The 72,089-nt window shown below is 43.2% G+C and overlaps 1 protein-coding gene and 1 non-coding gene across 2 annotated transcripts; both read right to left on the bottom strand.

Moving 5' to 3' along the window:
- Window positions 1–3,161: 3,161 nt before the first annotated feature.
- PRPF6 (pre-mRNA processing factor 6) lies at window positions 3,162–35,636 on the bottom strand. The gene is made up of 21 exons (XM_077460387.1): window positions 35,421–35,636; window positions 33,895–34,060; window positions 30,026–30,144; window positions 26,899–26,977; window positions 26,603–26,779; window positions 24,593–24,748; window positions 20,301–20,395; window positions 20,057–20,213; window positions 17,814–17,976; window positions 16,264–16,382; window positions 15,677–15,895; window positions 14,599–14,721; window positions 14,376–14,497; window positions 13,069–13,207; window positions 10,867–10,986; window positions 10,104–10,280; window positions 7,663–7,796; window positions 6,048–6,139; window positions 5,808–5,922; window positions 4,726–4,852; window positions 3,162–3,829 (listed from the first exon to the last, which is right to left on the bottom strand). Exons 1-21 carry the CDS (start codon window positions 35,585–35,587, stop codon window positions 3,677–3,679), a joined length of 2,919 nt encoding a protein of 972 aa, XP_077316513.1. The 5' UTR covers window positions 35,588–35,636; the 3' UTR covers window positions 3,162–3,676.
- Window positions 35,637–59,656: 24,020 nt separating this feature from the next.
- TRNAG-UCC (transfer RNA glycine (anticodon UCC)) lies at window positions 59,657–59,728 on the bottom strand. The gene has a single exon. It is a non-coding gene; the product is annotated as a tRNA-Gly (tRNA).
- Between the last annotated feature and the right edge of the window lie 12,361 nt (window positions 59,729–72,089).

A 72,089-nucleotide genomic window follows, 5' to 3' on the forward strand; every position in this document is an offset into this window, starting at 1 on the left:
AAACTTTGCCACCCCCCGACAAGGCAAAGACTTTCTGTAGATACCAGTTGTCTGGCTAAGTACACTGTCCAGATGGATACAGCAAGGCTTGCGTTACAGACCTGCTACAAGCATGCATAACTTATTTCAGACATCTTTATTTGCAGGCTTGTTCCAAAGGAAGGTACACATTATTGAAGCAATGTAAACATTATAGACAGAAATGTAACAGAATGAGAAGTAGCAGTCCTCACATCTAAAAGCAGGGGTGTCCAACCGTTGGACCTTAGTGGGCCACATTAGAAGAGGAATTGTTTTGGGCCGCATATACAATACACTAACAATAAGGATAGCTGATGAGCAGAAAAAAATCAGGCAGATCACAAGTTGACGATCACTGACATAAATCAAATATTTAAGCAATAAAACTTCATTTTTATTTTTTGGTAATATTTTTTATTATAAAAGCAAGAGGGCAACATAAAACGAAATGTGATATTTGACATGGTTTTTGAGAAACTAAACGCATCAATATCTGGTTGGACGAAGCAAGCCTTAATGAATTCTTAAAGCGCTCATCAGGTATTTTAGTTCTAATTTTGCCCTTTGTAGGCTTCTTCCTGGAAAACCATTGCTCACAAAATCTAGGTGCTGCCGAAAATGGATAATCTGAATAAGGCGTGATTGTGAATAGTGAGATAGATAAAAAAAAAACTTATAAAAGTCCAATAAGGAATTTTTTTTTTCTTTGACCACATGTGTTCGCTAAGTGTAAATGCATTTAAAAAAAAAAAAAAAAAAAGAGGATCCAAAATATCTACATTTTTACGTTTACTGTGGGCTGCAGGTTGGACACCCCCTGTCCTAAAGTGTACGTTAAACCCCACTTAAAAAAATAATAATTTTTGGGCAAATGTAAAAAGGGCATCCATTAGGTTTCTTGCTGTCCCCTCTGATAAGATTTCTCCTCACTATTGCTCCTGGTGACGATTGTCTTTGGTACATAAAACGATGGGAAATAAAGCATTTTTGAACAGAAATTGAGGGCAAATCTTCCACTGGATAAACCTGCTTAGGTGACAACTGTCTAAAGAGGAACATCCCTTGCTTAGAATGAATCTTTTCTTACTTCTTGTAGTGGCTGTGAGATAGGTAGCAAATTAAACTCTCCCAAGAAAGGAGAAAGAAAAAAAAAAAAACAAAAAAAAAAACACCACCTCACAGCAGACCCAACCGTTTCTAAAGTTTTGGCTTAGATGTACTTTAGGGAAAAGTAAGAAACGGCAGTTTTCGTACAGAAATGGTTTCTTATATCAGCAAAGCAGGTGTCAATCATTTAGAAGATAATTTCTGATTGGCTGACATGGTTTATTGCAGATCAGTCAGTTCACATTGGCTTAAAGCAAAGCTTCACCCCCCCAAAAAAAAAAAAAAAAAAAAAAGAAAAAAAAAAAAAGAAGGGGGGGGGGGGGAAGCTCTGCTTGTCTGCCCCCCCTCCCCCGGCACATTTTGGGAGGGGTTGAGGGAAGCGGGTACCTGGTTTTGACATTTTACTCGCTCCCACTTCTGGCGAATTGAGCCAGAAGTTCAGAACCCCCCACCCAGCCCATTCACAGGCGCAGTAGGAGACCGCCTGTAAATCCTCAAGGCTTCACTTCCAGTTTCCCTTAGTCAAGATGGCAACGCCAACACCCTATAGCCAATTGAAAAACTGGCTCAGGTGAGAACACCGGTGGATCCCTGGACAGGTAAGTGCCTTAAAATTAATAGTTAGCAGCTACAGTTTTTGTAGCTGCCGACTTTTAAAAAAAAATTCTGAAGGAGCCCGGAGCTCCTCTTTAAAGAATAAATAAAAGAATAATCCTGATTTTTCATTACTGAAAGAATTTTTTTTTTGCCATACAAAACATTTTGATGGCTGTTCTCGGCTCGTTTACACTATGAAAAAAAGCCAGAAAAATCTATTTTGATTTCCTAGCATTGCTGTACAATTTGCACAAACATTTTGAAGAGAAGACCAAGGGGATAATTTTGTGTACATAATTGTTTGCCATTCTACTTGCTAAGTATACACACAAATTTTTATATTATATATATATATATATATATATATATATATATATATATATATATATATATATATATATATATATATATATATATATATTTTTTTTCCCAGAAATAATTCTGCAAAAATCAAATGCACTTCTAGACTTTGTAAATAGGCTGCTTAAAGTGGAGGGCCACCCTGAAAATAAAGTATAAAAAATTACAAAAAAATCTAAAAAAAAAAAAATGAAAAAATGTTTTATTTTTTTTACTTACCAGAAATGCCTGTTGCTAGGCACATAATCCTAATCTTCCTCTTCGGAGATGTTCTTTCTTCTCTCCTCGTCGTGTTGTCTTCTGGGTAATGGGTCGCGCTGTGTTCTGGGAACTGTGTGTCCCAGAACACAGCGCGTCCCATTCACAAAGCGCTGCGCGACTCGCGCATGCGCAGTAGGAAACGGGCAGTGAAGCCGTAAGGCTACACTGCCCGTTTCCCTTAGAAGGGATGGCGGCACCGGGACCCGAGAGCCGAGGGACGGGTCGGCCTCGGGCGGCCGACATCGCGGGCGCCCTGGACAGGTAAGTGTGCTTATTAAGTCAGCAGCTGCAGTGTTTGCAGCTACTGACTTTAAATTTTTTTTTTTTTAAACGGCCCTCCTCTTTAAAGTATATATAAAGTCTACTATAAAAAAAAAAAAAAAACGCTTAATCAAAATTGATGTATACATCTAGTTTTGAAGAGTAGAGAAGAGTAAGAAGCTGTCAGTTTTTTTCCTGCTGTGACCTGTAGGGGAGATTTTTTTTCCTGTCTCAGAGACAGTATAGATATAAAAATAACAGTTTTTACTAAACAGGTATCCGCATATAGGTGGTTTCCCCTCACCTCCAGTGATAACAGTTGGATCAGTAGAGGAAGAATTTCTGCAATGAAGACAGCAATATAAAGCGGATGAATTTTTTTTTTTAGCAACCCTAACAAAAAAAGAAAAGGAAAATAGAACATTGAGTTAAATAGACTTAAAAAAATAAAATCAGTTTCTCACCTTGGATTACTATGACAGAAAGAAAACGTGGCTATTACACCTCTGGTAGAGTTTTTCATAATTAGGCATCCCTTGCAAACACAGACACGGTTTGGTAAACACAACTTTTATGGAGAAAAACTTTACAGCAAAATACCAAAAACAAACACTTGGAAGGGTGTACTCTTCCCACAATACGATTTCATACACAGAAATTTTGCCAAGCGAGCTAACATAGCTTTGTGTGTAATCTTCCACAAGGTCTATTAAAAGTGAGTAAATGGAACTTTGTCTCCATCTAGTGCTCACAAAGCCGAATGACAACAACTGGAAAGCCATTTACAAATTGTATTGTCCATCTTTCTTGTAGGCATCGGCTGATCCCACGTTTCAGAATTTTCACAGAAAATCCAACAATGACTACCTGGGCTCCGAGACTCAAACCACTAGGATTATCTGCCCCCGATCGTAAAGCTTTAAAACAATCCTTAAAATTAATAAGGGGTTTCAATAGGGCATCCTGCCCCAAGCCATATACATATATATAAAAAATAAAATACACAGGGGTGGTGGTGTTTATGGGACAACGTGACATAATGGTGCATGTCAAAATTAGGTAGCCGCCCTCAGAATGCATTCTTTATTTTGGAAGCCACCAGGATGAGAATTTCCCCTATTTTGTTCTGCCAGTTTATGATGTCCTTTGACACCGCGCACCAAAGTTCGCCATGACGCGGCTCTGCATTTTCACAGCGTTTACGGATTTCCTCCTGCTGCTCCTGTAAGGGGAAAAAAAAAAAAAAAAAAGGTCAAAAAACTGAAAATACATAAAAGTGTAAGTATAATGGAGGATGAGGAGGTAGATCGTATACATGATACTTTATATTGAATAATGTAAAGTGATTGTAAACCTCAGACATGAAATATGAACCAAGCATATCCATCTAAAGTGTGTGTACTTGTCTCAATTAGGAACACCAAGCATCATTTCTGTCTGCTATAAGCATGAATCACTTCTGACAAGTTTTCCTGACACCGAGAGAAAATTGGTGACGGGAGATTGGTGATTGGTGAGGGAGCTCCAGCTGATTGAAAGCCTCAGCTCTGTGCGTTGCGAGAAGGGGTGTGTTCCTTTCCTCCAATCAGCTCTCAGAGCTCTCCTCCCGGAGCTCTGCAGAGGGTAGCTTGCACTCTCTGCCCCCCTTTTTTTCGGACAGCTCAGACAAACGTTATAAATTCTGGACTTTGAATGAATGTACATAAGAGGAGACTGCAGATAGATAAACCGCTTACAACTTATACAGGAAGGATTTGTTTCATCTCTGTAATACTTAAGGCCAGTCACTTCCCTGAGTAGAAGTTTAACGTATTATGCATTCTAAACACATACAAGCAGACCAATAATTTTTGAAAGTTATTAAAAAAAAAAAAACTTTGGGTGTGTATGTACCTCTGTGCTGCCACTAAAAATAGTGTAAAACAAGTCAAATGCAATGAGTGCAACTGAGTGCAACTGAAGCATAAAAAAAAAAAAAAAAAAAAAAGGGTGGGAAAAACAAATCCTATAAAAAGCATTAATGTGAAGTGAGTTGCTGCAACCTCTCACTGTGTTCCCACAATCAATTTTGATAATTATTTAAAAAACGTAAAATGGAATTGGCTTCCAACGCCTCACCTCTGTACCATGCTGCAGCTCAAACTTATAGAATGTTGCCCAGGCATCGCCGAGGTCAGAGTCAATCTTCACTGTACGATGAAACCAATCCCGTGCTTTGGAGATCTTCCGCTCGCTCCAGAATAGCCTGGTGAAAAAAATTAGAAAAAAAGATTGAAGACGCATGTGCATTGAGGCGTAATTTTTTTTTATTCCACTTTTTAAAAGGTTACTCTTTTCCTTATTTTTTTTTTCTCTTTTTTAATCACTATTATTGCCATCACAAGAAATGTAAACATCCTTTGCGATAGCAATACAGCATGACAGGTCCTCTTTATGGAGAGATCCTGGGATCAATAAGACCCCAAATTCCTCCTTTACCTTTAACAGCAAAATATAAAAGAAAAATAAAGTTTTTATCTTTTGCTTTAAGGAAAAAAAAAAAAAAAAACACGTGTTCATATTATTATTGGTACTTAAATAGCGATGTCAATTTACGCAGTGCTTTACATATACATTGTACATTCACATCAATCCCTACCCTCAAGGAGCTTTACACTCTAAGGTCCCCAGCTCACATTCATACATACACATACTAGTGACAATTTAACAATATAATCAGGATCCAATTAACCTAAAATCATGTCTTTAGAGTGTGGGAGGAAACTGGAGTACCCGGAGGAAACCCACGCAGGCACAGGGAGAACATGCAAACTCCAGGCAGGTAGTGTTGTGGTTGGGATTTGAACCAGCAACCCGATTTACTGCTAGGTGAAATTGCTATCCACTACACCACTGTGCCGCCCATACATGGCACAAGAACCGGAAGTGACATCATGACGTGTCCACCAAGAGCATATAGATGAGCAGAGGCCATCTTGCCATCGCTTATCCTTTTGGGAAGCCACTACTGGCACCGGATAGGTTACTGGGCTCAGTGATAGACAACATAAGCCTGGCAACAACCGGGAAGTGGTGTCAAAATTATCCCAGTATTTAACAGCAAGTGGTTAAAAAACAAAAAAAACAAACAAACCCTTACTACTAGTCCTTATAGACCACATTAATTAGGAAAAGATGATGTTTGTAGGTCAGGCACTTACTTGGCTACTGCCAATAGTACATGGGGGTCATGTTCACACTTCTTCAGGGCATCAACGCTCTTTGTTTTTCTCTGCGGTCTGGCTTCTAGGAATATGGCTTCTGCCCAGAGGATTCCTGGAAAACGGTAAAAGAAAGATTTACTACATCACATAAGGCTTCACGCATGCAAAAATGATTTCCGATCTCTAAGATAGAATTTAATCAATAAGAACGACTACGCAATATCCACTAGGTCTCACCTGAATTAGGACACTCCTGCAGAGCCTTTGCCATCAGGGTATTGGCAATATTCTTTAGCCCAGCTCTGAACTCTAGACGTACTGACTCCAACCTGTAGAGAAAAGGAGTGATTACTAGGCAAGCAGTACACAAAGTGCTTTTCTGACACCTTACTCATCAATGTTCCTGCTAACTAATGAGTTTCAATTACCGCTTTTTAAATGTCCCCCATGACATTACACAACACGTTTTTTTTTTTCCATTCAACCCAGTGGCCCGAATTAAAAACTGGGCGATTGGCGTAATAGCACAAGCAATTTTCTTGCGGCCATCTTCCCTGCTGGGGGACTCCCAGATTTTCTGCTGATTTTTGTCTTCAGATTTACAAAAAACATGTAGTGAAGGGCCTGCCTGATTACATAAAAATTGAAACTCCCAAGGTTTGACCTCATATTATATGGTTTTGGTAAATAGGAAGACAAAAATCAGCAGGAAATCTTAGTGTTTATGGGGCTGAAGACTAAATAGAAATTTATTGCTGTGGGCTCTCCCTTACCCTACCCCCCCTATCCAATTCCTTCCCCCCCCCCCCTTCCTCCCTCTTTCCCTTCCTCTCCTCTTGCTATTTAGCTTTCCCCTATACTGCCTTGCTCCTCTTTACTTTGCTCTTTTCTCTTCTCTCTTCCTTTTTATCTTTTCCTTTTTATGTTCATTTCTAAAATCTGCGTCATGTAGTAACCCATGGGTGCTTCTCCCTACTGTGACCTTAGGGACCGGAGCACAGGCCGTCTTTTCTACCCTCCAAGCTTCCTGTCAGACCGGCTGTGGCCGAATGTCGTTAGCCGATCTCTTGTATTTGTACCTCTGTTACTGTTCCTGTCTGTATATGCCTCATGATGGTTACTGTTTATTGTTTTTACTTGACATGTCTTAATAAAAATATTTTCAACACTAAATAGAAATTTGCTGCCAAAATGTACACTGCTCAGACTGTCTACTTTTCAAAAAGGGGTCATTTGGGGGATATTTGTACTGCCCTGGCATTTTGGGGCCTCAAGAAATGAGGCAGTCCATGCATCATGATTGAGAGAAAAATGTTTTTTATATATATATATATATATATATATATATATATATATATATATATATATATATATATATATATATATATATATATATATATATATATATATATATATATATATATATATATATATATACACATACACATACACATACACATATATACATACACACACACACTTTCACAATTTACATTATTACATTGACTTGGGTTATTTTAATAATTTTGGCCTAAATTTATAAAGAATGATTGTTTGGAAAATGTTGCTAGTGAAAATAAGAAAAACTTGTTTTTTCCCCCCACATTTTTGGTATTTTTTTGTTTATAAAGCAAAAAAAACTGTGGTGATTAAATACAACCAAAAGAAAGCTTATATTTGTGTGGAAAACAAAATGATATAAATTCCATTTGGTTACAGCGTTGCATGACAGTGCAATTGGCAGTTAAAGTAGCGTAGTGCTGAATAACAACAAAATGTTGTGATCATGAAGGAGGTAAAACCTCCCAGAGGTCAAGGGGTTCAAAATACAGATAAAGGCAGTGAATCTCACCATAGTTCAGGGGTCTTTGGGTTTTTTAGACGACTTTTTTCCAGAATAGCCCGAGCCCTGGTCAGCTGCCCTATCTTCTCCTCCAGTCTAGAAAGCAAAAGCCACAGCGGGGAGGAGTGTGGGCATTTCTTCAGCTAGAACAAGGAAGCAATGATTGGTTAGAACTTTACTTTATTGTTTTGAGCAGTTTATTAAAAGAGATTAAGATCATAACACAGAACCTGACAGGACAAACTGATCCTGATTTTGGAAAACGCTATTCTACTATTCTTTAATATAAACGACTATTATGTTGCAGAGTTGAAATATAATTTGTATGATCAACATTTAGCTGCAAACTATTTTTTTAACCACTGTATTCAAGATTGTTTTTCCACCGCTGTGTCTCACACCTAGTGCTACCACTTAAAGGGGTTGTAAGACGCAGAAGTTTTTTTTATCTGAACGCATTTTATGGATGAAGATAAAAAGCCTTCTGTGTGCAGCAGCCACCCCCTAACACTTACATGATCCCCATCTATCTCCACGAGTCCCTCGGCCTTCCAGGACTCTCACTTTTGATTGGCTGAGACTCGGCACCGGCGCAGTTGGCTCCCGCTGTTGTAAATCAGTTAGCCAAGAGAGGGAATAGACACACAGAGCTGCAGCTCGGCTGCCCCCCCCCCCCCCCCCCCCACAGCAAGCTGCTTGCTGTGGGGGCACTCGGCAGGAAGGAGGGGCCAGGAGAGCTGAAGAGGGACCCAAGAAGGAGGATGCGGGCTGCTCTGTGCAAATCCACTGTACAGAGCAGGCAATTATAACTTTTTTTTTTTTTTTAAACAAAGAGGCTTTAGTATAACCTTAACAGGGTTAGACTAAGGGCCAGATCACATAGAAAAAGCAGTCCGGATACTTTTCTGCGTGTGCATTTTTGAAGCGCTCAAGAGCGTTTTGGATGCACTCCGTTGCATTTTTTTTTTCTTTGCCTTAAATAAGGATGTGTGTTCCATTGAGGTTTTTGGTGTGTTTAGGTGTGTTCCAGTGTGCTTTTGATGCATTTTACCACATTCCAGTACACTTCAGTGCAGAAAAAAAAAATGGAGCATGTTCTACTCTTTTTTTTTTAAGGAACTGACTGCACTGGTATACAACAAACTATCCATGCGTTTTTAATGCAGATAAAGAAAAAAAAAAAATAAATAAAAAAAAAAAAAAAAAAAAGCACTGAACTGCATGTGGTGTAAACTGGCCCTAACTCCACTTTGTTGAGAATAAAACACTCTGCTCTGGGTGATCTATGCACATTGCAGGGATTTTGGGACAGTTAACATCAGTGCATTTTAGCGTAGTTGTAAACTGCAGATCAACAGAAGGACATTTTAGCGCAAGAAAGTGTGAACTGGCCCTTTAAATAAACTGTTGTTGCAGATTGCAATCTTTTGTTATTCTGAAGAAATAGCCGTTTTGTTTATGTCCTGTATACAATGCAGCGTGAATCTGCATGGAAGTAATTCTATAATGATCTGATGCTGCACTTTCAGAGCTCTAGTGAGGAAAGTTGCAAGGACAAAACAGGGGGGGGCTGGATTCTGTACACCAATTGTGTAAAGAATGCCTGCAGGTAGCCATATTGCATTTTACAAAAAATTACAGCGGCTGCAGATTAAAAAGGAAAGGTCATTTTAAAAAAAATTCAATTACAATATGACTCCTGTCACAATTTTATATGCTATATTATTTTAATTTTTTTCCCTCAAGTGGCGTTACCCTTTAACAACCATGGAGGCAAGACTAGAGGAGACCTTTGAAAAATAAAATAAATATGGGAAGTGCCTTTGCCGAATTAGAGGGTCAGAGAAATTTGGCAGTTTCCCCATCTTCTGAGAATGCTCATTCAGTCAGCTGACATGCCAGCAACTACCCTGTTCCCCCCCCCCGAAACTCAAGTTAGTGTCAGGTTTTTATTTTTATTTAAAAATTTTTAGACAAAACAAGAAAAGCTAAAGAAGGTGAAAGTAAGAGCAGAAATGATAGTTCTTTCCCCATCCAAAAGGGGAAATTTAAAAGGCAACAAAGTGGATGCGCTTGGGAGAGGTGGGCACTCCCGTTTTTACACGTAAAGGTTTTTAATTTTTAACTTTGTGTCATGTTAAAAGAAGAGTTACAGTTGGGTTATGCTGGAATCTAAACAGTATGCTGGTGCATTAAAAAAAAAGCTTTAAATACCTAGTGTCTGCCCACCCATACAGGTTATCCCTCTTGCAAGAGAAAATGGAACTACCACCATTTTATTCTACAGTCTGTCTGCTTTCAGAAAATATGACATTTTGCGGTTTTTACTCAATCTTCAGGTCTAAAATGATTTTTTACAAGTGTGCAGAAAAAGAAAAAAAAATGGCTCTAGCAGCGAAAGGGTTAAATCGTCAAACTGACCGCGGAGAAAAGCGGATATCAGAACTCACCCCCTGATTGTAAGATTCTCTCGCTTTTTCCATCTGCTCTCTCTGCTCCTCGATCTGCCCCATCATCATCCAGAGTTTAGGGAAATCCTCATAGTGACGCAACGCCTCTTCACACAGTTCCAGCGCGGCATCTACTTTCCCCAGCACCCACTCCAGCTTGACTGATTTCATGAACACCTGGATTAGGGGGGAAGAAGACATGACATTTGGTGGGATTCCAGAATTAGCCACAATAAGGCCCCATCACGCGCAGAAACGAACGCATATGTAAAATCACGCACGCTTACGTAAACAGTGTTAGCACCACATATGTCAGCCATCGCCGCGAACGTTAGAGCGAGAGCAATAATTATAGCGCTAGACCTCCTCTGTAACTCTAAACAGGTAACCTGTAAAGGCGTTTTAAAATGTGGCCTATGGAGATTTCTTAAGTACCATAGTTTGATGCCACTCCACGAACATGCGCAATTTTAAAGCGTGACATGTTAGGTATCCATTTACTCGGCGGAACAATCTTTTCATATTATCCCCCAAAAAATTGGGGTATGTTTTAAAAAAAAAAAAAAAAAAAGAAATTGCGTTTGAAAAACTGCTACGCAAATACCGTGCGACATAAAAAATTGCAACAATTGCCATTGTATTTCCTAGGGTCTCTGCTACAAATATATATGCATGTTTAGGGGTTAGAAGTAATTTTCTAGCAAAAAATTCTGATTCAAGTGATTAATACATCTCTTTCCAAATTATAAAACAAGATGTGTACCCTGGCGGTGGGAGCACTGCTTCTAGCCTTTGCCAGCAGCCTTCGGGCTCGCTCATATTCATTATTTTCAGATTCCAACTTCACGGCAGCCAGCCAAATCTCCTCGCTGTTCGGGTTGGCCTGAAAAACAAATAAAATATTACAGAGCAATTCCAACCAAAAAGAGTTGAATGTACAAATGGTTTTATAGCATTAAAGTAGATGTAACCCCTCTCCTATACCCAGCCTTAAATGATACACAGGGATGAAAAAAAAAAAAAAAATCTCCCACCATAAAAGTTTTACTACGTATATCTGCTGTCTTCATCTTGCCCTATATTCTTTAGAAAGTGCACACTGCGTTACAAATGTTCTCTTCCTGTTCAGCACTACAGTGAAGTCTTGGCATACACAGAGTCACAACTGATTGGAGGAAAGAGGAAGGAATGTGCAGAGCTGTGCTGTGAATAGACAAACTCTCTGCTAATTTATAGCAACCTTCCACGACACAAATTTCGGGCTGCTTTTATTTTGGTTGATGGAGAACTTGTCATGCTGATAACAGAGCAACAAAACAGCAGAAAATCATGGGACTCAGGGCTTTGGAGAGAGACAAGAAAACACTACAGATATATGTGCTTCGGTCAAAATTTCATGAATCAAATTTAGCCCCACTTTAAAAGAGAAGTATGGGATAGAAAAAAAAATAAACAAAAAATTCTACTCACCTAGGTGAATGCAGCATAAAATACTGCATCTGTCCTCCTCTGCCTCTAAGACTGAGAACTGAGGGTTTCAAAGACCGCTAATCATTCTCAGGTCCATTCTGAGCCGAGAGCGGAGACTGACAGTCAGTGGCTCTCTGCTCTGCCCCCTCTAACACTCACTGGAACGCAGGGCGGTGATGGGGACAGGGGCGGCTGGCTCAGTCTCCCAGCGGCACAGGTACCATTCAAAACCTGGACTGGCTGAGTGACATCAGCCGAAAGCGAACTTTAGCCCACAGAAGTAGGGCCAAAAGAGCTTTGACCTTACTTCTTACGTTTGGGCCCATTACCCCAGGTGCTGTGCAGCTGCCAATTTGACATGGATTTTACCTGGCTGTATGGGGGTATACACCGGAACTTACAGTAAACTCGTGCAGGTGTACAGATATAAAACCCAGAACGCAGACAAGTCTGTCCACTCTTGTCTATAGGCAGCTGTAAATAACATCCGTGGCTCTGAGGCCTGGAAATACACTAAAAATGTATGTACTGTGCCCTCTGCAACATTAACAACCCTGCTAATTTCCCTCAGAACTTTACAACTCCTCCCTCTTGAAGACTAGGAGAGAAGGCGGCGTCTGTACTGTCCTACCTAGGGCGACAATTCTGCTCCTCCAAAGACAGTACAATGAGTGAGCATTGTCACCCTAGGGCAGTGATGGCGAACATTGGCACCCCAGATGTTTTAGAACTACATTTCCCATGATGCTCAACTTCACTGAAGAGTGCATGAGCATCATGGGAAAAGTAGTTCCAAAACATCTGGGGTGCCAGGGTTCGCCATCACTGCCCTAGGACAAGTATGATAATAGACAGGATCACAACATGTAAAACAAAGGGGAAAAATAAAAGCCTGAAAAATAAATAAATAATGCAGCCACCAAACTGGTAACCTGTAACAGATTACATTTTTGATACCATGCTTAGAGCCTGAGCATAGAAGTAGATATATTTTTTTTTTTTTTTCAGAAAGCAAATTAAAAATAAAGCATATTTCAGAACACCTTGATGTCTGCTTTAAAAGAGTAACTTCACTTTTGTCGAGAAAAAAAAAAATTCCCCTCTGGGTGGTCTATGCAAAAGGATTTTTGGCTGCAGATTCCGACTTTGTTACTCTGAAGACATCCCTGTGCGTTTCTCTGCATCCATGTGCATGAGTGAAAATAACAGGAGTGGTTTTATAATTAGAAATCAGCTGCTGCACATACAGGCCCCTAAAAAGGAAGTTACAGGACCTGCATTCTGTGTACAGAACACCTCCAGGTAGCCATATTGCATTTTACAGAAATTTTTTGATAACTTTCAAATACAATATGACTTGTGTTGCAATCGAATATACTATAAAATATATTATTAAAAAAATTGAATTTTTTTTTTTTTACCCACGAAAGTGGAGTTACTCTTTATGTACTGCAGCCAAAGCACCAAAGGTAACTCGGGCCACAAGAGGACTCACCTGGAAGGCAAGAGCGAGGATACTCCTAGCAGCTGGAACATCACCTGCCAGCCATTTAGACTTGGCACCCATCAGCCACAGAACCTCAGCCTTTGGACAATGGGCGACAGCTCTCTGCAGGAGGGTCTCCAGGGACTCCCTGTAGGAAAAGAGGGTGAAAGGAGTATATAATTGACTCATTTATTTCTAATTGAACCCACCGTTTAGCACAATATGTGCTATTAAGGCTTAACTGAACTTTATTTTAAATAAGCTAAATGCTAGGGGGTCGACCGATTATTGGTGCAGCCCATTATCAGTAGCAGATATTCACTTTTTTTGAAGCATCAATATCAGTCACAAACTTACCGATATTGCTTCAAGGGTGATGCCTGCAGCTGCAGGCATTACCCCGGTACCATTCTTTAGAGAGGATGGTCAGATTTCTTGTAATAACAAGCGATGTGGCTAAGCAGCGGCTCGGCTGTTATTACAAGCAGCAAGAGAGGACACACCCCTCCCGATGCCTTCCTCCGCTCCGGGCACCTTATATCGGCAATCAGCCTAAAAATCGATATTGCCCTGAAAAAAAACGATAATCGGTCGACCTCTACGTAATACTTTCAAAAATTTCAATAGGTGTGGAAAGACCTTAGCACCGCTTCCCCACAGAGAATAAGCATCCGGCTTCTACATTTGCTAGCATGAGACAGGCTTTTTTTTCCCCCTTCAAGCTGCAGCAGCTTCAGAAAATAATAAATGAGTTGTAAGCCATTGCACAGCTTCTTTTGAACCTGGAATATATTTTGCGGATTTTAACTTAAGGTTCATTTGGGCTTTCATTTTTAGAAAAAAAAGCAGTGAGTGACTTGATAAAATCCCAACTCCTGCAAAACATTTTTAGATTTGGATAGAATGAGGGAGGAAGGAAAATTTCAGTTGAGCTTTTAATTCTGTCTGAGTCAGGTATGAAAATGGTAGGAAATCTTTCCAAAGTGAGGGAAAATGATTTCAAAAAGTTGTCACTAAGACGGATGCCTCAGTGGAAAAATTTCCCACTCACTTGTTCTGGTGACAGCTACAAAAATTTGGGATTTTTCTAATTAGTTTCTGTCCTGGCGAGAATGGTCACAATGACAAATAGATAATGTGACTCTCCCCTGTGGGGAAAAAAAGAGCAATAAAAGCTCTAAGGGGATCTAAAAAGGACCACATTCTATCCAAACCTTAAAAAAATAAATAAATAATAGTCAGCTAGAGAAGACAGTACTAGTAGAAATAATGTACAATATACAATCTGATCATTTATTTAGACTACACACACATACCTTGTTCCGTGATTCTTTTCAAAGTAGGCAGCCCGCAGCCACACGCTCTTCTTCATGGGGAAGGCCTGCAGGGCGTATGCGTAGATAGCACGGGCACACTCCAGGGCACCATGAGATACACACTGCAAGCCAAAAGATGTTTTATATAAAAAAGGCAATAACCTGGAAGTCTTTTACTGCGATTTAAAGCACAATCCACTAAAACAGCAGAAGAGGGACTCACACTTTCAGCATCCTCCATCCACGTGTGTTTCCTGTCCTCCTCTTCTATTCCAATTCCAATGACTGCCCTGGTAACGGCTTGGCATGTTACCACACTGCCTGCTTTGTCACACTCCTCTGCGTCCTACATATGGGGAAAAAAAACAAAAAAACCCCAAAGTAATGACATTTATCTTCCTGATAATTACCCACGATTACTTCCTGAGAAATATTTTATTTCACAGTGAAGTTTGGAAAATTATCATTGAAATTTATACAAGCAAATCAACTGATTTAGACCCCTTTCACACTGGGGCGTTTTCCATGAGTTTTTCAGGCACTTTAGCGTTAAAAAAAAAGCGCCTGTGAAGCACTTGAAAGAAGCCTCATCTGCAATCCCAATGTGAAAGCCCAAGTGCTTTAAGAGCCCTTTCACAAAGTCAGCACCCGAAAAATGCTCGTAAAGCGCCGCTTAAACTAGCAGCGCTTTACCAATGTTTTTCAAGCGCTATTGTGGCGCTTTTAACCCCTGCTAGTGGCCAAATAAAGGGTTAAAAGCGCTACAAAACGCTGCTGCCAAAAGCATTTTTCAGGCACTTCCCATTGATTTCAATGGGAAGGGGCGCTTGAGGAGCGGTGTATTCACTGCTCCAAAAGCGCTGCAAAGAAGCTGCTTGCAGGGCTTTCGACGCCCTGCCAGCGCAGCGCCTCAGTGTGAAAGCACTCAGGCTTTTACATTGGGATTGCAGTTGCGGCTTCTTTCAGGAGCTTTTTTTTAAAGCTAAAGCGCCTGAAAAACGCCCCAGTGTGAAAGGGATCTCAGTGTGAAAGCACTTGGGCTTTTACATTGGGATTGCAGTTGTGGCTTCTTTGAAGCGCTTTACATGCGCTTTTTTTAAATGCTAAAGCGCCCGCAAAAACGCCCCGGTGTGAAAGGGGTCTTATAGTAAACCGATGTCCCTGAAAACCCAAAATATGAGCTTGCAATTCTGGAGGATTGTCGATTCCTAACTCCACCCACCAAACATTGTGCAGGCCAATTATGCGCACCTGTATTTACAAACCTATAGCCCTGCTCCACTAACAAATCTCACACCTACCTGTATCCACTGTTCTCGGTTGATTTCTACTCCGTTGGCTCTCAGAGATGTGATGGCTCTGTCCACGATCTTTTCCACCATCTGTGTGTTTCCGTTGGCCTCCTCCAGTTTGGCGGCTGTGATCCAGATGTGTCTGTCAGTAGGGATGTTCTCTCGAGCCTTGTTCAAGACCTTACGGGCATTCTCATAGGTCTCCAACCTGGCCAGGGCCAACCACAACTAGACCACAAAAATAAAAAAATAAAAATAGCATTTTTCATTAATATTTTGCAACCTGAATCAGCAAGTGAACCTTACATTTTACCAATGCAGTTCCACATAAAGCATGTTGTAATCATTGTCAGGCTTTTGCCTTTATTCTGAGGTTTCCCCGCTACATGCAAAAATAAATAAATAAATAAAAAAAAAAAAAACACCTTTTGCTCTGGAGTGTATTAGTAGAAGACACACCAAACTCCTGTCCTGAAAATGTTAAACTCTACAAGCAATCAGAATCAGTCTTGTTGTGGCTTCCCTAAGAGGGAATACTAAGTAACAGTTTACTGTTAGAATTTTTACAATGCCGAATTTTCCCAAAGGACTCCCACCTCTACACTAGTGGGGCAGCATTCTACAGCGCGGCTAAGCATGATCCTAGCATCCTCGGGCTCCTCCAGTTCCACAGCGGCCTTCCACAGACGGACAGAGTTTGGAACATGCTCAAGAGCTGTGTAGAGAGAGAAAAAAAAAAAGGTTTACTTTATATATATATATATTTGGGAAAAGTGCAAGTTTCAGCTTAAAAGTGGTTCTAAAAGGTTCAAGGTTTTTTTTTTTTTAAACTTATTCTATGCGTGGAGGTAAAAAAACCTGTGTGCAGCAGCCCCGCGTCTAATACTACCTGAGCCTAATCTTTCTCAAGCGCTGTGCACAGGAGCCCCAAGCTCTACTGGGTCTCTCCCTGCTCACTCACTGAGACAGGTAATTACAGACAGTAAGCCAATGAGGGGAGAGAGGGGGCGGAGCGAGTCGTGTGTGTGTGTGTGTGTGTGTGTGTGTGTGTGTGTGTGTGTGTGTGTGTGTGTGTGTGTGTGTGTGTGTGTGTGTGTGTGTGTGTGTGTGTGTGTGTGTACGTACATGCAGAGCAGCAGCCTGGGAGCTCACCTGCTCGGGTGCTTTCCCATTGCAAGCTGCTTGCTCTGGGGGCGCTCGGCAGGAGCACCGTTCGGGGATATGAGAAGAGGAGGATTGGGGCTGCTCTGTGCAAAACCACTATACATTATCACTTAAAATACATTTATATTATCACTTTAATTTAAAAAAAGGTATCCCAAACAGCTAAATGAACAGTTTGTAAATTGTCAAACTGATCTGTAAATTAACACGTACAGCCATGTGATACTTTTGATTCTTGTGAACATATCCATCCCTGCTATATTGCTGCCTAATAGAGTCGCACAGACAGCAGCACTAAAGACAACATACCACTCTCACACCTCCTGCCGGTTTTTTGACTCACTAGCAAAATTTCACAATTACAGTAGGCACATCAACACCGAGCCAGATTTTACATTTTAACCAGTTGACGACCGCCTGCCACAGTTGTACTGTGGCAGGTTGGCTCTCCTGCGCAAATCGCCGTCATTGTACATTGGGTCCAGCGTGCTCCCGCGGATCCCCATTCTGACAGATCTACCGTTCCCAGTGATAGGGTACAGTGATGTCCCAGGCAGCCCATCTCCCCTACAGTTAGAACAAGCTGAGGGAACACAATTAACCCCTTGATCGCCCCCTAGTGTTAACCCCCTCCCTGCCGGTGTCATTTTAAAAAAATAAAACCCACGGAGGTGCTCAAATACCACCAAAATAAATATCTATTTGTGGGAAAAAGGCCGTCAATTTTGTTTGTGTACAGCATCAAAAGATCACGCCGTTGTCAGTTAAAGTGACGCAATGCCCTAGTCATTAAGGGGGCAAATCCTTCCTGTCCTTAAGTGGTTAAACACAGGACAATGAAAAGCCAGATTCAAGGAAATAAAGGCAGCTGAATAGAAAAGCAATTTAGTGATATCTGAAAGAACATATTAGCAAACTAAAAAGTCTTTGTAGTTCCCTAAAAAACAAAAAAAAACACTTACAATCTTAAACCTATGGTTACCTTTCCGCAGCACTCGCTTTTTGGCTCGAAGGTCAGTTTCTAGCTCAGCAGCTCGGATATAGATACGGACAGACTGCGGAAGGTGACAAATAGCCTGGGCCACAACAGCCTTTGCTGTGTCTCCTGGTTGGAGACGGGCTGCTTCCAGCCATACATCTTCACTCTGTCAGCAAACATACAAAAGGAGGATCATCAAAAATGGTGTCTCACCCCACAAAATGATTACTACAGCAATGAGTTGACTTTCATAGGCGGGAGGGACTGGAAAAACTGCCTTTGCTGCTCAGCCTCTCCAACAGAGAATGTTCTCACCCACCAACCCTCAGATGAATATGTAGCCCTACATTGATATGCAATTCAAATTTTCAACGTAGAAGAATTTTTAAAAGGGAGAACATTTAACAGGAAAATTTAAAACAAACTGGGTGTGTGCTCCCCCATACCATGCCGATGAACATAGCGGTGTAGTGGTTAGCACTCTCACCTAGCAGTAAAAAGGGTCGCTGGTTCAAATCCCAAAACCACTGCCGGAGTTTGCATGTTCTCCCTGTGCCTGCGTGGGTTTCCTCCGGGTACTCCGGTTTCCTCCCACACTCCAAAGACATGCAGATAGGTTAATTGGCTTCTGTCCAAAATCGGCCCTAGTATATGAATGGGGACCTTGGATTGTGGGGCTCCTTGAGGGTAGGGACCGATGTGAGTGTGCAATGTACAGGGATAGGGGTAGACACTCAGGTTGAACTGGATGGACTGGTGTCTTTATTCAACCTTACTAACTATGAAACTACGAACTAGGCATGCAGAACCCGAGCACAGAAATCTCCCTTCACATCACGAGAGCCAAGCTTAAAGAGACCCCATTGCCAGACCATTCACGTTAACAAAAATTTTCCCATAAGATTATAATAGCATTTTATGTATTTTACTTCTATTGAACTGTAGAGGCCTCACTTTAAACCCAAACCAAAATTAACCCCACCAAAAAGCAACAGTATGGCAGGCATGCCACTCTAAACTTAACACAGGGGTTGACAAATTTGCTTGGAATCTAGGAGCCAGCTAAAAAAAGTTAGGAGCCAGGTCCGTGACGGCGATCTGGACCTGTCCCTGGCCTGACATGGAGACGAGTGAGGGGAAGATAGCCCCCCACCTGTCTCCAAGTCATTGCCCATAGCTCTTAGAGGGACATTTTTTTTTTTTTTCAAATGACAATTTTTTTTTTTAATTGCATTTTAGTGTAAAAATATGAGATGTGAGGTCTCTCTGACCCCAGATCTCATATACAAGAGGACCGGTCATGCTTTTTTCTATTACAAGGGATTTTTACATTCCTTGTAATAGGAATAAAAGTGACACACATTTTTTTTTTTTAAAAGAACAGTGAAAAAAATAAAAATAAAAGTTAAAATAAGAAGAAAAAATTTTTTAAACGCGCCCTGTCCCGCCAAGCTTGCGTGCAGAAGCGAACGCATCTATGAAAGCTGTGTTCAAACCACACATGTGAGGTATCGCTGCGATCGGCAGAGTGAGAGCAATAATTCTAGCCCCAGATCTCCTCTGTAACTTAAAACGTGCAACCTGTAGAATTTTTTAAACGTCGCCTATGGAGATTTTTAAGGGTCAAAGTTTGTCGCCATTCCATGAGTGGGCGCAATTTTGAAGTATGTCATGTTGGGTATCGATTTACTCGACGTAACATTATCTTTCACAATATAAAAAAAAATTGGGCTAACTTTACTGTTGTCTTATTTTTTTGTTATTAAATACATTTTCCCCAAAAAAGTGCGCTTGTAAGTCCGCTGTGCAAATACGGTGTGACAGACAGTATTGCAACGACCACCATTTTATTCTCTAGGATGTTAGAATAAAATATATATATAATGTTTAGGGGTTCTGAGTAAAGGGAAGGAGATGGAGCTTCCCCTGCCTGCCAGCCTATTAGCATTGCTGGTTGTAATTCCAACGGCCACCACAAGAGGGCGTCAGATTCCAGAAGGAACCATAGGATCGTAGAAGGCCTCAAAGCCGGGGGCTCAATTACCGGCCGGCGCGGCCCTGACGCGATCACGCCGGGGGGTCCGCGGTGACAGGATACCCCCAGCTGTGATGCCCCAGGTCGCCAATTCTAGTCGCAAATGCGACCTGGCGCCCGGGTTTTGTCGAGCCCTGACTTAACACATTATTAATGTTCACAGCTTGAAATAAATTACAGGCTGTTCCCATAATGAACGATGGACCCTCACCTTAGGACACATTTCTGTTCCTTTCATGATGAGATTGCGAGCCACTTGCACCTTGCCAGTAACTTCTTCCAGACGGGCAGATGCGATCCAGGCGGGTGGGTGGTGAGGGTTGGTTTCTCGCACAGATTTCAGCAGCAGACGAGCTTTCTTAATATCACTGGATTAAAAAGAAAGTATAAACAAACATGTCAGCCACATAAACACGTCAAATACAACATTGTCATCAACAATTCACAACACATACTTGATGTCTCCTCCATGGGTGGGGATCATAGAGTTTAGATCAGTCAGGTAACCTTTGGGATCAACCACAGTTTGGCCACTCACAGAGTCTGACACCTGCAGAAGGAAATAGGTTGTATATGAACATTCAGCTTTCTGCATTTAAAGTGTACCCCAAAGCATCTTAACACACCTTAAAGTGGGAGCAAACTCCCTATAATAAGGCTAACCTATAGATACAATTAATATCCCCTAAACAAGCAGTGTTTAGGAGATATTTACTTTAGATACAGCTGGTGACGTCACCAAACCATGCGCTCTAAAGGAACGGCATTACCAGTGCCATGAACAGTGACTCCCACGTGCTTGCGCAGGAGCGACGTCATCGCCGGCTTGGCCATATCGCCGAAGCCGGCAAACCCGGTAGGAAGACAACACGCCACTGGAGGGCTTCGTTTTCAAGGAAGCCTATCATAATGTGCTTGTATGCAGTGCATACAAGCACATTATGACTTAAACTGCCTGGTGCCTATTTTTATTTACTACTGCTTTAACTGATTGCATAACTCTTGTCTACTCAGAAAACTAGAACCGTTACAGCAAATAAAGGCAGACAACATACTTTTAAGAACCATAATAATGGCTGCAAGGCATGTCTTCCCCCTCCAACAAGAACGTGCAAGGGTGGTTAAGCCTCAACTGATATGCTGTAGCCATTTCAAAATGTCTGTAGAGTTGTTTAAAGTGCATCTAACCTCAAGAACAAAAATGTAATAATTCCATCTTACTAGTCTTTAGATTTGGTGGCTGCATTCGTTTACTTTTTTCCCCCATTATGTTTATCTCGTGATCCTTTAAGTAACATACACCTTGTCTTAGGGTGGCAAAGCAAGCACACATGTATTGCATCGATGGAAGAACAACGTGTTCACTCCAGGAGAGGAAGTATTGGGGCTACAGAACATTTCCCCTTCTGTAGTTAGAGGCAAACTGTAAAAGGGGGAATAACACTGCTTGAGATAATACAGGACTGGATTTCTCATAGAATCAAAATTATTCACTTACTTAACAGATGTGACAAAACACTCAACGGTTAATTTACTGAAATAAAGGAAGTTTCATTGTTTGGATTTACTATAAAATCAGACAAATCAAATATAACCTTTCGTCTTATTCCTGCTGTCCCTTTTTTGAGAACCTTAAAAACTTGTCTGTCAATACATTTTAACAGGAGAGTAGTTCAAGCAAAGAAAGCATTGCCACGACCTCTCATGCTCCAAAATCTACCGTAAGTCTCCCTTAGGGATAAGAAAGGAACAGGCACGTCTGGTGGGATAGTGGGTGTTTCTTTACAAAGCGATGGAAATGACGTCCGTCTATCTTCATCCCTACAGGATTTCCTTCTGTTCAAATACATCGTTTTTTTAGGGAATTTCTAGACTAAGGAAATGGTGATTTTAGGACTCCAAATGCAGCTCATTAGGAAGCATAAAAAGCAAAAAAATATTGTCAACGATGGAAATGAACTTAGCGCGTCTCATTTAATAGTCTGTGAAGGATGCATTTAGTAAAGACCGTCTTGTTTTCCTGTTTTAAAGACTATACTGTTTGGTTGCCAATGTCTTCAAATTCTTTGTTGACTCCACTTTACTAGATGGACATTAGGGTCTGTTTACATTTAAAAACACAGTTGTAATTAGGGATGCACCGATGCCGATAGCAAGCATTTGGGCGAGTATTGGTACTCGTCCAAATGCCCCCGAAACCAATACTTTGCAGTGTGATTTCCGTCAATACAAAATGAATGGGTGCAAATCGCACTGCAAAGAATCATATGCAATGAAATTCCTGTCCAAATAGCATACTACTTCCCCCACTGATCGTGTGTGTGTGTATATGTATGTATGTATGTATATATATATATATATATATATATATGTATGTATATATGTATGTGTATATATATATATATATATATATATATATATATATATATATATATATATATATATATATATATATATATATATATATACATATACATACATACACACACACACACACACACACACACACATATATATATACACATACACACACACACACACACACTAGATTAAAGCTCCATGTAGTGGGCAGTTTACACAATGTTAGAACTCACAATACATAGAGCCTGCATGCACAGGCCGATGGAGGTAGGCGATGCGCCCCCAAGCTGACATCACTTCCGCCCTATACCTACGGAGTCGCGGAACTTCTCCAGACTGAGCACTTCCAGCAGCCCTTATTTGCTACCACTGGCGAACCGGGAAACGCCTATGTAGATTATTCTACATGTGGCCAGATGTACCGCGAGTTCTAATTTATTTTTATTTTTTTAAACTGCCCCCTAGATGGTGCTTTACCCCTTTTATACACACACAGTTGCAGTGGGGGGGGAACTCGCATGCGATTTGGACAGGAATCTCATTGCATTCCTGTTTGAATCGAATGCGATTCTTCGCAGTGCAATTCGCGCCAATTCGGTTTTGAATAGATGCAACGCAAGGTATTGGTACTCCGTTAACCAAAACTATCGGTTCTTGTACTCGCTGATAAAAAAATAAAAAAAGATATCAGTGCAACCCTAGTAGTAAAGCATCTGCGGTGCGCTTTTTAGTCATTTGTTTATTTACCGGGTTGTATTTAGGGCTGGTCACACAGTCAACTCATAAATTTCAACTGCTGGCTGCAAGATAGTGGACTGACTTGCACTACCCTGCATGAATAGAAAGCCTCAGTTTCATCAGTGCGCCATGCCTGCACATCATCACAAGCACAGTGGTGTGAACCGGAGACAAAGCAAAGCAGACGAGGCATTTTACATTGTCCATGCAGTGGGACTGCACTGGAATAGCCACCCAACAGTCCCACTGCATCTCGTGGCTTCTGTTTTTACAACCACTTTAAATTATCTGAACAGGATCTGCAATCCCAGTTAGCCTTTCGTGCAATGCACAAACCTCTGCCACACTAAGCCAGAAAGGTGACCAAAAAAACCAAAAAACATCCACCATACTGTATGAATTCTACATGTGACGTCTCTTTGCTGGTTCAGCAATGCAGATTGCCATGTCCCTTGTCCAGCTTGTTGAGTGAACAATAAAGCACAATTATCCGCTCTGTCCGGTAGGTAGGGCATTTACTCTCAAAGCAGCAAGACTAAAAGAGTAACAATTTTTTTTGTGTGTGTCAGAAAAACAAAACATAGGTATTGTAAAAAGTGTAGGTCCATCTCTGCCATCTTCAATGTTATGTCTCATTAAAGCTGCAAGACAAATAGTTGTTGATTTTTCAGAAATCCAGTGAGCTCCCAACTTCCTACACACACACCCGCAGTGTTACCAACCCGGCCCTCGGACTACAGTGCAGCTCTCCCCATGTAACGCAGGTGAGGGAAAAAAATAAAAAAAAAATAAAAAAAAAAAAAGAACATTTCCTGTAGTTCAAATCAGACTCAAACAGCCTAGGACATCAATGGCAAATCTTGGCACACCAGACCTTTTGGAACAACATTTCCTATGATGCTCAACAACACTGCAGAGTGCATGATCATCAAGGAAAATTTCGTTCCAAAACATCTGGGGTGCCAAGATTCGCCATCACTGGCCTAGGACAATAAAATTGCTCAACCACAGATATAGTATTGCTGAATAAGTGTGGTCACCCAAGGACAGGATGTATGTTAACAGGATCACCAGGGGAAAATAAAAAGGAAAACATACTGCAAAAAGGAAACAAATGCATCCACCACATCAAAGGGACTGGTAACCTGAAATATATTTACGATTGAATTTGTGTATCTAGAAACATTATTATAGCGGTTGTATACCCCTTTTTGACATTTTTACCTACAGGCGAGTCTATAAGGCTTACCTGTAGGTAAAATGAATATCTCCTAAACCTGCACGGTTTAGGAGATATTCACCCTGCATGCAGCCACTGACGTCAGTGGTGCATGCACAGTGAAGGTCCAGCATATCGTGCCGGAATTGAGGAGCTGGAAAAAAAATAAAAATAAAATAAAAAACAGATGTCAGCTCCCTCTGCTTTGATCGGGATGCAATGTAGGGACTTCGTTCTAAGGTTAGTATTTTATAAACATCTAGTAAGCGGCATACTAGCTCATTATGCCTTTGCCTTACGGGCTTTTTTTATTTTGGTTTGGGGGTATACAACCGCTTTAAGAGAGAAACCAATTATTTTGCACATTTTTCTCCAGCTGCAGATAGCGTTTTGAATAGACTGCAAAGCTGTCACCCTTTTGCTACTCACCTGGCTCAACCTCATGTCCATCAGGGTATTTCTGGCCTGTCCGATTTTCCTCATGTCCAGTTCTCCAGAGCCGGGTGTCATCAAGCCTGGCGTCATTCCTCCTGGGTACGGGGAATTCAGGCCGCCTGGGAAAGGGGTGTTCAACCCCCCAAATTGCTAAACAGAAGAAAAGTAGTCTGTTGAAAAGCAAATCAAAGCTAATAGAAGAAGCAGAATATTTTTGTACATAGGATTATTAGCCATATTATTTATATTATTTAATGAGAACAATGTCTGGTCAGCCACAAACATATGCTATGCCTTTTCTTCTTTTTAATGCGTCTGTTAAAAGCACACTCTTCATTACAGATGCACTGCAGGGGAAAGCTAAACAAAAATTTTTTTTTTTGCACATTCATACTTGCCTAGGTGGATGCAGCATCAGACCAATGCTGCATCTGTACCCTGGCGCCTCTTTACTGAGAGCCGAGCCACCGGACACTGCCGATGGTTTGGTTCTCTCATCTCCCTGAGCTGCTGTCAACTCTCCTGCTCTGCTCCTCCACGCTCATTGGAGCGCTGAGCTGTGGAGAGGTGGGGAGTGGCCATCTCAGCAGCTCACCGATAGCTGCCTGGACTGACAGCAGTCTCAGCCTGGCGGATCCAGACTTCCTAAGTCGGGATGACGCGGTGCCTGGACTGATTCCAGTGACATCAGTGAAGAGCCGACTTCAGACCGCACTCCACTGAAAACGGGTCACAGGAGTGCAAAACGAATTGCACGCCTGTGACCCATAGGAGAAGCCCAGGCTAAAACAGCTTTAACAGTGTTACCTGATAAATAAGTTGTAATTTGATTCTGAAATTATCGTCATTCTGTTCAGACATTGTTGTGATTTCCACATCCCTGCCAGAAAGCATGGCATGGACAGGTGACCCGTTTTGTCGTACATCATATTTAACCTCCAACTGCTCACTGCTAATGAATCACCACAATCATCCTAGTACAGCGAGTAGGCAGGTAACCCAGGAAGTGCGAAATCTGATCCGGCGAGCATTCTGGCTGAACAGAGTAACACATCGTTTGGTAAAAAAAAAAAAATTAACCAGATTTCATCTGTTGACTTAGTCCAGGTCCAGTTTTGTTTCACTCCAAATACAAAAGTAGGGAGACCCACCTCGGTCAAATCACCCCCACCAGTGCACCGTATAGGCTGCAGATATGCTCAAACTGAGAAGAGGGTGTCCCCTGAGAGCCAGCTCTCAAGGGATTTTAGAGCAGCTCAGTCCTGCAACATGGCCCAGGTTCACCTGGGCCTTGGTAACAGGATGTTGCAGCTGGTGGGCCTAGGTAGCATGAAGGTCAGATAGTAAAAAATAAAATAAAAATGTTCTGTCCGGGCCAGAGGAAACACAAAGTGAGGACTGGGTCTCCATGTATGCTTTTTATAATGTGGATCATGCGTTTCCTGTGCTAGGTGAGAGAAGCCCATCTCTCTTGTAAGCTGTACTGGGGTAAAAAAATTTCAAGCAGTTACAGGTTGAGTATGGTACGCAAAGTCACCTGCTGATCTTTGGTATTTCTAAGGGACATCAGCATGGAAGTCTTCCCTCAATACTTCCTTGCCTTATTGTATACAAATTGAGACTCTTAATGTTTGACCGGATATTATATGGTTTTGGTTAATCTGAAGACAAAAATCTGCAGAAAATTTAATGTGTGCATGGGGTCTAACAGTCCCCTCCGTCTGTTACTATGACAATGTCAAAACTTGAAATGCATCTTTTTTTTATCACTCTATTTACAATCTAAGTTCGAAAAAAAAAAAAAAAACCTTTAGCTTTACACTTATGTCCAGCTGGGGGTACTGGAATAGAATAGCTGTGGTCTGGAAAAATAAGCTAAGAGTTCTCAGCACTACATTTGAGTTTTTCTATTACTCTCATCTACGAAAGTTGGAAACAATCAGTTTTGGTTTGACTGTCCACAGCAATTTTATCATATGTGTAAATCACAGTGATCCTTCTCACCGTCTGTCGTGGATCAACAGATGAGTGGTTCTCCCCCGTCTGCAAGTGTTTAGCAAAGAAACTGTCAGGGACTGGAGTGAGTTTCTCATGGCGAGGATTTCGCTGGCGCTTGGTCCGGGCATCTCCAACCTCGGGGATGCTCAGCCACTCTTCTTCTGTCACTTCAGCTAATTTCCTCTAAACAGAAAAAAAATAAAAAATGTATGCAAATGATGCATTGATAAAAGGACACCAATGCAACCAATAAAACACCTGCTTATACATTACTCAGTAACAATATAACACTTTAAATTTACCTTTAAATCTGAAAACTGCTGCTGGATTTTGGGTCTTTCCATACGATATTTTTCAATTTCTTCTTTCTCTCTTTGTTCTCTGTTAACCAGAAAAACAAAGAAAAAATAAGATTATACAGTAATGTAAAACACATTGTGCAAATTTATAAGTTAGGCTGCCCACCAAGAAAAGTTTGAATCAAACTTAACTTGTCAAGGCAAGACAAAGCAATAAGTCACTTTAATGCCCCCTCCCCAGCTTCACATACTAAACTTCGCTTCACTCCCTAAGACACTGTTCAACTGACAACAGCAAGGGCAGGAAGCACAATGTAGACCCCCTATTAGCAATAGCCAGAGTTTATACAGAGCCATGTAGGATGAAAGGGAGGTGGTTTACCAGTCACTGAATAAATTAGTAGAGAAGAGATGTGCTGCTAGAGAGCGTGGCATGGAAAATTTGGCCTACAAGGTTAAAATAACTTCAATGGTAAGTGCAACCCCCCAAAAATAAGAGAACTATCAGACCTAAAACCCTTGGGGCTCCCTAACCCCTTATTAAGGCAACAATATCTTTGCTTAAAGTGGTTGTAAATGTTCGATAGAAAAAAATAAAATATGAACACGTCTATACAGTAAAACTTTGGTTTCACAGTAACTTAGTCTGAGAGCCTTTTGCAAGACAAACAAAATTTTTTAATAAATTTTGACTTGATATAAAAGCAGCGTTATGTCAATGAGTATAAAGAGAAGAGAGGTGCCTCCAAGTGTAGCAATACGGCTCTCACTGCTGTCAGTCTGCCATTGTGGGCGGGAAGACTACCCTGCAGTAGAGCGATCTGAAAGTGAGGCTTGAATCGCTCGTGGAGTGCAGCGTGGAAGGGATGACATTGATGGCGGTGAGGAGGACGGTCTATGTGGACAGCTTTACCCCGGATACCTGTATACTTAGATGTGCCCGTTTTAGTCATCAACCATGTGAGTAGCTAAATGTTTTACCTTCATTAAATGTAACTATATTGCTACACTTATGCCGCGTACACACAATCGGAATTCTCGTCGAAAAAAGCTCCGATGGTTTTCCTGACGGAATTCGGTTCAAGCTGTCTTGCCTACACATGGTCACACCAAATTCTGATCGTTTAGCACGCGGTGACGTACAACACGTATGACGGGACTAGAAAAAGAAAGTTCAATAGCCAGTAGCCAATAGCTTCTGTCTCGTAGTTGAATCGGAGCATGCGTGATTTTTGGCGTGTCGGAATTGCATACACATGATCGGAATTACCGATAGAAAGTTTTTCTGTCGGGAAAATTGAGAACATGCTGTCAATTTTTGGCTAGCGGAAATTCAGACAGCTAAATTCCGATGGAGCATACACACGGTCGCATTTTTCGATAAAAAGCTCTCATCTGTCTTTTTCTGGCCGGAATTCCGATCGTGTGTACGCGGCATTAGAGGGGCCACTCTACTATTTTATACTCTCTAGCTCCTGCTAGATATTGCTTCTAATCCCCTTGTGGAGTCTTTCAATTGTAGATGGACATTTTATGGTTACACAACCTGGTCACATTGCTATGATCTTTTTATAGGGACTACAAACTGAAAAAGATTTATGAATAAATGGTTGAGGAACGTATCATCCGAGTTTCCGTTATTTCTTATGGGGAAATTCACTTATATACAAGTGCATGTTTCCAGAACGAATTATGCTCGCAATCCAAGGTTTTACTGTACTTGCTGGCTCTGTGCAATGGTTTGGCGTCCTTTTCTCCTGTGTTCCCCTGCCGGGCCTCCAGGCTCCTCCTCTTCATCAGGTGCCCACACAGAAAACAGTTTTCCATGGGGGCGCCTGTACTGGCTTGCTCAAAAGTCCCACTGCTGCTTCCATTGAGACAAACAGCAGGACATAGCCCTGCTCCTGTGTCACAGATTTTGACTGACCGCACCCAATGGCTCCCGCTGCTATCAATCTGTCCAATGAGGAGCGCTCATGCACATCACTGGATCGGATCGGGCTCAGGTTAGAAATAAAGAAGTGTGAGAGTGTGTGTGTGTGTGTGTGTGTGTGTGTGTGTGTGTGTGTGTGTGTGTGTGTGTGTGTGTGTGTGTGTGTGTGTCCGTCCTACAGCACAGAAGGTTTTTCACCTTATTTATAGAATGCATTAAGGTGAAAAACCTCAAGGGAGGTGTAAAAGGCAGAAGTTTTTTTTATTTATCTTAATGCATTAAGATAAAAAGCCTTCTGTGTGCAGCTACCGCCCAAATTCCCCCCCCCCTCTCACATTTGCCTGAGGTCCCTCTCTGTCCAGTGATGTCTCAGCTGTCCAAGATTCTCCTTCCTGGAGTGTCCGAGACACAGAAGCGGTGCCATTGCCTACCACTGCAGTCAAAGTCTCAAGCCAATCAGAGGAGAGCATGGGCGGGGCTGGGTTCTGTGTCTGAATGGACACAGGGAGCTGTGACTCTGCTCAGGTGACCCCATAGCAAACTGCTTGCTGCGGGGGCACCTAAAAAGGAGTGAAAGGCCTGGATCACAGAAGAGGGGCCCAAAAAGAGGAGGACCTGGGCTGCTCTGTGCAAATTCACTGCACAGAGCAGGTAAGTATAACATGCGTGTTATTTTTAAAGGGAAAAAAAAAAAAAAAGCAACCAGACTTTACAACTATTTTAACAGGGAGCAAGGGGAAAATCTGCAACAGGGACATCAACACAAATCTGAAGGGTTCTAGCCTTCCCCTACTGAAAAATAAAATATTTTTTTGTCTGGCTCTCTAAAGCGGACCAAACACTAGTAGAATCTAGTTCCACTTTTTAGTTTTAAAGATGTTTGAGTTTATAATTATTAGTAGAGATGTAAAAAGCAACATTTGTTTTAACACTGGCTACAAAATAAAAATAAAATAAAAAATAAAGTCCATTAATTCCAAAATCAAACGAAATTTTTAAATACCTTAAAATGGCATTTGTTAATATCATTAAATGTACTAAAAATGTTTAAACAAATGTTAGAAAAAAAAAAGAAAAAAAAACTTTTTTTGCTGTTTATACACTTTATTGTTTCATTTAGCATACAGTTAGTTTAATGATGTTTCTAATCAGATTTTTCTTGTTTCTAACACTACAGGAGTTCTAATATGTACAAACCTTCTCTCTTTCCGTCTTTCATCCATTCTTTTGTCCAATGCGGCATAGATGGCATCCGCCTCTTCATCATCCTTCTCGTATGGGCCGCTGGAGAACAAACTGCCAGCATAACCATTAAACTGCAGAGCGAGAGGGGAAAAAAAAAAAAAAAAAAAAAACGTCAAGCGGTTATCAGCAATGTTAGCGCTGTCACATTGGCGGACTCCGCCAGCGGATACAGGCAAATGACAGGTCCGTGTCCACACTGCTTATGCAGAACAGACACAGCCCACTCTCCTCTATGGGCGGTCAATAGCTGGTCTGATAGGGTGTGAAAGGGACATTTTTTATTTATTTTTTGCTAAGAAGAAACGTATTCCGTTTTCATCAGTTTTTCATCTGTTTACACATATTTTGCGCCCATGTATTTTTTTTTTTTTAACAAACAAAATGGTAGTTTATTGGATAAAATAAAATAACATGATACGTTTACACACAGTGGTAAAGCGAGAATCAACAGTTATGAGAGTGGACAGATTCAGGTAGATACAAAAAGTTCAAAATGTTGCTTGTGATATACAAGTTTAGGAAGAACACAGTACAAGAAGAAGAGGACCAGGGACCGCATAGACTAGATAGGAACCTGCCTCCATGGAAGGGTTGGGACTTTTAACCACTTCCCGAACAGCCGCCACAGTTCTATTGCGCCAAGGTGGCAGGATAGCACAAATCGCCGTAGGTGTATGTCAGTTCGTGCATGCGATATAGCAGGAGACTTGCGATAGCTGTATACAGAGGCAGAATGGGGATCTGGCTATGTAAACAAGGCAGATCCCTGTTCAGGAGACATGGAGATCTGCTGTTGCTACCCAGTCATTGGGAATAGTGATCCCTGTGGTGTTCCAAGAGGCCCCCCCCCCCCACAGTTAGAACACACCCAGGGAACACAGTAAACTCCTTGATTGCCCCGCCTAGTGTTAACCCTTTTACTGTCAGTGACATTTATACATTGATCAGTGCATTTTTATAGCACTGATCAATGTAATAATGTCACTGGTCCCCAAAAAGTGTAATTTGGGGTCAGATTTGTGCGCCACAATTACAAAAAAAAAAAAAAAAAATAGAATATAAATAGAGATAGATATATAGCTATCTCAGCCATTACCAGTAAAAACAATTAATAAAAAATAAAAAAGTCCAAAAAATATGTAGTATATATCGGCCTAAGTAATACATTTGTTATATATATATATATATATATATATATATATATATATATATATATATATATATATATATATATATATATACACACATATATATATATATATATATATATACACACACACACAGGGGTTGACAAATTTGCTTGGAATCTAGGAGCCAGCTTAAAAAGTTAGGAGCCAGGTCCGTGACGGCGATCCGGACCTGTCCCTGGCCTGACATGGAGACGAGTGAGGGGAAGATAGCCCCCAGCCCCCCACCCCGTCTCCAAGTCATTGCCCATAGCTCTTAGAGGGACATTTTATTTATTTATTTTTTTCAAATGACAATTTTTTTTTCAATTGCATTTTAGTGTAAATATGAGATCCGAGGTCTCTCTGACCCCAGATCTCATATTTAAGAGGACCTGTCATGCTTTTTCTATTACAAGGGATTTTTACATTCCTTGTAATAAGAATAAAAGTGACACAACATTTTTTTTAAAAGAACAGTGGAAAAAAAAAAAAAAAAAGTTAAAATAAGAAGAAAAAATAATAATTTTTTAAATGCGCTCTGTCCTGCCCGCATATAAAATCGGTGTTCGAACCACACATAGGAGGTAGCGCCGTGATCGGTAGAGCGAGGGCAATAATTTTAGCCCCAGACCTTCTCTGTAACCCAAAACATGCAACCTGTAGAATTTTTTTAAACGTCGCCTATGGAGATTTTAAAGGGTAAAAGTTTGTCGCCATTCCATGAGCGGGTGCAATTTTGACATGTTGGGTATGTTGGGTATCAATTTACTCGGCGAAACATTATCTTTCACAATATAAAAAAATAATTGGGCTAACTTTACTGTTGTCTTATTTTTTTATTAACTAAATTATTTTTCCCAACAAAAGTGCGCTTGTAAGTCCGCTGCACAAATACGGTGTGACAGACAGTATTGCAACAACCACCATTTTATTCTCTAGGGTGTTAGAATAAAAAATATATATAATGTTTAGGGGGTTCTAAATAAAGGGAAGAAGAGGCAGGTAATATAAAACAGGCAGAGGAAGCTTCATTAGCATTGCTGGTTTGTCATACCAACGGCGACCACAAGAGGGCGCCAGATTCCAGAAGGCCTCAAAGCCGCGCCCTAAATTTTCGGCCGCCAGCGGAACGGCCCGACGCGATCACGCTGGGGGGGTCCACAGAGACAGGATACCCCCAGCTGTGCTGCCCCAGGCACGAGGTCGCTATTTCTAGTCGCAAATGCGACCTGGCGCCCGGGTTTTGTCGAGCCCTGTGTATATATATATATATATATATATATATATATATATTTATTATATATATATATATATATATTTTTTTTTTTCCCCCCCAAAATTGTCGCTTTTTTGTTTACAGCACAAAAAAATTAAAAAAAAATCGTAGAGTCTATCAAATACCACCATAAGAAAGCTCTATTTGTGGGGGAAATAGAAAAAGTCAATTTTGTTTGGGTACAACATCACCGACCACGCAATTGTCAGTTAAAGTGATGCAGTACCGAATCGCAAAAAATGGCCTGGTTAAAAAGGGGCTAAATCCTTCCAGGGCTGAAGCGGTTAAATGAGGCATCTCCTGAATTGAGGCTCAATACCTCCATCCCTGTTCACGATTCAAAAAGAGGAGACTTGGGACTTTCAGGCCGGGTTCACACTGCTGCGGGGGGAGATCCGGCTGCGATTCGCACTGCAGTGCAAATCACATCCGATCTCCGTAGCGATGCGAGTTCAGCCATACAGATAGTATGGCTGAATTCGCATCGCTCCCGCAGCAAACTCGCACGGGACCCTTTTTTTGGTCCGCAGCAGAATCGGATCGCATGGGTGTTCACACCATGCGATCCGATTCCTGTGCGAGTCTGCAGATCGCACTGCAGATGGATCTGGGGGTGTCATTAACATTTCATTGACACTCCCAGCCGTTCGCATAGGGCAGTGTGAACTGCCGGCGGGAGTCATGCGATGCGGGAAAACGCTGCGGATTTGCGGCGTTCCCGCATCGCTGTGGTGTGAACCCAGCCTCAATGAGATGTGTGGGTTACAATGGGTATACTGTATAATCAAGGGGACGAATGCAGCGGAGAGGTAATTTTATTAAAAGAGCCCCTCAGCACAAAAACATAATATGTATAGACTCAATCCCAGGTAAATGATACACATGGGGTACAGTGGGACAATGACATGAACATGAGTATATCAGTAACAACGTATACATGAAAAATTAACAAAAATATAGAAACGCATCATGGTGTGGTAAAATTGCAACAGCCAACAAACAACCTTGACGCGATTCGTGGTTTAAACTCCACTACCTCAGGAGCAGATCCATGCGTCTCTGTAAAAAACATAATTGTAGGTATTTTTGGCTGTGGACACGGGTCAGCATGGGCACCCTAACCGATCCGTGGCTACACAACACACCGCAATGCCCATTTTTTCTACTTCCAACACATCAACTTCAGGAACAACCTGATTACTTGCTGCCCAATATAACCCACCTACTTTCAAATACCATAGTAACCAGATAATCAATGGTATCTGCCTGACCTGTCAGTGGTCATAATGTTATGGTCGATCGGTGTAAAGCCTATTGTGTGCTTAGACCCCCATACAGGAGAACAGGTCCCACCTTCCACACAGAGCTCTCAGTACCTCATCATAGTTGGTGTCATTCAAATCTTCATCGTCATCATCAGCCTGATTTTTCTTCATCTGGTCCCCAACCGTTCTTTTTCCTGGTGGGGCATGGCGATCGTCCACCGGGTCATTGGCATCGCGGGCCGGACCAATATCAGAACGAGTGGTGAAACCTGTGGCACTGCAGAATGACAGGAATACGGTCATCTATGGCTGAAACACCAGCCAATACCCAACGTCACAGTGCCCCCCTCCCCCTGTCCCCTTATTACACCTCCCCCTCATCTCCTCAGTGTCCCCTCACACCTAACCCCCCCATACCTCCTCCTCAATGTTCCCCCCCCCATACCTCCTCCCCATCTCCTTAGTGTCCCCCCCCCATACCTCCGCCTCATCTCCTCAGTGTCCCCTCACACCTCCTCCTCATCTCCTCAGTGTCCCTTTGTACCCTCCTCCCTTGTCTCCTCAGTGTCATCCCCCTCTTCTCGGTGCTCGGTGTGTCCCCCCTTGTCTCCTCAGTGTCCCCCCTTACATCCCCCTCATCTCCTCAGTGTCCCCTCACACCTACCCACCATACCTCCTCCTCAATGGTCCCCCCATACCTCCTCCCCGTCTCCTTAGTATCCCTCCCCCACACCTCCCCCTCGTCTCCTCAGTGTCCCTCTGTACTCCCTCCCTTGACTCCTCAGTGTCACCCCCCCACACCTTCCCCTCTTCTCCTTGGTGCTCGGTGTCCACACACACACACACACACACACACACACACACACACACCTCCCCCTCGTCTCCTCAGTGTCCCTCCGTACCCCCTCTTGTCTCCTCATTAACCCCCCCCCCCCCCCCAATACCTCCTCCTCGTCTCCTCAGTGTCCCCTTATTACACCTCCCCCTCGTCTCCTCAGTGTCCCCTTATTACACCTCCCCCTAGTCTCCTCAGTGTCCCCTTATTACACCTCCCCCTAGTCTCCTCAGTGTCCCCTTATTACACCTCCCCCTAGTCTCCTCAGTGTCCCCTTATTACACCTCCCCCTAGTCTCCTCAGTGTCCCCTCACACCCCCCCCATACCTCCTCATCTCCTCAGTGCCCCCCCATACCTCCTCATCTGCCCAGTGTCCCGCCGTACCCCCTCCCCTTGTCTCCTCAGTGCCCCCCCATACCTCCTCATCTCCTCCGTGCCCATCCCCATACCCCCCCTCAGTGTCCCCCCCATACCCCTCCTTGTCTCCTCAGTGTCCCCCCCCATACCCCCTCGTCTGCTCAGTGTCCCCCCGTCTCCTCAGTGTCCCCCCCCATACCCCCTCCTCGTCGCCTCAGTGTCCCCCCGTACCTCCTCCTCGTCTCCTCAGTGCCCCCCCCCCCATACCTCCTCCTCTCCTCAGTGTCTCTCCCACCCCCCCCCCCCATACCTCCTCCTCGTCGTTGTCGTCTCCCCTCATACATCCCCCATTATCTGGGTAACCCCCTCCCCCACACTTACCCCAGGTTTTCCTTACACCCCCCCCCCCCCATGTACTTCAGTGCCCCCTCCCCGGGTTCTCACCCTCTGCCCAGACCCGGCACATATCCTAGCGGGGCCGGCATGCCCAGGAACGGCTTCTTCTTCTTGTTCATGGTACCGGTAATAGAGGCGGTCAGTCCGGACACCCCTCCGGGGTTCCCGGCCCCTGAGGGCCCGGGGCCGCTTCCAGCAGACGAGGAGGCCGCCATATTCCACACACCAAACACACCGACCTCCCAGACTGCACCGCGACTACTTCCGGCCCGAGTCCGCCCGTCACTAGGGGGAGACAGGAACCGCCGGCGCCATTTTGTTGGAGGTCAGACTGAACTACCTACTGTCCCTGAGAGGAAACATGGAACAGCAAAGGGTCACCTCCTATTATGTGTCCTGTCCGTCCCAGGTGTGAAGAAGAGACCATATATAATGAATAATCACTCTCCTCCGTGTCCCTTACTACCCCCCCTTCATTACCTCAGTGTCTCTTATAATATCCCCCCCAATTACCTCAGTGTCTTTTTCTAATATCCCCCCCCCCCCCACATTTACCTCAGTGTCTCTTACTACCCCCCTCCCCCTTCATTACCTCAGTGTCTCTTATAATATCCCCCCCAATTACCTCAGTGTCTTTTATACCCCCCCCCCCCCATTACCTCAGTGTCTCTTATAATATCCCCCCCAATTACCTCAGTGTCTCCTACTATACCCCCCAATTACCTCAGTGTTTCTTATAATATCCCCCACAATTACCTCAGTGTCTCTTACTATACCCCCCCCCCCCCCACATTTACCTCAGTGTCTCTTATAATATCCCTCACAATTACCTCAGTGTCTCTTACTATACCCCCCCCCACATTTACCTCAGTGTCTTTTATACCCCCCCCCCATTACCTCAGTGTCTCTTATAATATCCCCCCCCCCAATTACCTCAGTGTCTCCTACTATACCCCCCAATTACCTCAGTGTCTCTTATAATATCCCCCACAATTACCTCAGTGTCTCTTACTATACCCCCCCCCCCCCCCACATTTACCTCAGTGTCTCTTATAAAATCCCTCACAATTACCTCAGTGTCTCTTACTATACCCCCCCCCCCCACATTTACCTCGTGTCTCTTATAATACCCCCCACCCCCAATTACCTCAGTGTCTTTTATAATATCCCTCCCAATAACCTCAGTGTCTCTTATAATATCCCCCCCCCCCCCAATTACCTCAGTGTCTCTTAGAATATCCCCGCCCATTTACCTCAGTGTCTCTTATATCCCCCCCCATTACCTCAGTGTCTCTTATAATATCCCCCCCCCCCCAATTACCACAGTGTCTCTTACTATACCCCCCCAATTACCTCAGTGTCTCTTATAATATCCCCCCCATTTACCTCAGTGTCTCTTATAATACCCCCCACCCCCAATTACCTCAGTGTCTTTTATAATATCCCTCCCAATTACCTCAGTGTCTCTTACTATACCCCCCCACATTTACCTTAGTGTCTCTTATAATATCTCCCCCAATTACCTCAGTGTCTCTTACTATACCCCCCCCCACATTTACCTCAGTGTCTATTATAATATCCCCCCCCCCCAATTACCTCAGTGTCTCTTATAATACCCCCCCCCCATTACCTCAGTGTCTCTTATAATATCCCCCCCCCCCACATTTACCTCAGTGTCTCTTATATCCCCCCCAATTACCTCAGTGTCTCTTATAATATCCCCCCCCACATTTACCTCAGTGTCTCTTATATCCCCCCCCCCCCCCATTACCTCAGTGTCTCTTATAATATCTGGTAAAATTAGAAAACACTGCGCTACTCAAGTGAGAACAGCAGCTGACACTCAAACAAAGTTGAAATAAACGTAGAACAAAAAGTGTAGCGCTATATTGAAAAACACACTAACTTATAAACAGTGAGTGAGTACAGACAATCTGTGTTTAAAGAGAAAGATCTCACACTTAATGAGAGAAAAACTATGAAAGATATTACGTGTAATATGAAATACTCAATACGATATGTATACAACTATGTATCATAAATAATAATTATGTAGTGCAAAGAAAATATAAATGAAGCTCTGTACTTCAAATACTGAAAAAATGGACTAGTGTCAGTTCATTGAACTATGAGAAATGTCCTCTTATCATTTAAGTAGAAACAATCAATCTTCCCATCTGAATCGTGGGTTGAGGCGGGGAGGAAACCAGTACCAATAGCCAGTTTGAAATGGCATTTAAAGATTCGACCTTCTATAGAAACAAGATGGGTACTCTTACCGGAAATGTTGGACCCACCTGTCTTACGACAGTGGGTCTACAGTGCTTGTAATTCCAAAGAATTGGATTCCGTCTTTCGATGGAGTGAATCCTAATATACGATCCCCATGTGGACATCCTCAGTCCTGGATAAGGGTGAGTACTCCCAAGGGTCGTTGGCAGATATCCTCCAAACTCAAGGGTGATGTTGTTTTAAGATCCAACGTATCGAAGCTTTATGTTGTAAAATAGAGGCTCATACGGATGGTACATAAAAAAGAAAAAGAAAGCAAAGGGGCTCCAGATGGTGCAGATCAAAAAAACCTGTTGGTTTTATTAAAAATATGTAAAGTACAAAAAATATAAAAGTGATCACAAAGAAAACTAGGAAAAAACAATGTGGGGTGCACGTAATGCTGTCCGACGCATTTCGACACTAACGGTCATCAACAGTGTCTCTTATAATAACCCCCCCCAATTACCTCAGTGTCTCTTATAATATCCCCCCCCATTTACCTAGGTGTCTCTTATAATATCCCCTCCCAATTACCTCAGTGTCTCTTACTATACCCCCCCAATTACCTCAGTGTCTCTTATAATATCCCCCTCCCTATTACCTCAGTGTCTCTTACTATACCCCCCCAATTACCTCAGTGTCTCTTATAATTACCCCCCCTATTTACCTCAGTGTCCCTTAAAATTTGTCTCCCCCACATTTACCTCAGTGTCTCTTATATCCCCCCCCCATTACCTCAGTGTCTCTTATAATATCCCCCCCATTACCTCAGTGTCTCTTACTATACCCCCCCATTACCTCAGTGTCTCTTATAATATCCCCCCATTTACCTCAGTGTCTCTTATAACATCCCCCCCCAATTACCTCAGTGTCTCTTACTATACCCCCCCGCACAATTAACTCTGTGTCTCTTATAATATCCCCCCCCCAATTACCTCAGCGTCTCTTATAATATCCCCCCCCAAATTACCTCAGTGTCTCTTATAATATCCCCCCCCCCAATTACCTCAGTGTGTCTTACTATACCCCCCCCGCACAATTACCTCGGTGTATCTTCTAATACCCACCCCCAAATTACCTCAGTGTTTCTTATAATATCCCCCCCCCCACACAATTACTTCAGTGTCTTTTATAATATCCCCCCCCATGACCTCAGTGTCTATTATAATATCCCCCCCCCTCCCAATTACCTCAGTGCCTCTTATAATATCCTCCCCCGCACAATTACCTCGGTGTCTCTTATAATACCCCCCCCCCAATTACCTCAGTGTCTTTTATATCCCCCCCAATTACCCCAGTGTCTCTTATAATATCCCCCCCCCATTACCTCAGTGTCTCTTACTATACCCCCCAATTACCTCAGTGTCTCTTATAATATCCCCCCCCCCCCAATTACCTCAGTGTTTCTTATAATATTCCCCCCCCCCCAATTACCTCAGTGTCTTTTATAACTGGGAATACTGCTACCGGAAGTGACGCTGGTGGAGCTCGCTGCTCGTTTTTACATTGCCTTCAAATATTGCACTTTTTTAAAATACTACACTATAGGGCAGTGATGGTGAACCTTGGCACCCCAGATGTTTTGGAACTACATTTTCCATGATGCTCACCTACACTGAAGAGTGCACGAGCATCATGGGAAATGTAGTTCCAAAACATCTGGAGTGCCAAGGTTCGCCATCACTGCTATAGGGCATCCTTCCTTTATGCTTTAATCCTACATACTCGGCAGGAGACCACCTATGGCGAATACCCCAAAGTGACTCTCAAAGAGGCCACGCACCATATAGGGTGCAAGAGAGGGACGCCAAACAGGAATTGCCATATTAGGATCCATAAAGGGAAAAGACCTCCAGGGACACCTAAAGATATACTCAATATATGCTGTAACCTTACAGCAGTAAGGTAAGGGGACATCCATAAATTGATCATCTAGGATCACACGGAAAATTACGTCACCCCACTGAACTCCGTTGGATCACCTTAATCACCACCCATTACATTGAAGAACACCTAGCACTTTATTTTCACCTGTAGTTTATTTCATCTCATGCGATTTTTTTATTTTAAGTTTATGTATGTTCTATGCGACTTATGATATAGTCTCTACACGGCTCGCTTGCACCTTATGCGATTGTGTATAGTTAGCACTTTACTTCACTATATGCACCTTTATATGGACATTTGATATAAATACCCTTCCGTCGACCTAGACGATTGTTCAAATTGTGCTTTCTTCCACTTGGATTCAGCCCTCAGCACTACTGCACTTTGTCGTTTTTTTTTTTTCAACAAATTTTATTACTCTTTACGTATTTTAATTTAATTTTAAATATAAATTTTTGCACCTTCTATTATCTCCATATAATATCACCATTTTTTATGAATTATTTTTACCTGTGTGTATTGATGTGTATGCCAAATTACTGATCCAAGAGACTATATGATAATTACGTTATTACATTTTACTTTTGTCATATATCTGATGTACTACTAGCCGCCATTCACTTACCTGTATATACACTTTTAACTATTAACTATACTTACTTTGGCCACCTTGTTGGTTTTACTAGGATTTTATCTCTACATGTTTACACAATACACAACTATTGTAAATTTACATATCCTCTAGTACAGCGCACCACTATCCTTGTACCAATCTCTCTTTTCGGGTTCAGACATTTCCCTCCAGTGAGTGCAGCAGTACCCCATTCCACAAATAATTTTTTTCATTTTGGCGCAGGAATACCTTTTTACTATTTTTATAATATCCTCCCCCCAATTACCTCAGTGTCTCTTACTATACCCCCCCCCCCCCCGCACAATTACCTCGGTGTCTCTTATAATATCCCCCCCCCCCCAATTACCTCAGCGTCTCTTGTAATATCCCTACCCCCAAATTACCTCAGTGTCTCTTATAATACCCCCCCCCCCCCATTACCTCAGTGTCTTTTATAATATCCCCCCCCCCCCAATTACCTCAGTGTCTCTTAATATACCCCCCCCCGCACAATTACCTCGGTGTCTCTTATAATATCCCCCCCCCCCCAATTACCTCAGTGTCTCTTATAATATCCCCCCCCCACACAATTACCTCAGTGTCTTTTATAATACCAACCCCCCCACACAATTACTTCAGTATCTTTTATAATATCCCCCCCCCCATTACCTCAGTGTCTTTTATAATACCCCCTACAATTACCTCAGTGTCTCTTATAATATCCCCCCCCCCCACATTTACTTCAGTGTCTTTTATAATATCCCCCCCCCCAATTACCTCAGTGTCTCTTATAATACCCCCCCCCCACAATTACCTCAGTATCTCTTATAATATCCCCCCCCCATTACCTCAGTGTCTCTTATAATATCCCCCCCCCCCATTACCTCAGTGTCTCTTATAATACCCCCCAATTATCTCAGTGTCTCTTATAATACCCCCCACAATTACCTCAGTGTCTCTTATAATATCCCTCCCCCCCAATTACCTCAGTGTCTCTTATAATACCCCTCCAATTACCTCAGTGTCTCTTATAATATCCCCCCCCCCCATTATCTCAGTGTCCCTTACTACCCCCCCACAATAATTACCTAAGTGCCCTCCTTTCTACTCCCAACACGACCCCCTTTTTCCAGTTACCTCAGTGCCCCCTTTACTACCCCCCCTCATTACTTCATGGTACCCCCTTTTTCCAACTACCCCACCTTCTAATTACCTCAGTGTCCCTATATATCCCCCTCAACTACCTTAGTGTCCCCTTCTACACACACAGCCAATTGCATAAATATCCCGTATCCCTTTCTACACCCCTACAATTAAAGTTTCCTCTTCTACCCCCCCTCCTTCAATTACTGCCCCTTTTCTGTCCCGTTCTACCCCCTCCAATTCCTTCATAGCCATTTCCTTTACCAACTACCACCGACTTCCCTTTCTAACCACACCATCAGTGACATCGGTGTCCCCTTCTATCCTAGGTCCCCCCATGTCCCCTTTTACCCTTTTATCCTACAATTACCTAAGATCCATCCTCAGCCCAACCCCCCCCCCCCCCCAAATTACCTCTCAGTGTCACTATTCTCTCCCCTCTCCATTTACAACAGCATCCCCTTCTACCCCCCCCCCCCCCCCCAATCTTCACCACCACCATTTCTTTTCCTGTGTATTTATAAAGCTGCAAAGTTAAAAAACAAAATTGATAGCATTGAAAAAATAAAAAAAGACACAACAAAAATGGAAAAAAAATAGACACAACAAAAATCGAAAAATGAAAAAAAGAAAAAAAAACAAAAAAGTGTGAGTAAAAACACCAAACCATGTCTGCAGGCCCTTTAAAAAAAGAAAGGTTAGAAATGAAGTGAAATCAATGGAATAGGCGATCAGTGGTAAAAGTGGAGCTGTCAGGATAGAAGGACAGAAGCTGGATTGTTTGTGAAGGTCGTCGTTTTGCTATTTTGGTAATTTCCGGATAATAATAAGAACCTCTCAGTTCACTACAAAAAACAAACAAACAAAACAACACTGAAATGGCAATTCTCACATTTCTAGCCTGGTTCATTTTATTTGTAAAGTTGAACCAATGAGAGCGGCTATGCTCCTGATTGGACAAAATAACACATCCTCACCTTTCTTAGATGCAACCAATCACAACATAGGGTTGTGTGTTACAGTGGGGAGCATTGTGCTGCAGAAGGTGTTACTGCAATGAGGTGGTGTGAGGCCAACCTTAGATATCAGGGATCTCCAAACCACGGCCTGCGGGCTGAATCCGGCCCACTGAAGAGTTTAATCTGGCCCACAGCTAGGGTCAGTGGCCCCTCACACAGGTCTTCTGCTTCTCCCCATCATCCCCTGGCTGCCCTGTCATTGTACTGCTATCGGTTGCTAGGACTGCCGGTGTCCTAACAACCAACCCATTAATACTCTCCCTTACATCAGAGTCCCCCCTTAAAGGAGAGTCCTCACCTGAGTTCCCCCTACATCAGAGTCCATCCTTGAATGAGAGTCCTAATCAGAGCCCCCCTTAAATGTGTTTTCCCATTAGAGTCCCCTCCTTCATGAGAGTCCCCTCTTACATGAGAGGCCCCTCCTACATGAGAGTCCCCATCAACGTTCCCTATTACATGAGAGGCCCTTTAAGAGACTCCATCAGAGTCCCCCCCAAACACACACCGGGGGGTTCAGATCCAATCCCCCCCTTACATGGGAGTATTCACCTGAGTCCCCCCTTACATGAAAGTCCTCATCAGGGCCCCCCTTACATGTGTTTCTCCATCAGAGTTCCTTCTTACATGAGTGTCTCTATCAAAGTCCCCTCTTATATGAGAGTCCTTACGGGAGACCTCATCAGAGCCCACCCCCCAACCAGGGTCCAGATCAGAGGCCCCCCCTTACATGAGAGTATTCATCCGAGTCCCCCCTTACAAGAAAGTCCTCATCAGGGTTCCCCTTACATGTGTTTCTCCATCAGAGTTCCTTCTTACATGAGTGTCTCTATCAAAGTCCCCTTGTACATGAGAGTCCTCACAAAAGACCCAATCAGAAAACATCAGTGTCCAGATCAGAGCCCTCCTTACATGAGAGTCCCCATCAGAGTCCACTCATATATGAGAGTATTCATCATGTCCCCTGTTACATTAAAGTACTTCTTCACAGTCTCCTCTTACATCTAAGTCCCCCTCCCCCCTTACATCATTGTCCAGATCAGAGTCCTCCTTTACATAAGAGTCTGCCACCAGGGTCCCTCCTTCAGGGTCCCTGCAGTTTTTTTTTCTCTCTGCTGAATACAAAAAAGCTCCAAGTAAAACATATTCATTCATTTGAATTTTATTTATTTATAACAAATATTTTTTTCTTGGCCCTCCAATCTTTGTAAAGTACACACTGTGCCCCTTGTACGGAAAAGTTTGCAGATCCCTAATTTAAAGGTTAACAACAAGCGTAACCTATTGCAGCTTTACTAGTTCTTTATGCAAGTACAGAATACTATCTGTTGATCCTACCAGAAATGCAGTGTGCACTGAAAATATAGCTTAACCACTTGAGCTTGCCGACATTTTACCCCCCTTCATAACCAGGCCATTTTTTGCGATACGGCACTGTGATACGTTAACTGACAATTGCGCAGCCTTGCGACACTGTACCCAAATAAAATCCCCATTTTTTTCCCCCCTCAAATAGAGCTTTCTTTTGGTGGTATTTGATTGCCTCTGTGTTTTTTATTTTTTTGCGCTATAAACCGACAACTTTGAAAAAAAAAATAATAATAATATTTACTTTCTGCTATAAAACAATAATTAAAATACAAAACAAAAAAAAAAACAAAAAAACAAGCCAATATGTATTCTCCTACATATTTTTCTTAAATTTTTTTTTCAAATAAGTCCTGGTTCACACCCGTGGCATTTTTAGTGCTTTTTGCTGATTTGCACTGCAGAACGTGTTCCATAGGACACCATGTTAAATGGACTGTAGTGCAAATCTGCAAAATGCAAAAAGCACTAAGCATATATTGATTGGTTTGCATAAAAGTTATAGCGCCTACAAACTATAGGACATTTTTTATTTTATTTTATTTTTTTTAATTTTTTACTAGTAATGGCAGCAATCAGCGACTTATATCGGGACTGCGGACATTCTGACACCGACTGATACTTTTTGAGACTTTTTTGGGGACCAGTGACACCAATACAGTGATCAGTGCTAAAAATATGCACTGTTACTGTACTAATGACTCTTTCATGGAAGGGGTTAACAGCAGGAGTGGTCAGAGTGTTTTACTATACGGTGTGTGGTGCTTTTACAAGGGGAATAGATGGAAGGTATACCCTGCTTTGTAGAGACACAAACTCCATCCCTTCCCTCTTGTCAGAACGGCGATCTGCCTTGATTACATAGGCAGACCACCGCTCTGCCAAACGTTTGGAGGGTGCCGGTGGACATTGGGTACCATGCACCCACCAATCAGCTTCTGCTGTGTGTAATCACAGTGGAAGCGAGCCGCCAGTGGCGTGCATCCTACCCAGAAGTGTTGGATCATGCATATACAATATATTTTATATATACAGTATATATATATATATATATATATATATATATATATAACACATGATCCAGCACACAGATGCTGCCCTGTAGCAGTAAAACCGCTATAGTGCAGACGGGAAACGGTTAAACAGCACTATCAGCCTTTGCAGTTCTCTTCTGTAGACTACAGAACACTATCCCCTGTGTAATGGAGATGAGGAGTGGGGAGGAGCCTGGGGTGACAACGCTGCTCCTCCAAGATACAGCTCAGGGGGTGTAGTCACCCTAAGACAGGAATTTTGTTACTGGCAGGATCACCCAGTGAAATTAAAGGGAAATAATCCTAAACAAAAGCAGTCGCCACATCTGGTGAACTGTAATGCATTATATTGTAATATCTTGGTGAAGATGCTCTGTAAGCTGTGGTGGGGTTACCGTTACCGTCCTGTGTGCGGGAACGCTTTTTTGTTGTTGTAGACGTTTATCTCTTATTTCTGATGGTTTCGTTACTAAAATGTCTCCTCTCGTTGTTTTAGGGATCTGTAAGGTAACTGGCTTTTGACAAAGGAAATAACTGAAGCAGATCTTTAAAGACCTCAGAGATGCTGAAAGAGATGGTTACAAGTGTCCCAGCAAATAGCACATGCAAGGTATGGAAACCTCAGGTTCTGTTCCCTCTAATTGCTCTTAAAGTAGAACTCCAGCCAAAACCTTTTTTCCTTTGTTTTGACTGGGGAAATGTTAGAACATCTGTCTTATTTTCATTACTGTCGCTGTCCATGCTGGGAAGATTCCCCTCACTTCCTGTCCTAGACACACAACAGGGTGTGAGCAGAAATCTTAAAGTTAGCCCACAGATGACAATTGTCAACAGATCGTTTGCCCCTGTTGGGAGATTCTCCTTCCATTGCTGTTCCTGTGACTCCTTAAAGGGGTAGTAAACTCTGTTACACCATAATAACTATAATAAGGCTTACCTGTAGGTATAGTGAATGTCTTCTAAACTTGCACTGTTTAGAAGATATTCAGAGTGCATGCAGCTGGTGATATCACCGGAGCATGCGCTCTGAAGATCTGGCATACAGTGCCTGACCTTCAGAGCCTAGGCGGTAAATGGCGGTGGCGTCATCGTACCTCGGCCACTCATGTAGCTGCAGGCCACGAACCCGGAAAGAAGACCAGGTGACACAGTGGTGTAGTGGTTAGCACTCTCGCCTAGCAGTAAGAAGGGTCACTGGTTTGAATCCCAACCACGACACTACCTGCCTGGAGTTTGCATGTTCTCCCTGTGCCTGCGTGGGTTTCCTCCGGGTACTCTGGTTTCCTCCCACACTCCAAAGACATGCAGGTAGATTAATTGGCTTCTGTCCAAAATTGGACCCTAGTATATGAATGGGGACCTTGGATTGTGGGCTCCTTGAGGGTAGGGACTGATGTGAGTGTGCAATGTACAGGGATAGGGACAATTGTAGACACTCACTCAGGTTGAACTGGATGGACTGGTGTAACTATGTGAAGATGGACAGTGCACCAGTGAATGCTATTGTCTTTGCAGGTTTTTTTCTTTCTCGTACATCACGGGACACAGAGACTCAGTAATTACTGATGTGTTATAGGGAATCACTAGGTGATTGGACACTGGCACACCCTAGACAGGAAGTTCAATCCCCCATATAACCCCTCCCCCTACTGGAGGTACCTCAGTTTTTTCACCAGTGTCTTAGGTGTTGGTCACAAGTAAGATGTGCTGTGCTGAGCTCCGCTGGAATATCTTTACTGGGGCCAGCTATGGAACTGGATCCATTCGAAGTGTCTTTTCCCGACCGAATTGGATGGTACCCGGGCCTCGTGTCCGAGTAAATTAGGTTTTACCTGTAACGCTTCTCCTTTTAGAGAGCTGGTCCCTGGGACCCAGTATTTGTTTTTTTTAGCCATATTCCTGGCAGGGTGCTTTACGGGCCCAGAACTTGCGGATCCCCCTATTCAAGGGGGCCCCAGTCTCTGGAGGTTTTTTCCTAACGGAGCCCACCGTGAGAGGTGAAGATTGGGTCTGTTATTCAAACCCTGCAGCTGGATAAGGTAAGGGAGACTCCTCAAGAATTTTTCTAATTCTAGTAGGTTTTCTCCTTTTAAGTATATGTATGCTATGCCTATAGTCGCCACCGGGGGCTGTCAAGAGCACATACCTTTCATGCCTGATCTGTCTGCTTGGTGCCCTCCAGCCATGCTCCAGGAAGGATGAAGGTAAGGGTTTTTTTTTCCTTCTGGGATTCTCCCTCCACGGATTAGGGGACTGAGACAGGCCTGGGCAGAGAGCGGTAACATACCGCACCACCCACCGCCGTTCGCCGCCGCCATTTACAGGGGCTGCAGCTGCTTCTGGCACTTCAGCCCCTGTATACATTACACAGGAGTTTTTTTCCTCAACCATAAACGATTTAGAGGAAAGATTAGTGGCCTTAATCGCATCTTCACTCAGTGGAAGAAAACGCACTAGGCCCCTCTCTGTCACCCAGGACCCTCAGAGTGAGGAACTCTGGGATAATCAGAGGATCAGGAGGAGACTGATGATTCCACTTCTGAGGAATCTAGTGGAGAAGGGCCCTCTTCAGCTTCTCAGGATGAGAAGATGTTGGTGCAAATTCTTGCTGGATTGGTCCGTTCCACATTTAAGTTACCCGTACCTGAGTCAGTTAAAGAACCCACTTCTTCTCTGGGTTCACTGAAACCTCCTCAAACTGCACATGCCTTTCCTGTTCATGGTTTACTGGAAAACTTACCAGTGGCTTTGTGTTTTGCTGTTCATGCTATCAGAGATTCTATCCTTCAGACCTCTCGCCTTACGCTTGGGTTGGTGCACATGCGTAGAATCTTATGGCTGAAAAATTGGTCAGCCGAATCACCATGTAAGAAACTCCTGGCGGGATTTCCCTTTGTGGTGCAAAACTGTTTGGAGAGGATTTGGACAATTATATCCAAAGGATCTCTAGTGGGAAAAGCACCCTTTTACCAGTCAAGAAAAGGAGTAAACGTATCTCCTTTAAAAGGGCGCTTTCTCCAGTGCCAGGGTCATCAGCCTCCAGGCAGTCACGACGGCCTCCTCTGTCAGGCTCAAAGGTTAAAACTCAGCATTTTGTCTTGAAGACCTTCTCACCCAGGACTTATTTTGTCCCTGGGGTTGACTCTACGATCTCCTTATGAAGGGCGCCCCCCCTCACTCGAGGGGGGGTGTCAGGTCACCTTGAGGCGAGGTGACAGATGCACACCGTAGGGATCAGGAGTGCACCGCAAGGTTGTGGACCCTACGGCTGACTGCTGCGGACGGGAGACAGATCCCACTGGGGTTAGAGAGTAAGATTCCCTGGGAAGCGGAGCCTAAGGCCGCGTACACACGCGCGGACTGTTGGCCCAACCTTGTCCGCTGAACAGTGTTTGGGCGGACAGTCCGCTCGTGTGTGGGCTTTCAGCGGACAGTTTCAGCGGACAGTTGGACGGACAAGGTTTTACGGAAATTCCGAAAAACTGTCCGCTGAAACCTTGTTTCAACGAACAGTCCGCCCGTGTGTAGGCTCAGAAAGGATTTTCAAGCCGAAAGTTATAATGCAGTGTATAGGACGTCGTATTTTGCGTCCCGTCGTACGTGCCGTTCACGTCATCGCGCACGGTTTCAGCAAACTGTTCGTTCGTCGTGTGTGGCCATGTCCGTCCATGCTAAGTTTGAGCGGACTGTTCGCTCAAACTGTTGGACGGACAAAGTTGGGCCAACAGTCCGCGCGTGTGTACGCGGCCTAAGAGCCAGCAGGTGTTCACCAGTGCCTCTAGTGGTGAGGATGGACTTGGCTGCAACTGGCTCCAGGTCGTGACCCCCAAGGTCCCCCAGCTCACACCCACAGTAGGCAACAGGAGGATAGGGATAGTGAGAGATAAAGCCAAGGTCGGGGCCACAAGCAGACAGGAATAGTCAGGGACACACCAATAGGTCAGGATCACAGGCAAACAGGGATAGTCAAGGACACGCCAAAGTCGGTAACGGAACAACAGACGAGCACACGGCAGGTAACAGGAAGCTAAACACACAAAGGAATACACAATGGTTGATCAGCAGGGCTGGCCTGCAGTGCACAGGTTAATATAGAGCTCCCTGATAGGAGCTAGGGTGGAGCCATGCCAGAGGATGGATTACAAAAGCAGACAGGTGAGGGTCGGCTGGTCTCTAGATGAACACATGGAAACAGGTAAGCAGACAAACTATTGCATAACCATGACAGGGGGAAGACTACTAAAGTTCTCAGGGCTCTGACAGGAGGAATTTCGGGACAAATGGATGGTCTCCACAATAACTCTAGGTTACAAACTAGAATTCCGAGAATTCCCTTCTCCTTAATTCCTCAGATCAAATGTACCCAGAGACGCAGAGAAAAAGAAGTCTCTCTTTCTAGCTTTGGAGCGACTATTGTCGCAAAAAGTAATCATGGTAGTTCCCATGCAAGAGCAGGGAATTGGGTTTTATTCAAACCAAAGCCAAACGGAGACCCATTCTAGATCTCAAAGATCTAAACTGATTTCTAAAGATACAGTCCTTTCGCATGGAATCGATCCGATCGGTAGTATCCATCCTGCAAGCAGGAGAACTTCTGGCATCAATAGACATCAAGGATGCGTACCTGCATGTACCTATTTTCCCCGCTCATCAAAAATTCCTGTGTTTCGAAGTAGAAAAACGCCACTTTCAGTTTGTAGCTCTGCCTTTCGGGCTAGCTACTGCACCTTGGGTGTTTACAAAGATCTTGGCCCCTCTTCTGGCCCGATTAAGGGCCCAAGGTATAACAATAATAGCATACCTAGACGATTTGCTCTTGATAGACCAGTAGGTAGCCCGCCTGGACCAAAATTTGGTCACCAGAATCAACTACTTAGAATGCCTAGGTTGGGTCCTCAACTTTAAGAAGTCTTCTTTAAAACCAGTAAAAAGACTAGAGTATTTGGGTCTGGTGATAGATACAGCCCAGCAGAGGGCATTGCTCTTGGACATCCCATCAGTAATTACTGAGTCTCTGTGTCCCGTGATGTATGAGAAAGAAAATAGGATTTTTATAACAGCTTACCTGTAAAATCCTTTTCTTTTGAGGTACATCACGGGACACAGAGGTCTCTCCCCTCTTCTAATACACTTATATTGCTTGATTTTCGTGGTCAGTATAGAGAGTGGATACAGGAAGTGGCAAGTTCAGGGAGCTTTTTTTTACAGTTTAGAGGGGGGCAGATTATGCAGCATAAGCACTGTACTGTGTAATCTGCTTTAAGGGACCAGGATCTGTATATATTTTTTTTGTGGGGGGGGGGGGTTAACAAACACTTTAATAATCTGACAGAAATAAAAATGATAAAAACATCCTTTCTTGCTCTAGAACAGTGCAGTTCCCTTCACAGCCAATAGGTGGCGATCTATGCTAAAAGCATCTGAGACGGTCTAAGTCAGGGGTAGGGAACCTCGGCTCTCCAGCTGTTTTGAAACTACAAGTCCTGGTCTAAGTCTAGGATGTCCAAATCCCCCAAAAAATGTAATATTTAGGCTTAATGTAAACGGGACGTTTTACAACCTCCCCTGAACGATTTAACTTGACAGATAGTAAACGACGTTTAAAAACGTCCGTTTTGCTGCATTTACATGTCACGTTTAGCCGCATTTCCGTTTAGGAGCATTTAAAAAAAATAATTTTTCAAATACTCAAAAATGTATCTCCACTGGAAGTGCAAAATCACGTAAAGGTACATGTTTTTGCACAGGAGAGCCACTTTGTCGCCGTATGTGTACTGTGTACGGTCGGCAAGCGGTAAAAGAAAAAAGCCTTTGCCGTACGAGAATTTTCGTACATTGTTTCTATCCTCGTTTCCGACTTGCTGTGAAACATTGTGGAAAAACCGGCCCTATCGTTCGCCTGAATTTTTCATAGTGTGTACAAGGCTCCTAATCTCCGTAACATGGAGAGAAGGTGTTCTGTAGTCCAGGGAGCTGGTGACAATGTAACTGATAATAGCGCACCTTTGGGGTAGGTCTCGCTGGTGGCAGCCTGATAGGTCACCCCCGCACTGCCTGTGTTAACCCTAAAAAGACTGACTCCTGTCTAAACTGGCCCTAGTATGTGTATGTATGAATGTGAGTTTGCCATGATTTTGATGCGACTTGAAGCAATGCCTGTGTAATCTTGAGTTCTAGGGACCTCAAGTCACATCAAAGTCGGACTAAAGTAGTGCAGGGACTAGTTTGAAGTTGCCAGCGGCCAGGAAAGCGGCCGATCAGACCGACCTGTGTCAGATCAGCTGCATGGGAGACTAGAGGAGAGATTTGGGGTCTCCATAAAGAGGACCTGTCACGGCCCATGCTGTCTCAAGGGATGTTGTTCATCCCTTGTGATAGCAAATACAGCAGTGGTAATTTTGACATCGAATTTCAAATTTAGTTTTAGTTATAGTCTTTTGACTAAAATGGCATTTTAGTTTTAGTCGTATTTTAGTCATCTGAGTTGTTTTAGTTTTAGTCGTATTTTAGTCTACTAAAATCCCCAGTTCATTTTAGTCGACTAAAATCTGATGGGTTTACAGTGTAGTTAAATTTTAATGTATTATTTCTTTAGGGCTGCCAAACATTATCTACTCCTGGAGTAAAAATCGAATAAGATGTTTATTATTTTTTTTATTTTTTATTTTTATTTTTTTTTATTATTTATGGTATTAAAGGGGTTGTAAAGGTTCATTTTTTATTTTCTACATAGGTTCCTCTAAGCTAGTGCATTGTTGGTTCACTTACCTTTTCCTTTGATTTCCCTTCTAAATGTTTTTTTTTCTTTGTCTGAATATCTCACTTCCTGTTTCTCCTCAGTAAACTTCTCACCATCATCCGAGCTGGTGGTTAGCCAGAACAGCTTACTGAACAGCTTACTGAGGAGGAACAGGAAGTGAGAAATTCAGACAAAGAAAACAAAGAAAAAAAACATTTAGAAGGGAAATCGAAGGAAAAGGTAAGTGAACCAACAATGCACTAGCTTAGAGGAACCTATTTAGAAAATAAAAAACGAACCTTTACAACCCCTTTAAGGTTTAGCCGTCGTGATATATATTCAATTTCGTTTTAGTGGTAGTCTTTTGATTAAAATGTCATTTTAGTTTTAGTTGTATTTTAGTCATCTGAATTGTTTTAGTTTTGGTCTTATTTTTGTCGACTAAAATTGTATTAATTTAGTCGACAAAAATATTATAGACAGTATTGTACAGTTATTACAAAAAAAAAAAGTGTAATAAATTTTAAAATTAAAAAAAAATAAAATTTTTTATAAAATAAATAGAAAAAATTAAAAGTGCCCCCCGTCCCACCGGGCTTGCGTGCAAGTTCGAACGCATACGTTACTGTCACACGCATATGTAAACGGTGATCGCACCACACGTGTAAGGTATTGTCGCGAACGTCACAGTGAGAGCAATAATTCTTTCACTAGACTTCCTGTGCAATGCTAAACTGGTAACCTGTAAAGGCGTTTAAAGCATCGACTATGGAGAATTTTAACACCATAGTTTGCCGCCATTCCACGGGCAGATGCAATTTTGAAGTGTAACATGTTCGGGAATCTATTTACTTTGTGTAACATCATCTTTGATAGAATACAAAAAAATTGGGCTAACTTTAGTGTTTTGGAATGTCTGCCATTTTATTGTATAGGGCCTCTGCTAAAAAAAAATGATATATATATATATATATATATGTGCAGTAATTTTACGGGAATGCTAACTGTAGTACAGTGTTAATTTTATAGACGAAAGTATTTTCAATCATAGTTTTTGTCAGCTGCATGTTTTCAGTGATGAAAATGAAACGGAAATGAAATTCAAATTAAGTCAGCTGACAAACGATGATAAATATCGATTCTAATTTTCTTCAACGAACGAAAACGGAACAAAGCTGTGAGGGAGGGAGGTTTATCCACCTGAACTTGCGTTTTTCTCTGAACACCGCCTGTCTGTTAAAGCCCCAGCCCCCTATCGCTACCGGCAAGCTGTATTGGCTGAGAGATGCAGTCCTTTCCCTTTCTTATGCAGTTCCACATTTTACTACATTCATTCACGCTATCTCTTTGGTGCCCTCTGCTGGCCTTTTCTAAATTGGCAACACAATTCCACCCCAGTTTCATGCCAATACCAAATCTTCCCAAATCCAATTTCATGGCAATAATAATAATAATAGCACAATAAAGTTTAAGCATATATTGTACTATTGCACTATCACATAAGAATACGCGGAGGCTGCTGAAAGAAAAAAAAATATTTTCTTTGTTTTTTTTAAATAATATTTAATGTTTATAATATATTCAGTTAATATGTGCAATAGCATTACAGTCAATAGAGTTTACAGTTTTTTTAAAAAATTTTTTTTTTTTTAACCACTTGACCGGAAGATTTACCCCCCTTCATGACCAGGACATTTTTTGCTACACGCCACTGTGTTACTTTAACTGACAATTGCGCGGTCATGCAACACTGTACCCAAATTAAATTGATATCATTTTTTTCCCCCACAAATAGAGCTTTCTTTTGGTGGTATTTTATCACCACTGGATTTTTTATTTTTTGTGCTCTCAACAAAAAAAGGTCGACAATTTTGAAAAAAAAAAACAATATGTTTTATTTTCTGTTATAAAACATAGCCAATAAAAAAATAAAATTTCTTTGGAAATTTGGGCCATTATGTATTGTGTTACATATTTTTGGTAAAACAAAAAAATCCCAATAAGCATATATTGATTGGTTTGCACAAAAGTTAGAGAATCTACAAACTATGGGATATATACTGGAATTTTTGATTGATAGCAGCAGGAGGCATTGGCTCCTTCTGCTGTCAATTAAATCCTGTGACACGGAAGCGGGGGAGGTGGGGCCGAGTCCCGCTGTCTGTGTCGATGGATGCAGCAGCGGGACTCGGGAGCGAGCCCGCACAGGTGCCCCCTCTCAGTGCCCTCGCTCTTTTTGTTTGATTGAGTGGCCACGCTTTCCCGCCTTTTGCTGTCAGAGCGTGCCTGGCAGCGATAAGCCCTGACAAATGCCAGTCACTCGATTCTGGGTGGCAGGAGGCTGGCCGGTCACCTCGGAGGTGGGTTGGTTCGTTGTTCTGTGTTCATTATTTTATCGGATGATAGAGATGACACAGATGCATGTCATTCTTTTTGGATTTAATTAGGAATTGTTTTAAAATTTGTTCCAGTTTATTTTTTATTCTTGTGATCCCTCTGTGGAGATTTCCCCTCACTTCCTGTCTGTGTGACAACAGGCGGGGGGTTGAGAGTGGTTGTCACTGGGACAGGAAGTGATAAGATCATTGGAGAACTAAAGTCACACCACACACAATTCTCCCAGAATTCCCCTCACCGGAGTCCAAGCCACACCCTCCACCACCGAAATAGTTTTACCGTCCTATAAATCCGCCCTCCGGGGGTCACCTTTATAGACATAATACTTCAAGGGGGTCCCGCTGCTGAGAATTCCCCTCACTTCCTGTCCTGACAGGAAATAAAGACCAATCTCCTTAATGGGGGAACAAACCAGTCTCTGTCCATCTCCTGTATCATGTCTGCAGTCTCTGACCATCTCCTGTAGTATATCTGCAGTCTCTGACCATCTCTTTTAGCATGTCTGCAGTCTCTGAGTGTCTCCTGTACTATGTCTGTAGTCTCTAACTGTCTCTTGCACTAAGTTTGCAGTTGCTGACCATCTCCTGTAGTATGTTTGCAGTCTCTGGTCATCTCCTGAATTATGTCTGCAGCCTCTGGTCATCTCGTATTCCATGTCTGCAGTCTCTGACCATCTCCTGTAATATGTCTACAGTCTCTGACCATCTCTTGTATCATGTCCGCAGTCTCTGACCATCTCCTCTATCATGTCTGCATTCTCTGACCATCTCCTGTAGTATGTCTGCACTCTAATGTATCAACATAGAAAGCCCAGTTCCAGTAGAATAAATAAAAGAATTACAAATAGATTTAAAAGTGACAATCTTTAATTCTAGAAAGATCATGTACCAGAGACAATGTATCGAAAATTCCAAACAGTGAAACCAAGGGATGTATGCTCACTTTACACTTCCTTTCCCCATGAAGTGGGCCGCAGGGCATTAAGGCCTCATTCACACCACACAAGGTATAAAGTTGGGCAATTTTACCGCATTTTTTTTACAGGTCAAAAGGTCACCAATGTAAAAAGCAGAAAAATGCCTGTAATCTGCCAAAAAAAAGTTCCAGAACTTGTTTGAGCTTTTGGAGTGGAGATGTGAACCATCTCCATACAGAATAATTGATTTTTTCCCCTCCAGCAATCTGTAGATTCAGGCTTCAAGTAGAGCTGCACGATTCTGGCTAAAATGAGAATCATGATTTTTTGCTTACAAGATAGTTCATGATTCTCTCATGATTCTCACGGCGTAACATCATCTTTCACATTAAAACAAAAAAAATTGGCTAACTTTACTGTTTTTTTTATTCATTGAAGTGAATTTTTTCCCCAAAAATTGCATTTGAAAGCCCGCTGGGCAAATACAGTGTGAGATAAAATATTACAGCAATTGCCATTTTATTCTCTAGGGTATCTGCAAAAATATATATAACGTTTGGAGGTTCCAAGTAATTTTCTAGCAAAAAATATTGATTTTAACTTAAAGCGGGAGTCCGCCGTTTTTTTTGTTTTGTTTTTAAAGCCAGCAGCTACAAATACTGCAGCTGCTGACTTTTAAAATAAGGACACTTACCCGCCCAGCGCGCCCGCGATGTTGGCACCCGAAGCCGATCTCTCGATCGTCTCTCGGGTGCTGCCGCCACCATCTTGGGTATGGGAATCAGGAAGTGGAGCCTTGCGGCTTCATTTCCCGGTTCCCTACTGCGCATGCGCGAGTCGCGCTGCGCAATAAGGATGGTCCCCGCTGTCTCTTTCCCAGCAGACAGCGGGGGGACCTTCGGAAAGTGGTGTCGATTCTGTGGAAAGGGGCGTAGCTTCTGCAGATATCTATGCCGGAAGTGGGTGCAGATACCTGTACTGTACAGGTACCTGCACCCCCTCCCCCCTGAAAGGTGGCAATTGTGGCGCCAAAGGGGGGAGGGTTCCAATGAGCGGAAGCTCCACTTTAGGGTGGAGCTCCGCTTTAAGAAAGAAGTGTCAGAAAAAGATTTAGACTTCAAGTGGTTAAACTTCCTGCATTTACAGGTTGTTGAAAACTTGGCAGTCTGCCCAGATTATTTATTTACACAAAAGTTCTATCCCTTTGATCTAAGAAGGAAGCTTAGCTACAATGTTGCAAGTTAAAAAAAACTTGTCAGACTGCCCAGATGTTTTCTTTTGACAGCTGAGTAAGCAGATAGTTTCTCCACTTGTTTATATGAAAGAATCGGCAACCTCTGTAGGAGAGATCACGATTTTTTAACGATTAATTGTGCAGCTCTAGCTTCAAGCTACAAAACGCTCAGGTGTGAATGGGGCCTGAATTGTTTTTTAGCTACAGAGGCACACATTAACTCCCGACAGACTCAATTTTTGGTGGAGGGCACTAGGTTTTGTTTAGAACTCAACTATTTTTCTTTTCAGGACAAATTCTACTTGCAGACTAGGGGCATGGAAATGGGTGCTAGTTTTGCCCCATGTTATGTGAACATCACCATGGGGCTGTGGGATGAGCATTTTATTTGGCATAATAATCACTTCCTTAGACATATTATCAATTGTAGAAGGTACATTGATGATGTGCTCCTTATATGGGATGGTGACAGGGAACTGTTTTTGTCCTTTGTTACTCAATGCAACATTAATGACCTAGGACTGAGGTCCACCCATGTGATCGATTCGGATCGGTTGATTTTTCTAGATCTGGAGTTATCGCATGATGTTGGTTCCATCATCACCAGAAATCATTCCAAGCCAGTTGGTGGCAACTCTTATCTCCATTATGCTAGTTGCCACCACCCAGCGTGGAAAGAAAATATTCCAAAAAGCCATTTTTTTCCGCTTAAAAGGAATTGTTCTAACCCTTAGGACTACATGCTTCAAAGCCATACATTGACTGAAAAATTCAAAGAAAAAGGATACCCTCAAGACCTCCTCACAGAGGCCTATGAATCCTGTTTGCAGAGCCATCCCAGGAATAGACCCAAGAAAACGCCTCCATCTAAGGGTGCAAGATTTATTACAGGGTTTTCATAGTAACTTTAGAGCGATTACCAGTGTTGTGAAGAAACACTGCCATATCCTCCGGTCTGACCCCACTTTGGATCCTCATCTTTCTGATGCACCCCAAGTGGTCTTTTCCGAAGGGCTCGGACTTTGAAAAATATTGTGGCACCCAGCATCCCAAAAACCATGTCCAAAAAATCGACAGAGATAAGAGGTTATTTTGATAATCGGGTGGGCATCTTTCAGTGCAAAAATAAGAGGTTGTATTACCTGCCAATACATTCAATTTGTGATATATGTTTTGAAATGTCCCTGTAACCTAGTTTATGTGGGCCGAACGATACGTACCAGAGTGAGGGAACACCATCGGTCCAATATTAAAGGAAAAGGAGAATACAGTGTATTGTGCCATTTTTCTATTTTTTATGAGAACTACAAAGTTTTGACAGTGCTAGCTATTGAGCACATACCAAAGGGGTCTCTCACAGATAACGAAAGATTCATGTTGTTGTGTAAAAGAGAATCCATGTGGATTTATGAATTAAATTCCCTTTCTCTCTATGGATTAAACGAGAACCTCAAATATTCATACTGTTATGGAATGAGATCTGGACACATTTCTTCCCTTGAGTTACTATATACATTTTATATATATATATTGATTCATTTTTATTCATTTTAACTAATCACATAATTAATACATTTTATAATTTTTTTTATTGCTTGTTATATTGTTGTATTGTCGAAGTTTCTTTCTTGGTTCATATGATGACTTGATACTTTGGTATTATTGGTTTACATATTTTAGCATAATTTTTGGCCATTATATTTCATTTAATCAGATTGTTACGTTTTTATTTATCATGTGACTTTTATCACTATTATTTACATTTGAGCATTGTTAAAATGTTCTTATTGTTAGAATTGTTTGCATTGTTCTCCAATGTTGGATTGTTAAACGGTAATCTGCGTGGGACTGCTGGAATGTCCCACCCTCTAGTACCCCTATTTAAGTCTCTGCTTCTGCTGCCTCTGATCACGTGACCTGACAAAGGGGTTAATCTCTGAAACATGTAGTCCCTCTGTGATTGAGCTCCGGCATCTGACATCTTCCTCTTCCTTTCATCTCTTCCTCATTGCCTTGTGATCGGTGACTGGCTTGATACCGTTTGGCAATTGCAGCTGTCAACTCGTGCATGGATTTGGCAGCTCTGCATCTCTCCCTGTCTCTGCTGCGCTCCATACCTGGACCGTATAGCCCCACATTGATCCATCGAGCTCCGGTATTTTGTGTCCTCCCCTGGGGCTCCCTGTCCCCTCCAGGATCCCCGGGACTTGACACAGCCCACTTCCATCTGGCTTTGCCTGGAATGGTTGGGAGCTGTGTATTTACCCATTGAGAACACCGCTACTCTCTATAAGCCCCAGGGTTTGAGACAACTTTCCACCTTTTCGGCTCTAAAGAGAACACACGGAAGTCGTGAGTCAGTGCTCACAGGGCACATTCCCTCCCTCCCCTTGGTTTCCCTGTTTGAAATTTTCAATACATTGTCTCTGGTACATGATCTTTTTCCATTTGGAATTAAAGATTGTCATTTTTAAATCACTTTTTTTTTATTATTCTACTGGAACTGCGCTGTTGGTTTACTCATCTGGTCTTTTGAGTTTGGGAGCAGGGAACGGAAAATTACAACAGTTTTACTCTCATTTTAATTACCTTGGATACATCTATGTGCCTGGGTCTTTTGTTGTTTCTTGTCTGCAGTCTCTGACCATCTACTGTACTATATCTGCAGTCTCAGACTGTCTCCTGTAGTATGTTTGCAGCCTCTAACCATCTCCTGTACTATGTCTGCAGTCTCTGACTATCTTTTGTGTCATGTTCGCAGTCTCTGACCATCTCCTGTAGTATGTCTGCAGCCTCTGACCATCTCCTGTAGTATGTCTGCAGTCTCTGACTATCTTTTGTGTCATGTTCGCAGTCTCTGACCATCTCCTGTAGTATGTCTGCAGCCTCTGACCATCTCTTGTCTCATGTCCGCACTGTCTCTGACCATTTCTAGTATCATGTCCACACTCTGTCTCTGACCCCATAGCTTTTCGCTTATATCTCATGGCCCCTATGGTAGATTCAAAGTAATCTTTGACCAGGACATAGACAGGAAGGGATCACAAGGACCCCATGATAGGTTTATAGTGATCTTCAACCAGGACATAGCCAGGAAGGACTCACATGGCCCCTATGGTAGGTTCATAGTAATCTCCGACCAGGACATAGCCATGAAGGACTCACATGGACCCTATGGTAGGTTTATAGTGATCTCCGACCAGGACATAGCCAGGAAGGGATCACATGGCACCTATGGTAGGTTCATAGTGCTCTCCGACCAGGACATAGGCAGGAAGGGATCACATATACCCTATGTTTGGTCCACTGTGCTTTCCGACCAGGACATAGCCAGGTGGGGAGTACATGGCCCTTATGTTAGGTCCATAGTGATCTCCGACCAAGACGACCAGGAAGGGATCACATGGACCCTATTGTAGGTTTATAGTGATCTCCAACCAGGACATAACCAGGAAAGGATCACATGGCCCCTATGGTAGGTTCATAGTGATCTCAACAAGGACATAGTCAGGAAAGGATCACATGGCCCCTATGGTTACAGCATTTTTTTAATTCCTGGCTAAAAACTTTTGCACAGTACTGTAGAGAACATTGTATATACAGATATGATGGGAATGGGGGAGTGGGTGACACTTACCAGGTGAGGCAGCCATCTTGTGAGATTGCGTTGGCCGGGAATTGAACCCGGGTCAACTGCTTGGAAAGCAGCTATGCTCACCGCTACACCACCAACGCGAAGTAGCATGTCTTTGGAGTGTGGGAGGAAACCGGAGTACCCAGAGGAAACCCACGCAAGCACAGGGAGAACATGCAAACTCCATGCAGATAGTGTCCAGGTCAGGATTAGGGCTATGGACCCCCGGCTAACAACTAAGCATCTGTGCTGCCCATATGCGGCCTCTGTCCTTTATGACCTGCCCCCGCTGAGCGGGGGATAAATCAGTGATGTATACAAAGCGCTTAGGAGGTGAAGCAGGCATCTTGGGCACAGTGAATTGACCCATTTAACCTACCAGCATGTCTTTAGGCTGTAAGAGGAAACCCACACAAACACAGGGAGAACATGCAGACTCCATGCAGACAGTATTCTGGTCAGGATATGAATCAAACACCCCAATGTTGCAAGGCAAAAGTACTAACTACTAAGCCTCTGTGCTGCCCAATCTTAGAGCAAAACATCACCTAAAAAGGGAAGTTCCGCTTTTCCTCCTCTTCCTCCTTCGGCTTTACATTTCCTAAAGGACCTGGAGATACAGGTCCATATTGTAGTTATGAATCTTTCATATTCTGTCCTGTAGGGGGAGTTTGTATGAACTGTTCTCATTCCATCAACCCTACAAATTAACTATCTATGCCTCCCTCGTGTTCATTAAATTCTTCCTCTTTAATATTCTGTCCTGTCCTGTAGGCTCTGAACGGTTCTCATTCCACCCACCCGACTGATGAGCCCTCCGTATCTCCTCACATTCTCTTTGAGTCTTCATATTCTTAAGTGACCTAGAGATGCAGATCCTTTTTTGTAGAGTGACCTGGAGCTACAGAGTTCTTCAGCTGTTGTAGGCCTCAGTGGTCACTTTGCCAATATCGGTGATGTCCTTCATATGGAATGGGACAAATATCGGTAACAATCACTCCTATGTCCATTCATCACAGAAGCATAGTAAACTGTGTTCACTATGCTTCAGTTTGTAAATGAGCAAGAAGCCTCAGAGCGCTTCCAATTCATTCATCTATGTCCTCAGTCACTTCCACCCGGGAGGGGGCCCTGTCAGGTAGGCTGTATGTGGCCCTGTGATTTCTAACAGCAACCCTGTGGACCTGTCATCTGCCTGCACTCTGATCAGTAGGGATCAGCTTATGGAGCCCCTGCTGATCGCAAGGGAAGGTGTCCATGTGAAAGAGACCTAAGTGAGAAAACAGTTAAAATAGATGTAACCCAATCAATAAAACCTCCATTAATATGTTTTTTTTTTTTATAATCAAATTTTACATTTTATTACAAAACTTCAACATCTTCATTCAATATTATACATTCTTGTATTCTGTATTTCCTTTAATATGTTAAAATTGCTTTTAATATTTTTAAAGTGGAACTAAACCCCTGAAAATACTCGCCTCCACCATCCAGCAATGCCTGCACCATGGCACAAAGAAAGTGCCACAAATGTGGTCTGGGCTGCCCATGCGCACCTCAGGTTACATTAACGCTGATGGTCTGGGAGAGGGATACATAAGACCAGAAGGGTCTATGAGATTTTACTACCGCTTTAAAAATAATACTTTTGATCCTACCATAAAAGGCCTTGTTCAGGCACTTTCTGTTACAGAGTAAGAATGTCTGGTTCCTGTTTCTGCACTCCCTGTGTTGTCATGCTGTCGCTCAGGCTTCCAATGCAGACTAAATGTGCCCATTTCAACCCATGTTAGCCCTTGTACACACGGTCGGTCATTTCGACAACCAAATCCGTCGGATTTCGTCCGTCGGATCTTGTCCGAAACTGTTGCATACACACGGTTGGACAAAGTTGTCGAAAAATACGATCTTTCAGAACGCGATGACGTAATTTCCTTACGATGGGACTACGTTCAGGCTACTAGCCAATAGCTTTGATGTAGGAATTTGATCTGGCACTTTGTCCGATTGGAATTCTCTACACATGATCGGAGTATGTCCTATCGGACCAGTTTGTTGGAAAATATTTCCAGCAAGTTTGAAAATTTGGTCCGACGGATATTCCGACGGAAACAGTCCGATGCAGACCACACACAGTCGGATTATCCGACAACACGGTCTGATAGGACACATTCCGACGGATTCTCCGACCGTGTGTACAAGGGCTTACACAGGCATGGTCTACTGTTGTCACATTTAGGGAAACCCGCCCTGAGGAATGTCAAGAAGCCATTGCTGGAGTGCATGTAGGCAGGAAGAGGCTGCAGCCCGGAGACTTCTGAGGCTGTACCTGGCTATACCATACCTCCCAACTGTCCCTGATTTGCAGCAATGTCCCGCTGTCCCTCTTCCCTCCTCATTCACACCTCCCAACTTTTTGAGATGGGAATGAGGGACACCTTTCAGCAAAGGTATGCAGACATATGACACACCCCTTGCCACTCCCCCTTAAAAGGGAATTGTACAAAAAACAAGATTGGTTAAACCTACAAGTGCTTTTTTTACCACTACTATTCCTTTATAATGGATTTTGGAATTTACAAATGCAGCAATTTAGAAATCAGATGAAAGGTTTAGTGCTGGGAAACACTTTTTGATAGATAAAAAGTGCATTTTATATGTCGCACTTACCCCCGAAGGAGAGGCTGAATTTTTCTGGGCTTACCGATTACCTCCTCCAGCTTGTACTCTTTGTCTTTGTCTAGGGGTTCCCAGGGTTGATGACCCAGTAATTGTAGAGACCGACACCTGAATTCCTTGTTAGGATTTTTATTTTGCATAATACAGTTGAACAAACTCAGTCTCTAAGTTGGGAATAGAGGGTATCAGGGTAAAGTTTAGCTCAGGTGCTCGGAACTGCTGACTTCAATAAAAGTCTCTCCTTACATAATCCAGGGAACAGCCACTCGCAACTGGATTCTTTAACTGTTGGATAAATCCTTGACCTTGGATCTAGCAGCCCACAGGTAATTCTAGCTTTGCAAAGTCTCTCACACAGACTTGTTTGAAAAACTTAGTTGTAACCGGAAGAATAGAGGTAGGAACTTTTCTTACTGTACCAGAATCTTGCAGCCGGTCCGTAAGATACCGTAAGAAATGTGGATTCAATCAATGTCCATGGCAGCTCTGCTTCCAGGCTCTTATTGAGCAGCCAGCCTTGTGCGTGGCCCTCTTAATGAAGAGTCTTCCCCTGGTTGCATGACGAGTTGCTGGGCCTCTCCAAACCCGAGACGGCACCGGAACACCTTAGACTGCTCCTTCCAGTTACTGTGCCTCGAACTAGCCAGTTCCAAGGCTCAGAAATGGGTGGATGCGCACCCCAGGCCATGAGGGCCCCCGGGGGCTGCTCAGGAGGAACAGGACTGCGGAGTTAGCAACAACTTCAGGACCAAAAGCCAGAACCACGTGACTTCAGCATCTTAAGTACCCCTTCCCAGAATACACAGTGAGACAAACACCCACTGATTGGCTCAGAGAGAGAGATTGGTACCCAATGCGTCCAACCAGACTGCGTTCTAAGGCCTCTCACAGGTGCAAACTCCACCTATGATCAGGCAGAACCTTAATACAGCCCAGCCAAACTGATGCCAAAGCATAATTTAGAACAATTAACCCCAAAACTCAACTACAGTTTTGGGCAAAGACTAGAATTACAAACATAGCACATACTTATTAGGAGTACCGGCGCTACATATACAACTATATAGATCAGACCAAAATGAGGGACAAATGAGGAGGAATGAGGGACAGAGGGACATTGCTCCAAATCACGGACAGTCCCTCGAAATCAGAAACAGTTGGGAGCTATGCTCATTTGTCCCTCATTTTTGTCTGATCTATATAGATGTATATAAAATGCACTTTTTATCTTTCGAAAAGTGTTTCCCAGTGCTAAACCTTTCATACAATTTCTAAATTGCTGCATTTGTACATACAAGGAATAGGAGCTGTAAAAAAAAAAAAAAAAAGCCCTTGTGGATTTAATTAACCTTTTTATTTCTTAATTCTCCTTTAAGGGGGTGTGGCAGGGGCGTGTCCCTATGCCTACATACATTTGTTAGTAGGTGTCCCTCATTCCCATCTGGAAATGTTGGGAGGTATGCTATACAGAAGCCAATGAGCTATAAGCACTTGTACACACGGTCGGACATTCCGACACCAACAAAATCCGTCGGATTTTGTCCGAAACTGGTGTTGCATACACGCGGTCGGACAAAGTTGTCGGAAAATCCGATCGCTCGTAACGTGATGACGTTATTTCGTTACGACGGGACTGCGTTCAGGCTAGTAGCCAATAGCTTTGGTCTAAGAATTTGATTTGAGCATGCGTGGCACTTTGTCCGATCGGAATTCTCTACAAACGATCCGACAAAGTCCGATTGGATCATGTTGACTGAAAATTGTATAGCCCAGATCTAAAACTTTGACGGTCGGATATTCCGACGGAAACAGTCCGATGGAGCCCACACACGGTCGGATTATGCAACGACACGGTCCGATCGGACATTTCCCGTCGGAATGTCTGACCGTGTGTATAAGGGCTATAGGTGATTCTTACTTCCATCCTTTCAGTAGGTGCTCATGTCTGCCAAATATGCTGCAGTTTATGTACCAATAAATAAATTTTCCTATCACAGCATCACTTTAATATTACGGTAGATATTTTTTTTAAAGACAGGATAACACCCCACCCTACCCGACTCAGACAGACTTTGAAGCAAACTGGAACGAAGGCCAAAAAAAACCCCCAATCCTCTTATATAGGACGTCTAGTGCTGGAGAGATAAGGAGATTTCAGCTTTGTGTGGACAACAGAGCGGCTTATGCTGGGCACACGGGTAAGCGGAGGAGGCATAATCTTTGAACTCTGCGACTCCATGCAGAAGAAAACGAAGGATGTAAGAATCTGAATATCAATTCTTTATTTATTATAATTAGGCACAAATCAGGGTAAAAGGTGCCTATTCAGCTCAAGGAGACGGAGCCCCTTTTAAAGCCCACCTCACTGACCTGATGGTCTCTTGGTTCTAGCATAAGAAAAATTTAAAAGGATGTAGTAAAGGACGGAGCACTATACTTTTTATAATAAGCCAAGTATAGATTTATTAATCTTGATAAAAGATCAGTAGGTAAAGCCAACAAGTTTCCGGTGATGAATTGAATGCTGGCGGTGATGGAGGAAGATATTGGACAGTGTGAGAAGAAGATCGAGGATTGGTATGACAGTGTAGGCGGGGGCTGGCACATGTATGGGCGTTATACTAATCCTTGATCTTCTACCTTCATTGTCCAAAATCTTCCTCCATCACCACCAGCATTTAAGCCTTGACAAATGGGGAGCTGTGATCCCCTGAAATGTGTTGGCTTTACCTACCAATTTTTTATAAAGATAATCTTTACTGGTTTATTATAAAACCTGTGGCTCTGTCAATGTCTGGATTTGATCCTGCGCCCTCTGCAGTGCCTGGCTGTGGCTCTTCTCACTGTGCCAACTGAGATACCAGACAGCTCCCTCTCTGATGCCGTCCCCAGATGTTTTAGAACTAGATTTCCCATGATGCTCAGCTACATGATGCTCATGCACTGAAGAGTGCATGAGCATCATGGGAAATGTAGTTCCAAAACCTCTGGGGTGCCAAGATTCTCCATCACTGGTCTAGGACAATCTTGTCTTGTCTCTTGTTTCTAGTGAACTTTGAATGAAGTTTCTTTGAAATCTTTGTAAATTTATTAAAAATAAAAAACAAATAAATCCCATGTACATAATAAGTATTCACAGCCTTTGCCTTGACACTCAAAACTACAACCCCTCCCCCTCCTCTATTCATCCCCTACACCCCACCTTCTCCTCAATTCATCCACTACACCCCCACCTCCTCCTTCATTCATCCCCTACACCCCCACCTCCTCCTCTATTCATCCCCTACACCCCCTCCTCCTCCTCTATTCATCCCCTACACCCCCTCCTCCTCCTCTATTCATCCCCTACACCCCCTCCCCTCCTCTATTCATCCCCTACACCCCCTCCCCATCCTCTATTCACCCCCTACACCCCCACCTTATCCTCCATTCATCCACTACACCCACTCCTCCTCCCCTCTTCATCACCTACACCCCCCCTCCCCTATTCATACCCTACACCCCTCCTCCTCTATTCATACCCTACACCCCCTCCTCCTTCATTCACCCTCTACACCCCACCTCCTCCTTTATTCATCCCCTACACCTCCACCTCTATTCATCCCCTACACCCCCACCTCCATTCATCCCCTACACCCCCACCTCCTCCTCCATTCATCCACTACACCCCCACCTCCTCCATTCATCCCCTTACACCCCCTCCTCCTCCTCCATTCATCCCCTACACCACAACCTCCTCCTCCATTCATTCCCTATACCCCCACCTCTATTAATCCCCTACACCCCCTCCTCCTCCTCTATTCATTCCTAAACCCTTTCCTCCTCCTCTATTCATCCCCTACACCCCCACCTCCTCCTCTATTCATCCCCTACACCGCCTCCTCCTCCTTCATTCATCCCCTACACCCAATCCTCCTCTATTCATCCCCTACACCCCCACCTCCATTCATGCACTACACCCCCATTTCCTCCTCTATTCATCCCTTACATCCCCACCTCCTCCTTCATTCATCCCCATACACCCCCACCTCATCCACTATTCATCCCCTACACCCCCACTTCCTCAATTCATCCCCTACACCCCCACCTCCTTTATTAATCCCCTACACCCCCACTTCCTCTACGACACCCTCGCCTTCTCTTCCATTCATCCCCTACACCCCCACCACCTCCTCCTCTATTCATCCACTAAACCCCCACCTCCATTCATCCCCTACACCCCCACCTCCATTCATCCCCTACACCCTACCTCCTCCTCTATTCATCCCCTACACCCCACCTCCTCCTCTATTTATCCCCTACACCCCCACCCCCTCCTCTATTCATCCCCTACACCCCACCTCCTCCTCTATGTATCCCCTATACCCCCACCCCCTCCGCTATTCATCCACTACACCCTCACCTCCTCCATTCATCCCCTACACCCTCTCCTCCTATTCTATTCATTCACTACACCCCCTCCTCCACTATTCATCCACTACACCCCACCTCCTCCTCTATTCATCCCCTACACCCCCACCTCCTCCTCTATTCATCCCCTACACCCCCACTTCCTCAATTCATCCCCTACACCCCCACCTCCTTTATTAATCCCCTACACCCCCACTTCCTCTATTCATCCACTACACCCCTTCTCCTCCATTCATCCACTAAACCCCCACCTCCTCCTCTATTCATCCCCTACGCCCCCACTTCCTCCATGCATCCACTACACCCCCTCCTCCTCTATTCATCCCCTACACCCCCACTTTCTCTATTCATCCACTACACCCCCACTTCCTCCTCTATTCATCCCCTACACCCCCACTTCCTCCTCTATTCATCCCCTACACCCCCACCTCCTCCTCTATTCATCCCCTACACCCCCACTTCCTCCATTCATCCACTACACCCCCTCCTCCTCAATTCATCCCCTACACCCCCACCTCCTTTCTTCATCCCCTACACCCCCACTTCCTCTATTCATCCACTACACTCCCTTCTACTCCATTCATCCACTACACCCCCACCTCCTCCATTCATCCCCTACACCCTCACCTCCTATTCTATTCATCCCCTACACCCCCACCCCCTCCTCTATTCATCCACTACACCCTCACATTCTCCTCTATTCATCCCCTACACCCCCACCTCCTCCTTTATGCATCCACTACACCCTCACATCCTCCTCTATTCATCCCCTACACCCCCTCCTCCTCCATTCAACTACTACACACCCTCCTCCTCCATTCAACGACTACACACCCTCCTCCTCTATTTATCCCCTACACCCCCTCCTCCTCTATTCATCCCCTACATCCCCACCTCCTCAATTCATCCCCTACACCCCACCTCCTTCATTCACCCCCTACACCCCCACTTCCTCCATTCATCCACTACACCCCTCCTCCTCTATTCATCCCCTACACCCCGACTTTGTCTATTCATCCACTTGACCCCCACCCCCTCCTCTACTCATCCACTACACCCCACTTCCTCTATTCATCCCCTATACCCCCACCTCCTTAATTCATCCCCTACACCCCCACTTCCTCCATTCATACCCTACATCCCCACTTTCTCCATTCATCCCCTACACCCCCACTTCCTCCATTCATCCCCTACACCCCCAACTCCTCCTCTATTCATCCCCTACACCCCCACTTCCTCTATTCATTCACTACACCCCCAACTCCTCTTCTATTCACCCCCTACATACCCACCTCCTCCATTCATCCCCTACACACCCACAACCTCCATTCACCTCTCTACACAACTCCCCTCCCTACACCCGCCTCCTCCATTCATCCCCTACACCCAGTGAAGTGGCCTTATGGCTGTGAATTAAAAAAGCACAAATGCTCCAACAAGATGAAGAAAGAAGGAGACTGAAAGGATCTCAGCTATGTGTACATCTGGATGAAAGACAATGCACATTTCTGACACAAAGAGAACAATAGCAGCAATCTGCAGGAAAATACTTTGTCATCTACATGACAATCTTGTCAGTGTGCAAAGCTCAGCAGAACCATGAGAAATAATGGTGTGCTTGCACCGTCTGTTTTACATACTCTGTGGTTCCATTAAAGGGGAACTGCAGGCTTTTTAGTGCTATTTTCTTCCCTGCTTACATGGATGGGCAAATTGGCTCAGTTCTCTTGTTCAGCCGGTAATGACCCGGCAACCTGAGTTAAATTTCGGTATTGCCCGTTCATTTCCAGCAAGTTCCCAGCTTTGAGGATAGGTCCACTTTAACCACTTGCTTACTGGGCACATATATCCCCTTCCTGCCCAGGCCAGCTTTCAGCGCTGTCACGCTTTAAATGACAATTGCGCAGTCATGCAACACTGTACACATATGAATTTATTTATCTTTTTTTTTTTCACACAAATAGAGCTTTCTTTTGGTGGTATGTAATCACCACTGGGTGATAGGTGGCACTGATGGGCGTCACTGAGAGGTGGCACTGATAATGTGGCACTGATGATGAGGCATTGATGGGCAGTACTGATGGGCACTGATAGGTGGCACTGTTTAGGAGCACTGGTGGGCACTGGTTAGCACTGTGTGGGACTGATGTCCCTTTTACAGAAGCCGATAATCGGCTTCTTTTTTCATCCTCACGCTGTCTATGTCATGTGATCAGCTGTCATTGGCTGACAGTCGATCACATGGTAAAGGACCCGGAACCAAGGACTTGGTGATCACACAGTGCGATGCCTGCATGCCGGGCCAGGCTTGCAGTAGAAGCAGTACCAGGACAGGGTTGTTCAGCGCCCAGGGCAAGGATCCAGAATTGCGCCCACTTCCCCCACTGTTAATACATGCTGTAGAATGGGTGTACCACTCTGCGTCCATTTTGTGCCCCTTTACTTCGCTGCACCCAAGGCAGCTGCCCATGCTGCCCAACCCTTGTCCGGTTCCCGAGTAGGAGGACCTAATAGAGGGGAGGCGGAGTTAATTAAGGCAAGTGTTATTATCAGCACTAATATGGTGATGTTTACTAGTGGATGCTCTTCCAGTTTATCAAACTGCCTTAACCATTTTAACATGTGGGTCACCTTATCTCTATATAACCTGTGACAATATTTTCCATATTATACTAATTTTCTGTATTTCATTTCCAAACAACCCATTGTGTTTCCAATAACTAAAACTGATATTTATTCTGTTTCTAAATTGAATAAAGGAATGACTTGTATAGCGCTACCTATTCAAACTCAATCGCCTCGGGGGACTGTTTTTTTTTTTTTTACAGCTCTAAACAGACCCCTGACTTTTTCTGCAGCCTCAGCTGCACTGGATATTGAACGAATGGGAAGTGCTCTGTGCTGAGAGGCTTCCTGTTCATTCACAAACGGAAGCATAGTAAGCACAGTTTACTATGCTTCAGTTAAGAATGAACACAAGAGCACAAAGAAAAGGAAAGGACGGTAAATGAAATAATTGCAAGCCCTTTCCACCCTGAAACATCCCCTGCGGTGGCCAGCAGGAGAGGAGAGGGGGGAAAGCTGGCAGCACTGCGGGGGGGGGGGGCGGAGACAGGGAAGCAGAGGGAATCGGCATTGCATGTGGTGATTAGTGCGTGCCCAGACACACCTGGCACACCCTGTGCTCACACCTATGGCAATGGCCATTGACTACACTGATCAATAATCTAGGGGTCACTTCTTTACTGACCAAAAATGTAAGGGGTCACATCTACACCAACCACTGTTGTAAGGATCAGTTCTACACTGACAAAAACTAAAGGTCATTTCTAGATGACCACCAAAATAAGGGGTACCATTTACACCAACCAACAATGAAAGGGGTAACTTTTACACAAGCCACCACTGTAAGGGTCATATTTTCATGATCAGTAATAGAAGGGGTGTCTGTATTACAGCTCATATTTGGAAAACAAGTAAACAAATCGGTTGCTATGGCAACAAGGTTGTTTAGGTTGAACTCGCATGTGATCGGCACCTGCAGTGCGGGTGCGACTCACATGCGATCTCTGAGATCGCCCTAGTGTGAACCCAGGCTTAAAAGTAAACATGAGATATCAGCTAGGAAGGTAAACACTGTTGCCATAGCAACCGGTTTGTTTACGTGTTTACTTGTTTACAAACCTATAAGGGTTTGTCAGCTAAAAGGTAAACACGCTTGTTGTCATAGCAACCATTTTTTTCTTGTTTGCAAATCTGAGCTGTAAAAAAAAAAAACACATCCTCCTGCTGTCTTTTTTACAGCTCAGATTTGTAAACAAGTAAACAAACCAGTTGCTATGAAAACAAGATTGTTTACCTTTTAGCTGACAAACCTTTTTAGGTTTGTAAACAAACCAGTTGCTATGACAACAAGCTTGTTTAGATTTAGAAGGAAACGTAAGGGGCCTCTACATGAGATATCAGCTACGAAGGTAAACAACACTGTTGCCATAGCAACCAGTTTGTTTACAAACCTGAGCTGTAAAATAGACGGCATAAATATATGAATAAAAAAGCAAAATAAAGTCGGCGCTGTTCCTCCTCACTACTGCTGATCTTTATTACCAACAATATCTATTTGGTGTATTTTACACATGATTCACCATCATACAATAAGACCCCTTTCACACTGAAGCGTCGCTAAAACCGCACTAAATCGGCAGTCGTTTTTGCAGGGCTTTAGCAGAACTTTTCGGGCGCTAGTGAGCTGTTTTTTTAAGGTCTTGTGACAACCACTTAAGCCCCGGACCATTTGGCTGGCCAAAGACCAGAGCACTTTTTGCGATTAGGCACTGTGTCGCTTTAACTGACAATTGTGTGGTCATGCGACGTTGCACCCAAACAAAATTGACGTCCTTTTGTCCCCACAAATAGAGCTTTCTTTTGGTGGTATTTGATCACCCCAGCGGTTTTTATTTTTTGCGCTATAAGCAAAAAAATAGCGCCAATTTGGAAAAAAACACACTATTTTTTACTTTTTGCTACAATAAATATCCCCAAAAAAAAAAAATAAAAAAATATATATATATATATATATATATATATATATATAAAAATTCCCCAGTTTCTATGTATTCTATTCATATTTTTGGTAAAAAAAAAATCACAATAAGCATTTATTGATTGGTTTGTGCAAACGTTATAGTGTTTACAAAATAGGGGACAGTTTTATGGCATTTTTATTAATTTTTTTTATTAGTAATGGCAGCAATCAGCGATTTTTATCGTGACTGTGACATAATGGCGGACAGATCGGACACTTTTGGCGCAACTTTTGGACCATTCACATTTATACAGCGATCAGTGCAATTAAAAATGCATCGATTACTGTGTAAATGTGACTGGCAGTGAAGGGGTTAACCTTAGGGACTATATTGAAGAAAAGGTCCCCCAAGGCAATATTTTCTGAAATACTGCCTGTAACTCGATCCACACCAGAGAGGCAGCAAGAGCTTATGGTGCTTAACAAATGGCTGAGGAACTGGTGCAGGGAGGAGGGGTTTGGGTTCATGGAGAACTGGGCTGATTTTTCAGTCAACTACTCGCTCTATAGCAGGGACGGACTGCACTTAAATGGGCACAGTGTCACTCTGTTGGGAGAGAAGATGACCAAAAAGCTGGAAGAAATTCAGACTGACGCTCCACCAGAATGTAAGGTTCACATTGAAAACCCACCAGAATGTGACGTTCACATGGAGACTCCACAAGCATGTGATGTTCATATGGAGACTCCACCAGCATGTGACGTTTACACGGAGACTCCAACAGCAAGTAACATTTACACGGAGACTCCACGAGCAAGTGACGATTATACAAGGACTTCCCCAGCAT

Source organism: Lithobates pipiens, unplaced genomic scaffold (assembly GCF_037356315.1).
Source record: "Lithobates pipiens isolate NorthernLeopardFrog02 unplaced genomic scaffold, aLitPip1_a1.2 Scaffold_28, whole genome shotgun sequence".
Classification (NCBI taxonomy): Eukaryota; Metazoa; Chordata; class Amphibia; order Anura; family Ranidae; genus Lithobates; species Lithobates pipiens.

Excerpts from the sequence above, each read along its gene's own strand:
- PRPF6 (XM_077460387.1), bottom strand. The coding sequence starts at position 35,587 with ATGGCGGCCTCCTCGTCTGCTGGAAGCGGCCCCGGGCCCTCAGGGGCC. Across the intron at positions 30,145-33,894 it reads ATGACACCAACTATGATGAG|TTTAATGGTTATGCTGGCAG; the intron begins GTACTGAGAGCT and ends CTCGCTCTGCAG. Across the intron at positions 15,896-16,263 it reads GCTGCCCCACTAGTGTAGAG|TTGTGGTTGGCCCTGGCCAG; the intron begins GTGGGAGTCCTT and ends TTTGTGGTCTAG.